This window comes from Vitis vinifera, chromosome 14, assembly GCF_030704535.1.
Source record: "Vitis vinifera cultivar Pinot Noir 40024 chromosome 14, ASM3070453v1".
NCBI lineage: Eukaryota > Viridiplantae > Streptophyta > Magnoliopsida > Vitales > Vitaceae > Vitis > Vitis vinifera.
In genome coordinates this window covers 20,788,239-20,860,327 of record NC_081818.1, presented here as the reverse complement: position 1 = coordinate 20,860,327, position 72,089 = coordinate 20,788,239, and the positions used below count along the sequence as shown (strand labels likewise).

Here is a 72,089-nt window from a genome sequence, read left to right as displayed (position 1 = left end):
AAGCTGCTTGAGATTGGAATGATAGGGTGCAGGAACTTTCAAGAATAGTTGAGAAGTAGCAGGTTTTTGAGGAAAATCTCTTAGAACAGAAAGAAACAAAATGTAACTCAAGATTAATTGGTTGAAGAATCTTCACCAGAAAGTTCTCTAAGAAGAATGACAAGGTTGAGTGAGATATATGAATCATCAATTCTTAAGTCATGGAACTGCAGAGTTTTGGTGAAGCAAAAAGTCAAGAAGTATAGGTGGAGACAATGGAAGAAAGAAATGAGTATGATAAAGAAAAATCACACTTGGTAGCTTGTTAATAATCCAGAAGAGACATTATTAGAGTTAAGTGGATATACAAGACAAAGCTCAATGAAAATGGAAGTATTCAGAAGCATAAAGCAAGACTTATTGCTAAAGTGTTTGCTCAAAAGCCAGGTATTAACTTCTAGTAAACCTTTGCTCCTGTGGTATAAGACTGGAAACTGTTAAGAGTAACTATAATTGCTGTTGATGCCTAGAATAAATGGAAAATATATAAACTTAATGTTAAGTTTGCATTTCTTAAAGCGGTTTTGGAAGAAGAGAGTTTTTTTGGAGCAACATCAAGGATTTTTAGTGCAATGGGGAAAAGATAAAGTCTATAAACTCAAAGCAGACCCTTTATGGGCCGAAACACACACCTTATTCTTGGTATAGGGAAATTGACACAAATTTTTCACAAAGAGGTTTTCAAAATAAAAGTGAGCCCACATTGTATGCTATGAAGAAAGGATAATTAATATTCTTATGGTGGCAGTATATGCTGATGATCTGACATTTAAGGGCAATGATGAGAAGACGATATGGTCATTCAAGAAAGATATGATGCAGTCTTGTGAAATAAATGATTTGGGCATGCAGCATTATTTTCTAGGAATTGAAGTATCACAATTGGAGGGCTTGATTTTCATTTCTCAAAAGAAATATTGTATATGGGCGTTTTAAAAAAATTCAAAATGCTTCGTTGTAAATATGTGGCTACTCCATTGGCAGTAAATGAAAAAAATGAAAAAGGAAGATGGCTCAAGGAAGGTCAATGCTTCCATGTATAGAAGTCTGGTTGGCAGTATCTTCTATATCTCACTGCAACTAGACTTAGCATCATGTTCGCTTCTTCTCTTCAGTCTAGCTACATGCAAGAACCAAGTTAGAATCATTTTGGAGCTGCAAAAAGAGCTTTGAGATACTTGTAGGGAACGCAGGATTATGGAATTTAATTTGTAATGTAGTGGTTGCTGACCCAAAGCTTATTGGGTATACAAATATGATTGGGCAGGTTGTCTTGATGATATGATGAGTACTTCTGGATATGTTTTTTCTCTTTGTTCTGGAATAAGTTATAGTGTCTTTAAAGAAGCAAAAGACTATATATTGCACAATCTTCTGCAGAATTAGTGTAGTATGGGGCAGCATCTAAAGCAACTTCGCAAGCAATTTGGTTACAAGGGAGAATTCTTGAAGACATTAGGGAAAAGCAAGGAACCTTATTGTAATGTGATAACAAATCAGCCATCACTAGGGGGAAAATCCTGTTGGTAATGATCAGACATTGCAATCAAATACCATTTCAAGCATTGCAAGCAACTGAGGCAGTTCAGATACAACTTCAGCATTGCAAACAAAGAATCAATTCACAAACATTCTTAGTACTAAAGCACTTCAAAAGAGATTCTTTTGTCTTAGAAAAAATGATAGGGGCATGTTAAGGGGGGACTGTTAGAATGTAATGTGCTTTTGTGGGAATATTCAAGCAAATATTTTCAGGAGTACTATCTTGTAAGTCTTTATTAAGTACTGTATTGGAAATATGTTTAAAGTATTAAATTAAGTAGTTGAGAATAGTTGAAATATGAAGAGAGAAGAGAAGTTCCATACACGTTTTGTAACTGCTAGTTTTTGTAATCAGATCAGAAAATTGTAGTCTTCTTTGAAGAAGAGTTCGGCATTTTTGCAACTTACAGATGCTTTCTCTTTTCTAATTCAACAGGCTGAAACTTGATTATGCTCTAAAACCATCTTTGGTTCTACAGAGAGTATCTTACTACCTTTATAGAATTAGTAATGAATTAAGCTGATTTTTTACAAGGAAAAACTGAAATACCAAAAGTAAACCAACTGATCTCATCAACAAACTTGATCAGCTGGACAAACCATCACTGAAATAAGTATTCTCTAATATCTTGTATCTGTGAAATGTTTTTGACACATTGATCTCATCCTCGAGTAGCTTTGAACACATGTCAGTTTTTATGTGTTTGTGTACATTGACATATGGATATATTAATTTGGAAATGAAGTAGCTTAATAGTTATTGAAAACATTGATCTACTAAGTAATTACCTACCATTTGCTGATGAAAAAGTAATAGAATTCATAGAGAAAGACCCATTTTCCGGGTTTGCAGGGGCATTGCTGTTGTTGTGTGGGCTGACACGGTCACTTATATTCTGGTAGTCATGCGTTCCTCCATTTGACATTGTTGCTGAATCATTTAAGAGCATTAAAATTGTAGAAGACATGGTTGGCCGAGCTCGTATAGATCGTTGACAGCACAATAACCCAATGCGAATGCATTTCAATACATGATCTAGAGGGAAAGAACCAATAGTGACATCTACCAAATCTGTTAGCCGCCCTTCTTCTTCTAGTCTCCATGCCTGTAACATACCAATATACTTAATAATTATGTGCATTAGGTTGGGGTTTTGAATGGGTCCGGATTAATTATATTAAAAGGAAATGTTCAACTAAGATGAAACTAGATAAATGTCAGCTAATTCAAGAAATTGTCACAAAAAAAAATTCAGAGAACGAAAATTTAACTCGATGTGGTGGTTATAAAGATCAAAACTTAACTCTAATGCATATTTTTCCATATCTCACTTGAGTGTATGGCGTTTTTCTAAAAGTAAAAGACCGGCAAGCTAGGTTGGGTTGTTACTTACAAGTTTCAGGAGCTCCCAGTCTTGCTCATCAAATTCCATGTCATAATTCTTTCTTCCACTTATGATTTCTAATATCAACACACCAAAGCTGAAGACATCAATCTTGGAAGACATGAAGCCTCTGCTTGCATATTCTGGAGCCATATAACCACTGTAGAACATTTTATTTTTCATATTGTTATTAAGAACGTGTTTGACAAGGATTTTAAGAAATGTTTTTAATATTTTTAGTACTTAAAAGATCAAAATTTTCAAATGTTAGAAAAACTAGAAATACTTCTTAAAATCATTATTAAACACACTCTAAGATAATCGCGATTCTTGACCTACCATAACTCAACGATACAGGAAAATGCTATATTCCAGCTTCACTTTTTATTACATGAAGTATTGAATATTGGTGGCATCTCTGAAATGGTGGAAGTATCTATAAGGTCTCATAAAGAAGAAAACTAGAAGATGTTTATCATGTCACCGATGAAGAAAAAAGTTTAATTTGTGAGGCTTTTATTAATTTTTTCCTTCTTCCAATCACCACTTATTTCTAAAAATAAAGAAATTAAGAAAAATAAATCAGTCGATCATCTTTTCATATTTGGTTGAATGGAAAAAAAAGATTGCGATACTGGCATGTGCACTGGCAAAGGGGTGACCGAGAGCTTTAATAGTTATCTCAGTTACAAGTGTGTCCTACATTTCCACCTGTTGTCTCATGGCTATACTCCCTAAGGAAAAGGAAATTGTTTTCCGGTTCTTAAAAGAGCAAGCAACCTTACAATTTCTTCTCTAGAGATTCAGAAATTGCTTTTCCAATGGCATTACAAAATCAAGAACGCGGAGTTCTCATTGATTCAAGCAATTTGTATAATCGATCTACGCATGATTTTGGATAGATCAATAACTGTATCTTATATTAATTAATCAATTTTTGATCCTATATGGCATTTTATCACTTTTAATTCTCTCTTAACTTCGTCATACATTTTGAGAGCTGAATAGAATTTAAAGATGTATGTTGAGTTTCATCTACTCAATGTCAATGTAGAAATACTTACAATGTTCCCACAATCCGCTGTGTTCTATGATGGGTTTGTTCGTCGTTAATTAGCTTCGCCAGACCAAAATCTGATATTTTTGCATTCATCAATCCATCAAGTAAGATGTTGCTTGCTTTGATATCTCTATGTATGATTCTAAGTTGTGAATCTTCATGAAGATAAAGAAGCCCCCGTGCCACACCAATTATGATGTTGTAACGCTTTGTCCAGTCTAGCAATGCACTTTTGCTCTTATCTACAAGCATGTACATGGAAAAATTATAATCAAGATTAAATATTTGAAAAAACAGTAGATATGTGCAACTTTTTTTCTTATATAATGGAGATTTAAATTGCATAAAAAATGTAAATCCCCTTTTGACTCTCCCCACTTTATGTGACAAGAGAGCAAGTTAATAGGGTAAAATAAAATAAAAAATCTTTAAACAGCTTACAACTTGATATAACAAAAATTGGGCAGAGCACTTCAGTTGCACCAATAAAATTTAGCTAGAGTACTTCATTTGACACTTCCAACAACTTCGTGTGTATGAACTTGACCATGGGTCACCCAATGCTTAAATATTGTAGCATATTAATGGAAGAAAACAAAAAATAAAGTAATAAGGTAAATGATGTTTTAACTTAATTCGACCAATTATACCTATCTCATGGATGAAGATAATATTTAACTGTATGATAGAGAAATTACAAAGAACAAAAAATAGACGGGACTATAAAATTTGAAAATATCTCATGTTTTCCTATTTTTTGTATCATTACCTTAAATAGTAAACCTTTTTACTCTATTGGGCGTCTCCCTTTATTTCTCACATCTACACCTTAACTGTGAATCCTCTTGTTTGATTTGGTGTTTTTCGTTCTTCCACACACTTCTATCCCATACGTATGCATAGTTTTCACTAACTCATATCTCTCTTATAACTTTCCCCCCTCATGATTTAGAATATTTATAAAGATATTTCTAATATATTTTCAAGAAATCTAATTACAATCACATATGAATTTAGAAAACATTTCATAGAATATTCCTTTTACAAAATTGCATAAAAAATGGAGATTTAAATTGCATAAAAATTAGCTAGAGTACTTCATTTGACACTTCCAACAACTTCGTGTGTATGAACTTGACCATGGGTCACCCAATGCTTAAATATTGTAGCATATTAATGGAAGAAAACAAAAATTAAAGTAATAAGGTAAACGGGGTTTTAACTTGATTCGACCAATTATACCTACCTCATGGATGAAGATAATATTTAACTTTATGATAGAGAAATTACAAAGAACAAAAAACAGATACAACTATTAAATTTGAAAATATCTCATGTGTTCCCATTTTTTGTATCATTAGTCATTACCTTAAACAGTAAATCTTTTTACTCTATTGGTGTCTCCTTTTCTTTCTCACATCTACACCTTAACTGTGAATCCTCTTGTTTGATTTGGTGTTTTTCATTCTTCCACACACTTCTATCCCATACGTATGCATAGTTTTCACTAACTCATATCTCTCTTGTAACTTTCCCCCCTCATGATTTAGAATATTTATAAAGATATTTCTAATATATTTTTAAGAAATCTAATTACAATGACATATGAATTTAGAAAACATTTCATATAATATTCCTTTTACAAAAATAAAAAATAAAAAATTTCAATTATGCATTTCAACACTTGATATTTCGGTAGAACAACATCCTCTCATATTTTGACTATTCCACAAAATTTATAGTTGGATGATACCTAACATAAAATATTTAGTATCTCCTCAATTTTATTCTATTACAATCCAATTGGGTTGGATTTGAATTACCATCTACTTAATAAAATTTGAAAGTAGGAAATGAAGATATATACTATTACCGACTAAGCCAACCTTGAATATTTTTAAACTATTCACTTAGATGTTTTAGTAATGAACTATGACTTAAATTATGTGATGAATTAAAAATGGTAGGTTTTGAATAATTTAGTAGGTGCGAACATATCTCCTGAGTCTATTCCTAACAAAAACAACAAATTAAGGTGGTCATGAATCAAGTGAAGAGAAATAAAATTAACAAGATATAGAATGAACAACACTCAGGGGTATTACCAAAGATGAGGCGGTCAAGACTCTTGTTGTGTAGGTATTCGTAAACTAACATCATATTTTCTCCTTCAACACAACACCCGAACAGCCGTACAAGATTTCTGTGTTGTAGCTTCAATAATAGTCTGACTTCAGTTGAGAACTCTTCTCTGCCTTGTGTGGAACCAGGTGCCAGCTTCTTCACTGCTATTTCTTCACCATTTTCCATCACCCCCTATATTTCATCGTGAACTTAGTATATTAAAATTTGGCTTATGCGTTTCAAAATTAGAGTTATTGGTTTCATTGTTGGTAATATACACTAGCAAAGCAGTGATAAATAATTTTGAATGACTAATTCAAGTCGACATTAGGAGGAAAAGGGAGGATTTCCTAAAAAGTCAATATGATCATATCATTAATTACCTTATAGACACTCCCAAACCCACCAGCACCCAGCCGATTTGCCAAACAAAAATTATCAGTTGCAGCAACCAAAACTTCCAAATCATACAGGAAAGATCTCGTGCCAATTCCCTCGCTGTCTTCTTCTGCAACTTCAAAGCCTTCTCTCTCCACTTCGTCTCTTTTCCTCCACTTGACAACACACAGTACCACAACTGCCAAAACAACTATTCCAACTGTTCCAACTGTTAAAGCAACAGCAATTTTGATTACCCGACTTCCACTTCCAGCATGATTATATGCCGCTAGGGCCGGCGCCAGTGCTGGAGATGGAGTCGTATCTGTGTTGATATAAGGGCCATTGACCCAATCATCATGCACAGGATCCATATCGAACTGGATATTACATGTTGGTGTAGCAATCCAAACCGCCCATCGATCCAAACAGCAAGAGTCTACGGCACTTGTTGTTGTCAATAGGCATCGCTTGCAGCTATCTCCATCGACGTCACGAGTGCAATCAACATAGCCATAGAGGGTGCGGTTTTCTGGTGCTGTTGTTCTTCCCACTGCATATCTCCTCTCAGATACGCCGGCAGTGGACGACAGATTCTGCATCAACATCTTAGTTTTCGCATCATAATGATCAGGATCTGGAGCATCGCGAGTATCAACCAAGATGAAGGCGATGGTGTAGTCAGTTTTGTTCACAAAGTTCTGGCTGGAGTACCGCAGCATGCAGAGGGTGTACCACACCTGAGCTGCTGTTCCATTGGGACATACATTTCGAATGCCCGATGTGGCAGCATCGATGCATAGCTGGCAATCTGATGGGGTTATGGTAGCACGACAGAGGGCGAGGGCTGTCACTGTCTGGCTAATGCTGCCGGCGATCGTGGTGGCGAAACCGTTGGAGGCAGTAGTGTTCTGAAGAGTCTGGAGAGCTCTGTCTAGATTGGAGGAGAAGGTAGAATTAGGGGCGTAGGTGATGGTACCATCACATAGATTCGCACGAGGGTCCTCATAGGCCAGTGAAAGGAGGGGAAAGAGGAAGACGAGGCAACGCCGAAGTGGAGAAGGCATTATTGTTGTGTATGCAGCGTTGAATGTTTGAACTTCTGAAAATATTGGAGGATTATAGGTTGATGAGTTAAGATGATGGGTAATTGAAATCTTGGAGCGGTCAAAAAAATGAAAGACAACGGAGCGGTCAGACGTATAATCGGTGGCTCTGACATTTTGTTCAAACTTTTCTCATATGTCAGACGTGAGGATGTGAGGCTGTGGGATTTCCCTGTTGGCTAAGTTATTGAATGGTGTCAGCTGGTGAGGTGGTGCCAACTGCCAAGTACCATTTCAAGGTCCATATTTGTACGTTTCATTTATTTATATTTTTATATCTTAATTTTACTTATTTGTATTTTCATCGTACGGTGCAGATTTTGAGTAGGCATCTTAGCATTTTTGTTCAAATTAGGAAAGGGAAAATCCAAAAACAACCATAAGTGGATAACTTGATTTGAAAGTTAGGCGGTATTTGTTTTTTTTTTTGTTGTTTAACTTTTTTTTAATCATATTATATTAATATAATTAAATTAAATATATGTTTTTCCCCAAAGATATTTACGCATTAAAAACCGAGAAGAAGTGTTTCCAAGACACAATCATCAATTTTTTTATTTAAATAATTCATATTTTATATAAATGTTTTGGACAAAATGTAGTGTATATATCATAAAAAATATGTTATTTAAATAATATTTTTGATGTAAAAGAATTTACAAAATTTTAATTATTTTGAGTTAAATATATTAAATTATAAATTTATAAATTTATTAAAAGTGTACACAAAATCACTTCCCTGCAAAATGATGCCAATTTGAGCCTTTAGGAATAATAAACCCATCTGACATGCAATATATTTATTTATTTATTGTTATCTTATACAACCTTAAAATGCTTGCCATTGAACAGGCGACAAAAGAATGGAATTGATACAATTATTTAGGGGTTATGATTTTTATATGGTAAGTTGACTTTCCATTAATACTTGACTTTCCATTTTAATTGAACTAGGAAGGGCATTTAGGAGGAAGTGATCGAAGACCAGAGAGACGTTCTCTTTGTTTTTAAATTTTTGTCTAGATGAGAAGAATTCAACAGCCAAATAAGGATATTGCCTCAGCATGATCGCTTAAAGTAATGAAAATATATAACTACTCTGGTGAATCTGCAGGCTAGACATGAGACATTCGATGGGTATATGTTTGATCTTCAGTCATCACAATCCGCGAATAACTGAATGATTGTTGTGGGGGTCAAAGACAGTGAAAGAGGTAGCAACTGCCCCAAATACTTCTCCACATATGCTTTTAAAAAGTGTTATTTTATGGTGTGTTTTGGAATCTTCTATACAGGACATTAATTTGTATTGTTGCGGAGAAGTTCCATATTTTGCTTGTTAGTAGAGCTTCTTTTTAAGAGAAATATAGATCTTATTTGGTAATGGTATTTGAGAATGATTTTCTGTACTCCACAACAAAAAATTAGAAAAATGTGTTCGACAATTAAAAATTGTTTTAAGGTTATTTTAAAAATTGTTTTCTATTTTTTAAAGAATATCTTTTAGTGGTTTTCTATTATTTTTACTTATTTTTTTAAGGTTGTTTTAAAATATAATTTTACAAAGATAAAGAATGATTAAAAATAAAAACTAGATGTAAAAATTATTTTTAAAACATATTTAAAAATATTAAAAATATTTTAAGTTTTCAAATATACTTTTGTTTTATAAAATATTAGAAAATAGTTTTAAAAAATTGTTCTCAAGAATTATTTTTAAAACCGTTTATGAAAACAATTACCGAACATGCTCATTGTTCCTATTTCATACTTGTTTTTTAGATTTTTTTTTTCAGAACAAAAATTTTTTTTTTTTAAAAATATGTTTTACAATAAAAAAAAATAGAATTTTTTTTTCTATTCTTAAAAATAAAAAAGTATGATGTTTTCAAAGACTTATTTAAGTTGTTTTTACTTTATTTTTTGGGATTGTTTAAAAAAATAATTATACAAATATAAAAGAATGATTATGAATAAAGTATTATATATAAAAGTTATTCTTTGATTCTATTTTCTATTATTTTATAACATGTTATCAACATAATGCTTTGGATAGAAAAAGAGAAGAATTCAAGAGTTCTTATAGGTTTTCAGTTAAATTTTCATCAAATACTCTTACTTCTAAAAATATGAAAAAGTGACATTTCATTGTATCCTAATTTTTATTATTACAAATTTTATTTTCTTTATGTCATTGCAAAAGCTATGAAGACCATTTCTACTGACAATTGCCTCATAACAAGAAACTATGTATAGAATTTCTAATTCTTTGGTATAATCATAAATTATATAAATCAAAATTGTCAATTAACAACTTTGTAACTAGAAAATATAAAGAGACTTTTTAATTATGTTGTATAACCACAAGTTATATCACAACCTAATATTAATATTTATTTTTCTTTAATTGCTACAATTTTTCAATTGTTTTATATTATTACATTGCTTAAATTGTAATTATTCATAGCTAGAAGCTATATATATAAAAAATAGTAAATTAATAAATATTAAAACTCATATGGTAAGAAGCTGTGTAGAAAATATTTTATTATAAACTTAAATTATACATAGTAAAAAAGTATATAACTATTATTATTCACAACCAGAAGTTATGAAAATGAGAAAATGAATATCTTTGTGCTAGTAAGAAGATATCTCAAAGTTGTTAGCTAGTATTTATTTTCTTATAGCTAGAAGTTATATATAAAGAACAAAATTATTAGCTAATAATTTTAAACAACTTCATAAAATTCATGTAAGAAAAAGTTATAAAGAAAATATTTTATAGTTCGAAGCTATGAAATAACTATTTTTTTTTCATTTTATTATAACAAAATTATGTAAAAATATTTTATGGTTTGTAATTATGATAACAAATATATAGATAATATTTACATTATTAAAAAATTAATATTTTGTATATCATTTTAAGTTATAAGTGATTAATAATTTTTTTGAACTCTTATAACTAGAAGTTATACAAAGTCATGTGTATAAATATTTGCATTTAGAAATGGAATTTCGAGTTACATGAAGGCATGGTTTTTAAACTTGAAGTTCTTGTGTTGGTGATATTAAAAAAATTTATATTCTAGTTGTTTAAAAACATAAGAATCCTTCTATATTATACATCATATGAGATTAATTTTAATATTTGTTTTCCAACATCTGAAAACGATATATAACACTAAAATATGTTTGTTATTCATACACAAAGTTGAGATTTTTGATAATATAAATACTTAGATTTTGAAAACTTTAGATAGTATATTTGGATTTCTAAATATTTTAAGAAGCATGTATGCTATGTTGAAAATATTAGAAAGTGTATGAGAAAAATTTTCGGTTTCTGTTTTCGTTCCCATGAGATTATCACATAAAGGACTGATTCAAGCTATTTTTAGACTGTGATTACTTATAGTTTAAATTAATACTAGACCACATGATGATGGTTCTATAATCAATATAGAATTAAGTTAAGATTTGATTTTCCTTTTTATATATTGTTTAACAAGAATATGGAAATTAATATTATATTTATATGGAGAGATTTTAAAATTTGGTGTACTTATATATATATATATATTTCCATATTTGAATATTGAATATTCTTATTAAAATATGGAATATGTGTTACTTTTTGGTATATCTTTAATATATGATATTTCTTAAGATTTTATGCATAAATATATATGTAGAGACATTTCAAAAGTTTTGGAGATTTGAGATTGACAGAATAATATTATTTTGATTTTATGATATGAAGGGTATAGACATTTTTTTAAATCAAGTGTGCATATTTTAATATCATGATGGATGAAAAATGGAGATTTGGTTTTGATGTATTTGAAATATATGAAAACTTGTACAAATATGTATAAAATATATACTTGACTTATGATTGATTTTCTAGAGACGTTTTTGAAAATCTTGATTATATAATTTTTCCTACTTTGAATATATGTGAAATTTAAGACTTAGTCATATAATTAACACATTTGATTTTAGAAGTCAATTTTCTTTAAGGCATGTTTTTTTATGTTTAAAAATGTTGAGTAACATAAAAGTAATATTAAATATTATCACATATGGTATTTTTATCAATGTAATTATTTAATTATTTAAGAATAATTTTAAAATTATATTTTATTATATTTTTGCATATATTAATTTTAGATAGATTCATGGTGTTTCAATTAAAAGTTTGGAAGGTATAGACAAATTGCAAGATGTTTTAGATTGCATAATAGGTTTCCTTGAAATTTTGATCTATGAATCAATTTTTGCATTTTAGATCAAAATACATTTGAATAGAAATTATTGATCCATTGCTTTAGTTAGTTTGATCATAAAATACTTTTAGTTATTTCATGTATAAATTATTTCATACTTACGAAATTAAATGTGTAAGAGGTTTAAGAGATATATAACTTTAAATTTTCTCTTAGATATATATATATATATATATATATATATATATATATATATTTGTTATGTTATATTTGTTCACATTGCTCCTACACAACTTATTAAATTGAGTTCTCAACGATAACTAGTGTTTTCAATTGATTTTAACTCTCCCTTTATAATAAGATTTCTTAAACCATATAAGAGAAAGGTTTATATTACATGCTTCGTGGCTTGCCATTTTGATAGCACTTTTGTCTCATTAATTGTATATCATTGATAATAAACAATGTTAATACTATGTCAATTAATGAAAAGTACCTTATTAAAGGCTCCAAAAGAACTCACACTATGTCACAAGCAACATTTAATTTTGTGTCAATGACGTTTTGTATTATGCTAGATCCAAAAGAATCTTGCAAGACTAACTTGGTCCCTTAGGGTAAATAATAATGGATCAATTCATTACAAAGTCACATGGACATATATTATAAAACCAAAAGTTTTAACTTGATAACTACTAATAATATACTTGAAATATAGTATGACATATTGTACAAATTATTATAAAATACTTTTTCCATTGTTAGGAGGAGGAAAGCCAATTCCAAAAGAATAACATGCAATTATTTGGAATGCATTAATTCTTTCTTATCTTGATCTTCATACTAATCAATGTAACCTAAAAGTTCAAAAGATTATTCATTCATTTGCAAAGATGTGCATATCAATTAAAGATGTGTAAATTATTTGCAAAGATGTGTGCAAATAAATTACCAGATGCATTCACTAACGTAAATAGAGTAACAAATTCATATATACCGACTACATATACTCTAGAATGGATTGATACCCTTGAAAGATAATTAACTAATAAACTCTAAGGGATGCCTAAAGCAGGTAGACATGTCGGTTTAAAAGATTCGATTCCCCAAAAGAGGAAAACATAAGGAACACACATGAAAACTTGGTACTCTTAAAGATGCTACAAAAATGATTGATTTGTCTTAAGTAGCCCTAAAGAGGTACAAATGAAACAAATAGCCCTTAAAAAGACATATATTGAACAAGTAGTCCCTAATGAGGTACAAATTGAATGAATGATGATCCCCAAAAAGGCATAGATACCTAAAGAGATCTTTGTTAGTTATGCACATGACATGAATAAGATATTATCAAATAATGTTGTCATTAACAATGCTATCTTATATTTAGATGACCATTGACATCATGAGGAATGATAAAGATTTTAAATCATGAATTATGCAAGAATGTCAATATTGAAATAAATGGGCAAAATGGAATATGTAATACAAAAGCTAGACTCAATAATGAAATGAAGAGTATTAGGACTTGTAGTTTAATTGTTAAGATGTCAAGCTTGTTGAATATAAATGAACTTGAAGTCCAAACGCCTAAAAATGTAAAGCCTATTGGTACAAAGGAGTATTTGTACAAATAAATAAATAATAAAAATGATATTATAAGATATTATAAGATATAGAACGCGATTACTAGCATAAGGTTTCTTGTTGGGATTGAAAAACCTATGTCCAATTGGGTATCACCTATAGAAGGTGAATGGGTGTTTTTTTTTTTTTCAAGATTTTAATATAAAGATTGTTATTATTAACCTAAATTAAACTTGTGAGAAAGAATTAAACCTTTTTAAATTAATTGAACCTTGATAGATTAAAAAGATCAATGGAAGAAACAATCACACACAAGAGACAATGGATTTTATGTGGAAAATCTTAACACTAATTGTGGGGATAAAAAACCACGGGGTTTAAAACCTTAGATCAAACATCCACTAATTGAGATCGAGATACACAAATTTACCTCCTAGCTTACCCTTAGACTTACTTTCTAGTACATATCATGACCCGTGTTTGTGATGCAACACCTTAAATGCTCAAGTGGATTTGCCTTAGCCTATGGGACGATGCAAGTCCTTCCAACGACCCAAAATTTGAAAAATTGAATCACTAAGAGATTTGTGAATGATAGGACAAATTAGGGATTTTTTTTTTCATGAAAGCATCAAACCCTAAAATGAGTCACAGACCTAGAGGATTGGAATTAGATTTTTTTTTTCATGAAAAATAAATCATATTCTTTTCAAAAAAGAGAACTGCTAGAATATGGCAGAAATAAAATCAACACTCGAGTAGGCGTATCCACCGCTCGAGTGCTTATATAAGTGCTTGAGAGATGGCTTTACTTCTCGAGTGCTTTGGACAGTGCTTGAGTGATCTTGTTTAACAAAACTTAAAATTAAAACGTTCTTACTAAATAATAATTATCTGATCTAATCCTTACCCATTTTAAATACTAATTTGCCCTTAACAAATCTTTTCAGACTTGTGATAATTTGGTTGAATGATCAACAACCTTGAGTCATCAATAGAGAGTAAGTCACTATCTAAAACGACTCTTACACTAGAATGAAAAAGGAACAAAATTGCTAGCAATAAATTGAAAACATAATGCTCTAACAATTTCTTCTTTAGCAATTTTGTGACAAATCATAGTTACATAAACCCCCCAAAAGTCTTAAACAAAGTTTACATAACTCTCAATAATGATTGTCTAAACCTAATCATCTTATAACATACAAAGAATGATAAAAAACATCTAAAGTCAGCAAGATCTGTGACTTGCACACACCAAAACATGGATATCTAGGGTAAAACAATCTATGAAAAATGAGATAACACGAGAATCAAATCAAGATAATGGGAAAAAAATAAGCAAAAGATGCGACTCATGCAAGCTAACGCATATCAGAACGATGAATCAATATCATGGCATGGCATATCATGTCTTTTTTTTTTTTTTGTCGCAAAATAGACAAATATAATCAAATAGAGTAAGAAAACACAACGATAATGAGAAATAGGAGATCCATATATATAGATATGTAAAAGGTTTTGGATAGAAAAAGTAAGACAAGTAAAGTAAACATCCATACCAAATCAAAACACAATATCCAAAATACCAAGCCAATAATCGGCTTTAGTGTACAAAAGACAGATTAAAATAAAAAAATAGTTTAAGAATCCTGATCCGAAAGTGGTGGCAGAAGGATGGAACTCGAGAGGTGCCTTGTGAATGAATCCAAGAGATAATGTATGAGAGTTGTCCCTCAATGCTTCATAAACAAGCATCCATCTCATGCTCGTATACCTCTAAATGAGTGGTCAACTCTGTAGCTCGAGTACCTACAAAATCAATATAAAGATGAAGTTGGTCTAATCAGTTTAGCATCCATTGAATAGGAAGAGCGGCGGAAGAAGCATTAGGCTGAGTAAAAGAGTGAGAAAATCCTCCATATCGCCCATGACTATGATGGCCACAAGGAGCAAGCTTAAGGGAATCGAGCTCCTATAGTATAGAGTCCTACTCCAAGGCTTGAATCTCCTCCTTCTCGGTAGCAACCTCTCATGTAGCCTTCTGAGCTATAGTTGCTCAGGGAACAAGGCCCTATGGAGTGGCACCAGGTGGTATGATGGGGTGATACACATGATTATAGGGCTTGGACCAATACCTCTCATTGATGAGGACTTGAGGTCTAAGAATAACATGGGTGGGATCCAACTCAAATCCAACATTAACAAAGATCCTAGTAATGATAAGAGCAAATGGAAGAATGCCTAGATGAGAATTGGGGTCCCTAAAATGTGTCATATAGTTGAGAATGACCTGCGTGATGTCAAACTACTGCCCAAATAGAATAACATCAATAAAGTGAGCAACAGAACGTCTAATCATGATCTGATAAGATGTAGGATAAAAGGAATAAAATAGATAGGTTGAGAGAATCCAAGTTGACTTAGTAAAGTCAACGATAGACACATAGATGGAAAAATGACGAGTCTCGCCAAAAAGGAAAATTGGAATAGAGTCGAGCTCGACCCTATTAGGATTTAAGAAAACAAAGGAAAACAAGGGATTTTGGATTGAAGAAAAATAGAGGACTTATTACTCACACACACTGTTGAAACTGGTTACAAGAGCTTTTTGAAATAGAAGCTTATAACATATTGTGAAACTACCTGGGAAACTACCTTCTTAACTTCTAATAGACTAACTACTCATACTAACAACTAAGCTAGCTATTTATAAGTTAACCATTAGCCTTAACAGTCCCCCTCAAACTCAGAGTAGTTAAGTCTTCTACTTTGAGTTTGTTTCTTAACAAAAGAAATTTAGAGCTGGAAATGGGCTTTGTCAAAACATCTTCCGTTTGATCTATTGAAGGAACATGTTGAACCAAAACCTTATTCTGTAGAAATTTCTCTCTAACAAAGTATAAATCTAATTCAACATGTTTTGTCCTAGCATGCAATATAGGATTTGCTGCAAGCTGTACTGTACTCAAATTATCGCACCAAATTATAGGTATTTTAGTTATAGCTACCCTTAACTCCTCAAGTAAAGAAGTTAACCAAGTTAATTCCGCCACAATGTTTGCAAGACTTTTATATTTAGCTTTTGTAGATGAATGAGAAATAGTATGTTGCTTCTTAGAGTACCATGACACCAAGTTTTCACCAAGAAATATGCAATACCTTGATGTAGACCACCTATCATCTGGATCTGTGGCCTAATCAGCATCACAAAATCCCACCAAGTTTAGTTGAGATGATTTTCTAAGATGTAGGCCATAATCCAAAGTTCCACTCAAGTATCTTAGTATTCTCTTGACTACTTTCCAGTAAGATTGAAGTGGATTTTACATGAATTGACACACCCTATTAACACAATAGGAAATCTCTGGTCTAGTAATGGTTACATATTGCAAGGCTCCAACTATGCTTCTATACAATTGTCCATTCTCTACAGGATCACTTCCATATAATTTGAGTCTACTAGTCATTGGTGTACTGCTACTCTTGGCAAACTGCATCTTGGCTTTGCAAAGTAAATCCTTGATGTACTTAGTTTGAGAGGGATGAAGTCTTTCAGTTGTATGCCTTACTTGAATGCTTAGAAAATAGTCTACTTCACCAAGATCCTTTAAGGTAAAGCTTTTATTCAATTGATTGATGATAGTTTGGACTTCTTCATTGTTGTATCCAGTAACTAATATGTCATCAACATAGACTAGAACAAATATAGTATGAGTGGTAGTAATCCGAATAAACAATGATTGATAAGATCTAGTAGTGATAAAGCCAAAGGCAATGAGAACATTACGTAGTTTCTCAAACCAAGCTCCAGCGGCTTGCTTTAATCCATATAAGGATTTGTGTAATTTGCATACCAAATGAGGTTGCTTAGTATCCACAAATCCTGGAGGTTGTTCCATGAATACCTTTTCTTGTAAGTCTCCATTTAAAAATGCATTGTTAATATCCAATTGCCTAACAACCCAATTATTTGCTAAGGCAATAGTTAACACCACTCTGATAGTTGTTGGCTTAACTACAGGGCTAAACGTTTCATTGAAGTCGAAACCAGCTACTTGATGAAAGCCTTTAGCTACTAACCTCACTTTATACTTGTTAATTGTCCCATTAGAATTTTCTTTGACCTTGAACACCCACTTGCATCCAATTGTTTTTCTTCCATTTGGTAGAGACACTAAGGACCATGTTCTATTTCTTATAGGTGTTAAGAATTCATCTATCATAGCTGTTCTCCATTGTTCTTGTTGCAAAACATCAACAACTGAGCTAGGTTCTAGTGTTGTAGCATAAACCTTTAGCCTGGAAATCCCATTTTTTGACCTATTTACCATATTGTAGTGTTTCCACTAACTTGGACCTATGCTGGAATAGAAGAGCCCACCAAAATCTATTCAACAATAGGTTTAGTTGTCTTTTCCTGAGTAGCAATAGGTTCGGTTGTTTTTTCCAAAGAAGTTGACAAATTGAAACCATTGTCAACAAGAGAACTTTTCTAACCAATATTTGTTTCAACATGTGTTTAGGATCAATTAGGTAGGTGACCATTAGAAAATAAAAGAAAATTAGGAGGTAATGGTGAAGAACTAGAAATTGACGAGATGTTTGATGCTTGTGAGGCTAAAGAAGTTTGTGATGAATTTGAAGAAGAGAATGGGAAAGAGCGTTCATAAAAAATAACATCTCTAGAGATAAAAATCTTACCATTTTTGTCTAAGCACTTATAGCCTTTATGATTCAAGATGTAACCCAGAAAAGTGCATTGAGTTGATCTAAAATTGAGTTTATGCCTATTGTAAGGTATAGTATTTGGATAACATGCTCATCCAAACACCCTTAAGCATAGAGTAGTTCGGAGATGAGTGAAACAAGACTTCCAAAGGAGTTTTCCAATGTAAAACCGAAGTAGGCAGCCTTTTTTTTATAGGAAACCAGCAGCTCTAAAGGCCTTATCCCAATATTTTAGAGGCATAGAAGCTTTAGCTAATAAAGTAAGACCATTTTCTACTATGTGATGATGTTTTCTCTCTGCAACCCCACTATGTTCATGAGTATGAGGGCAAGAATTTATATGAATTATATCATGAGACATTAAGAGATCAGTAAAAGCTCTATATTCTCCTCCCCAATCAGTTTGAATAGCCTTTATTTTATAACCAAGCTGCAATTCAGCTTATTTCTTAAAATTTGAGAAAGTTTGAAGAGCATATGACTTATGCTTTAACAAAAAGATCCAAGTGAAACGAGATAATGCATCTATAAAGTTGATGTAATATCTATAGCCACTGGATGACAACATTGGAGAGAGTCCCCATAAGTCAGAGTGAACCAATTGTAAAGGTTTTTGTAGGTTGTATCAGACAATCTAAAAGGAAACTTATGAATTTTACCAAGGCAACAAGCTAAACAAAAAGAATGAGAATTTGAATTAAGAAGAGCTATTTTGCAATTTGTGAGTACAACTTTTACAACTTTCTCAGAAGAGTGACCATCTATTATGCCACAAATCATACAATGAACAGGAATGAGAGAAATAGGTACATGTAAGGCAAGGACAGATGGTGCTAGAATTGGGACCTTTGAGGAAGACAATAGAGGCTGCAATTGCTGGTTGAGATGAATTTGAGTGTGGTCAAAGACATATACTCCATTTTTAAGCTAGCTCCTCAATAGCACAGTTTTGGAAGTTTGATCTTTCACAAAATAGGAATGTGAGTGAAATTCAAAGAAAACATCATTAGCATAGGTGAACTTCGAAACACTAAGTAAATTTTTTGTTATAGTTGGGACATGTAAGAGTTGCTTAAGAGAAAGAATTCTAGAAGTATAAGGAGAGGAAAAGACAGATTGACCAACATGCTTAATGGATAAACCCATACTATTTCCAATATGAACTTGATTTGATTTATAATATTCAACCTTAGTCATCAGGTTTGTAGCATCAAAAGTAACATGGTTGGAAGCTCCTGAGTCAGGATACCAATTGGTATCATTGACAACTTTTGGTGTAGCAAACATGGTTGTCATTTGGCCTCCTGCACCTTGTAATTGGCTTTGAAAGAAGACTGTTGATTCTGGAATTAAGATGGTCCTACGAAACTTTGATAAAAACGATAATAACAGTTCATTATCACATGCCCAATCTTTTCACAAAGTTGACATTGAGGTTTGTTTTAAGACCAAAAACCCTTCCCACCAAATTGACCATTAAAGTGGCCTCCACGACCTTTTCCTTGATTGGCAAAACCAAAACCATTGTTCTAAAAATTGCATTTTTTACCAGAAAAAGACTGACCACCAAAGGTGTTTGGACCACCAAAGTTGGAATTGGAATTTTGTACAAAACCATTAGTATACCTTTTCTTTGCTTTGTTGAGAGTTTTGACTAGTAACAACAATATTTGCTAAGCTAGGTTGTGCGGAATCTAACTCCTTATTGTTCTTCTCTATCATAGCTTCTTGAGCTAACAACAAGGATTCTATATCATCAATTGTATAAGGGTCTATATGTGATTCAATTGAAAGAATAAAAGTGTCATAATCAGTTGATAAACCCTCAAAGATGACATCAATGTGTTTTTTTTCAGACATTAAATGACCAATTAATCATAGCAAATCAATATAACCTCTGATCTTTAACAAATTTTCATTCATAGTCAGAGAGTCTTTCCTGGTGTTTCTCAATTGTGTTTTAAACTGAAACACTTTTGCTCGAATTTGAATAGCAAAATATCTTTCCAAAGTTCGCCATACGTGAGTAGGGTTCTCACAGTTTACCATATGTGAAAGAATCCCTTCAGACATTAAAGAAAGAAGCCAATACAACAACAACTGATCTTGTTGTTCCCAATCAAGAAATTCTGGATTAACATTGTCCATTTCTCCATCTCTTAGTGTAAAGAACTTCAATGGTGGGGGTTTTGTCCCAAACACAAAATTCTGTAATTTGTGCCCTCGAATTGCTGCAAGAAGTTGTTGTTATCCAATCGAACCGAAACAGAGTGACTAAAGGAAACATGGATGACCCTTGAAGCAAACGATGAGGCTCCACCCATGGTGGAAATTGAAGAGCTCTCCATTGTTGGCATTTCAAAGCTCTAATACCATATTAGGATTTAAGAAAACAAAGGAAAATAGAGGATTTTGGATTGAAGAAAAATAGAGGACTTATTATTCACACACACTGTTGAAACTGGTTACAAGAGCTTCTTTAAATAGAAGCTTATAACAGACTGTGAAACTACCTTCTTAGCTTCTAACAGACTAACTACTCAAACTAACAACTAAGCCAACTATTTACAAGTTAACCATTGGCTTTAACAAGCCCTAGTAAGAGCTTGGACATTTGGAGAAAAAGTAGGTAGTTGACTAGAGAGACGAGGTAGACTAAGAGCACGATGAATGGAACGAGAGGAGACCATGAAGGTCTAACCTAGATACACGAAACATGACTCCACTCACTATGGCATGGATGTTTATGTAGAACATTCAGATGTAATGTGGGTAAGCTAACCCAATGAGAGAAGCAAGAGGCTCGCAACCCCGAGTGTGAAAAATAGTAGGCAAAATAATGTCTTAAAATGCAAAGAGATCGAGGCAACACTTAGCCTCTATACATGTAGAGAAGTAGAAATAATAATGCTCTTTAGTCTCCTATGAGTAAAAACACTCAAATAGAAGGGCATCAAAGTCAAAAAAATTGTCGACTACAAGGCCCATAATGGGCTCTAGAAAGGGAAGTGGATGAGGTGTCTTCTTAGGGTGCTTATGACTAGCTATACTAAAAATAGATAAGAATATGGAAAAACACAAAAATTGAAAAAATACCTTGAGAAAACTAAACCATATGAAAAACTCAAAAAACTATCCTGAACACTATTATGAACAAGAACAAAGAACCTAAAAAGATACTGGAAGACTAGAAAATAGAGGACCAGTGTGCGGGAACAAACTAAAAAGGAAAAACTAGGAAAATGCACGTTGGGATCTTAAAATAAGTGCTCAAGTCACTTGAAGATTAGCACTCGAGTGCTCTTACCACTGGAAGAGGCGCTAGATGCAACTTATGGCCGCTCAGGCACTCCAAGCACTAGTAATGAATGCTTGAGCACTAAGAATAGTGCTTGAATAGGTGCTCAAGTGCCCGATACTGCAACCAATTGGTTGAGAACAATAAAAACAAAAATTAAAGGTGACCTTTTTGAAAAAAAAAACCCATCACATAGACAATGAAAACTCATTAAGAACAATGATGACACCTAAAACTTCAACTTAAGGTACATTTAAACTGAAAAATCTTGAAGCATTAGAAGAAACAAAAGTAGAACTAGTAAAAGAGCCTAGAGAAAAATTTTCAATCAAACAAGATTGATATACTAAATCTAAAGAACATTGTTAATCACAATCTCAATTGATGAATAACAATCAAAGTATGTGAGGGCCAAAATGAATCAATAGAATTGATTTTTAAGGGATTCAACTAACTATAGACTCCTCATTTTTTCCTTCTAGCACATGTCATCCCATACTAGTCTTCTTCCTTCACTTTATACTCTTCTTGTGGTGTACACTTAGGATCTCCCTCCCATTTAGCCATTGATCGCACACTTGGTGGTCCACTATTAGTCACTTTGTCATTATCTTTAGACCATTTCTGGAGAATTTTTGGAGAGATTTATATGGATTTTTAGTGTGATTTTAGTACTCCTAAGTTTAGTTTAGGAGTTTTTTTTTTAATGCACATTTTCTTTGATTTTAGTATTTGTTATTTTTTAGATTAAAGGCTTTGTTTTTAGTGGGGTTAAAAATAATTTTTTGAGTAGGAGGTTCATTTGGATTTTTTTAGAGAGTTGCATAGGTTGTGGAGATTGAAGATTACATGAGCTGATTAGTGCATGGTTTTAAAATGCATGAGATCGCATGAGTTGATTATGTGAGCATTAAGTGGAGTCATCGGAAGGTTCTAGAGAATGTGGTCACATAGGTTGCATTTTTGGATGGTTTGGAGACATGAAAATGTTCTAGATGGAAGGTTGTTAGTGCATGGTTTAGAGTATAGAAAGAATGAGAATTTTTAGAAGAAATGGGCTGTTTGGTGCATGATTTGAACATGAATTGGAGACAACTAGAATGTTTTAGAAAGGTGGTCACATAGGCTACAGTTTGAGGCACGGTTGTGACACTTGTTGGGACATCAGAATGTTCTAGATGAAAAGCTGTTAGTGGACGATTTTGGGTATGTGACATAGAAAGTGTGAGAAGGGATAGATAGGTGGAGAATTATCTAGAATTTTCTTAGGTTTTGAGGACATGACTTTGAAAGGAAGCAGAGTGTGTTAACTTTTTTCCTATAATGTGTGGCCATATATAATTATATTTGTATGAATATTATTTAAGGGTATCAATTGATAAGTAGGTGAATCAATTGATTGGGCATCCAAGAGTCTTATGTATGGAAGACTCAAATTTATGAATGGGGAGTTAGAAAATTTAACTCATATGAATGTGTTGTTACAACTTTTGTAACCCCATCATTATGAAATTTATTTGGTACATTATGTTTATGAGTAATGGAGGAAAATGGAAAAGTATAACCTATGCAATTATAGAGATGCATTCAAGTTCATAACCCACCATTACCCATTAATTTGTACATAATGGGTGTAAATAATGAGTATAACTCCTATATAGTCTTTGATGGGAAGACTAAGAGATGTATTTTTCTTTTTTTATAAGTTGAGGTCCCAAGCCACACTCTTATTCTGATGTCTTTTTGTTGTTTTAATTTTAACAACATACACCACACAAGTGACCCATCCACTATATGAGAGTAGTGAGTTGAAGACCTTGACAATCCAATTCACAAGGTAACTCAGTCTCACTTCAAAAGTGTTATTTGTATCATGGATCAAGGTAAGAATATGATCATTATTTTAGCACTTATATTTATTTTGTTTTATGCATCCAAAATTTTTTTTAACATAATTATTTCCGCATAAAGTTTATAAAAGTTTGGTTAACAGGGTACACAACTCGGGGGGAGCATGAGAATGTAATCAGATTATGGTGAGTTGTTAGTGGACATTTGGGAATTAAGAGATGCAATTGAATTTTGGAGGGAGTGAGAAAACCGACTAGATTTTCTCTGGAGTGGTGAGTGGAGAACACATGTAGCTTCTTGAGATTAATAGAGAGTTACATCAAAATTTTAATAAAGAAGAAGAGTGCATGAATTTAGTTTAATGGAGAGTTGTATCAGAATTTTAATGGAGAATATGAGTGCATGAATTCAGTTTTAATGGAGAGTTGTAGCAAAATTTTAATGGAGAAGATGAGTGCATGAATTCGGTTTGAATAAATAGTTTCAATAGAATTTTAACTGAGAATATGAGTGCATGAATTCAGTTTGAGAGAAGAGTTGCAGTTGAATTTTTTAATGGTGAAAATAGGAGTGCACAGTTTTGAGAGATATCATTGAGAATTGTAGCAAAATTTTTTTGAGTGGTGAGACGTTCAATTGAGTTCGGTCTGGAAAAATGAAGATGCATCAGAATCCTTGAGGGAAGAAAGGATGCAGTTGAATGGAGGTTTCTTTGAGAGGATAGAATTCTTTAGTTTTTTAATGGAAAATGGAATGAACATGGTTTGGGAGATGATTGAGAGCAGCTGAATTTTTTAATGGTGAAAAGTTGAATTCGGTTTGAGAAAAGAGTGATTGAGAACGACTGAATTTTTTAATGGTGAAAAATTGAATTTGGTTTTAGAGGAGAAATGGTAGTGGCAACGGATTCTTTTTATTCTTTTTTAATGGAAAAAGATGTAGTTGAACAAGGCGCTTGATTACTACTCAAAAAGTGCTATTTGATAGCTTGTAATTAATCCTTTTAAACACTTTTGAGTAGTAGTTATTGCCTTTTAACTCAATTAACATGTTAAGGACCCTTGCAATCATTTCTAATCAAATTGTGTAAGTTTTGGTGTTTTTGTTAGTAATTTGATCACCAAAACAATCCAAGATTGAGGAGAGTTATTTGGAATCCATGGCAAAGCAATGAAGAGCTCAAATTCATGAAGAACCAAGCTTTGGAGCTCCATAGCCCTTTGCCAAAGTCGTTCAAAGTATGCAAGGAGAGAAGCAAGGAGAGAGGAAAAACAGAGTGAAGAAAACAGAGGACAGCAGCTGCAGTCTTCTTTCGCACTTTTGGAGCACTTCCCGAAGTCCATTTTCTACATTCTATATACCATTTCAAAGCTCAGGAAGTCAAGAATCCAATGCTTCAAACGGTGTACGATTCGGAGTTGAAACGAAGGAGTTACAGCCATTGCAAGAAGATCACTCCAAAGTGTTGCGAAATCAGCCTTTTGTTGCGAGAATTTCGCAGCCTTTTTGTACAGTGCTATGGAATTCCTCCTGAAGCTACCCGATACATGCCGCAAGCTGGAACGCTGAGAACCTCAAGGTGGAAGCCGATTTCGGAGCCCTGCGAGTTTAACTTGTTGTTGCGAAAATATTTCGCAGCCCTCTTGAGTGTCTGCGAAATCTCGCAGACCTCGTTTTCACCTGCGAAATGTCCTTAGTGCTTCCTAATATTTGTGCACCGACTCTTTTGGATATTTTTCTTCAGATATTTTTGTATAAATTTCCATTTTCTCCTTGTATTCAGCCACTCATGCAATTCCTTAGCTAGGAAGTATCCAAGGAAGGGTAAATTACCTTGCTATATAAACTCTCTTGTAAACACTCTCAGAGGACGCTCGGAGAAGTATGTAATCTAATATATAGAATCAAGGAACAGAGCACTTGCTCTGTTTTTCATATATATTCTTGTCTTCTCCTTCATTTTCATTTTCTAGCCAACCAAACTCTGAGGATTTTTCCACAGAGGATGAGAGGCTAGGCTCTTTGTCTCTTGGAGTGAGGAAAGCCGGGTAAGTTTCCACATGCATAAATTGGAAGTTTTGTTGTTTTAGTTTTTAATGAAGAGAAAGTGTGACCTGTTAATGGTTTTTATCTTTTTAGTTAACTTAAAACGCCTTTAAATCACCTGGGCCAACACTTGGTAAGGCAAGTGATCTCCGTCCATGGAGATTCACTAGTTTACCCCTTGCGAGCCTTTGGGAGGTGACTTGAAGGTAGGATTTTCTAGAATAGCCAACACTTGGTAAGCTTTTGGACTCCAAGGAGACATCCATTAGTTATCTCTTGCGAGCTTTTGACGGGTAATCCAAGGTTAAAGATCACTTTGAATGGCAAGTGCTAGGTGAGAGGTATGAGCCATTGCAAAGTGCATCAGTGAGAGGGATTTAATGTTTGAATCCATTAATGGGAAGCATCTGTACAACACCGGTTAGAGAATTAACTATATGTTAATTCTCTAATATGAGGAAAATAAACAAGTGACCGGAACTCCCTTTTTGTATGAGGAATCTGAGCCTAGTGATCTGAACTCCAAGAAACATTTTTCTTTGTAAGTAAAATCAGTTACTATTTTTGGTTAGCTTAAAACCAATCCTTTTTCATTCAAACATCTTTATGTTTTCTTTTAAAGCTAACCTTGAAATGAAAAGGCACCAATTCAGCTTTGAATTAATATCATTTGTGAAGTGAAAACCCATCTCAGTGAACGATCCTAGAGCCACTATGCTATAGTAGCTTTGTCTTTGCTACCCTAGTATATGGTGTTATAGGTATAAATTTTGTTGATCACTTCCTCAATCAAGGAGCACCAGCTGAACACAAATCAGCTGAGACACCAATTGGGCATGAATCAAATGGCGCCGTTGCCGGGGATCGAACCTCGAATCAAATGGTGCCATTGCCACTGCCACTGCTAGGAATGAATCAGCGCTGTTGAGGGAGAAGTGAGATAATTAAGAAAGTGTGTCGAGGAGTGCACAATAGCTTGAGAGAAGTGGGAAAACATGTAGCAACTTTGATTTGGGGATGAGTTGCAACAGAATGTTGGAGAAGAAGGCACACATAGCTGCATAGAGAACATGGTTCAAAGTTGCGATATCGGTTACTGACTTGGAGGGTCCCAAGGCGTATCAATCTTAGTGTATCGGTTTGGTATCGGGCGATACGTAAAATAAGCTAATTAGAAAATTCAAAAAATTATAAAAATATTATGTAAATCATCAAAAACATATATTTAATTAAATAAGGTCAAAAAATTAATAAAATAAAATTGTCTTACATTTAACATTATTTAAATAGTTATAAAAGTACCTGCTCAAAGTTATTTATGATAATGCTAATAAAAAAATTATTTTATTTCAAATATAATAACATTTTTACTAACAAACATACAATACAATAATCAATTCCATGTTGAATAAAAAGGGGGTTCAAAATCATCATCATCAGTCCTACGATGAGCAAACAGATTGGGGTGACAATTCCCATAGTGAGGATATGGTTGAAAGAGTTGTTCATAACTCGAATATGTTGGCTGAGATGATTGGCTTGATGATCCATAATCAGGAAAATATGGTTTTGAAGGCTGTTTGGGATCAACACCATATTGATAATATCCAAAACCTCAATAAGCAATGCTACTGCTACTAGAAGATTGATCATATCTATATAAATCACTAGCTTGTGTTCTAGTATTTGAATATCCATCTGGATGCATCATTGGAAACCGATCAAAATCATTTCTACTAAAAGTACTAGAAGAGCTATCACGGTCTATAAAGTTGTGATATGATTTATCATCTACCCCTCTAAAATATGGCCTTGATCCTATACGCAAATTCTGTAAGTGCTTATCGATACGGTAATAATTTGATCTATGATAATCATGCCCACTAGAATAATCATCATCACTGGGAAATGTAGTTAGTATTTCCAAATGCTTTCGTTATTCCCATGTCCTTGGTCGATATCCATGATCTGCATCTTGTGTGGCATAGTAATTTTCACCTCCTTGTGCCCACAACATGCCAAGATCTACTTGACTAACATAACCGCCCCCAGTGCTACCATCTCCTCCAGTACCCTCACCAGTGCCACCAACTCCTCTACTACCCCCATTAGTGCCACTACCCCGCCTACTGCCCCCATTGTCATTATCATCACTACTAGAACTTGAAGAAATTTTTCTAGGAGCCTTACCTTTACGGTGGGAATCAACATCTCTTTCTTGTGTAGCATTACTTGTACGCCTGCTAACTTTACGATTTGTAGTACCATCATCTTCATGAACTGTTTCTCTACCTTATTCATTAGTGAGAAGATCTTTATCCAACCAATCCAAATTATCAGATGATAAAATAGGCTTCTCTCCTTCTTGTATCCACTCATCTAATATATAATCATCATTAAAGATATGATTCAAATCAATTGGATTGTATAAATCTTCATTGTTTCGCTCTTGCATCAAATTCTTAACTCGAAGTTGCATATTGTAGTGCACATAAACTAACTTATGCAACTTTTTCATTGCGAAATGGTTGCGCAACTTTGTGTGAATCAATGACCATGTGCTCCAATTTCTTTCACAACCTGATGAAGAACAAGTTTAGCTTAAAATTTTAACAACAATCTTTTGTAGATGTGGACCTTTGTCGCCATAGTTGTTCCATCATTCAGCTATAATAAAGAAAGTGCATACTTATTAATCAATATGATATATTTAACAAAAAATGATGATAATTTCTTATTTTTAATAGATGTAAATGTACTGAGTACCTGGAATAGATTGATTTATTGCTTTCTTTGTAAGTGCACTTCCAAATTCTCTTCTACCGTCAACAAATAATTTCACTTACACCATTAACATTTTTTTTTTGTTAATGCACATTACATATACAAAATGTATTATATAAAGGTCACAAACTATTATTATACCTCATTAATAGCTTTTGCTTGTCTATCCAAATTTGGCTCTAATCTCTTGATAACCTCCTTTAATCCAACTTTAATTTTTGGATGGTTGGAGAAATGCTTTGAATATTGAAACATTGGATTTAAAAAATATGTTGGCATAAGTTAAATAATAATCAGTTTACAATAATTTTTACTTGAAAAAAATAATACAAAATATATAAATAATTTTTTTATTACTTACAACATGCAAATGTATGTGCAATTGACCTTCCCACCTTTTATCAATGACTTCCCAATACTTTTCCCATTGCTTGACCGATGCCTTGATGGCCAATTTAGCTTTATCCATTACTTCATAAATGATTGATAGTGTGGGCTTTTTATCTTGATCAACCAATTTCAATACTTTGACGAGAGGTTCCATGATGGTTTGAACTCCCCCTGCCTTCTTCCAAAATCGATCAGTTAAGATAAGGTTGGATACCTTATCTCTTAGACTTTTTATGCTCCTATCTTTATTGAATTCACGCCACTCATTTGTTGTGCACATTCCCTTCAAATCAGCCTCATAATGTATAAGACTCTAAAGTGAAATGAATTTAGTGGCAAAATGGGTTATTCCTGACCTTAATAGATCTCTATCCTTGGTGAACACTTTCATCAAATTCACTACTTTCAAGCTATTATAAATAAATCTCGTGATCATCTTAGCTTGATCTAATGTCTCCTTAATTTGCTTCATGCTTGCAATATCTTTAAGCATTAAATCAATACAATGGGCTGCATAAGGAGACCAAAATCTTTCATTTCTCCATCGACAACATACCGTCTGCTTTAAAACTTACCTCATTATCAATGACTACTTGAACAACATTTTCTTCCCCAACCTCCTCTACAACTTTATCCATAAGGGAAAATATGTAGTCTGTTGTCTTAGGTATGTTGGTAGCGTCAACTGAAGAATGGTATATCACACTTCTATCACAATAAATCATGAAATTGATGATAGGTTTTCTAGTCCTAGAACTCTAACCATCACACATGATTGTGCACCCATATATAGGTCATTTAGCCTTCAATGTTGTTATATATACCTCAAGCTCTTGCACCTCCTCTTCCAAATATGTATTTCCAATTTGGTATCCAATGGGACCCTTGATGCCTGGACCTGCTTCTGCTATGGTATCAACCATTGATTTATAGTAAGGCCCACTATCAGCTGCATTAAAGGGTATTGTATTAAAGAGAAAGAATTTAGAAATAGTGTTACCCACTTTCTTCACGTCTTCAGTAGAAAACAAGCTTTTTATTGATTTCTGCTTTGATGGGAACATGTAGGGATCAATTCCTTTTGGAGGTATGCTAGTTCCTTTTCTTATACTAAAGTTATGTGTCAGTTCGTGTTTAATCCTAGCATTAGAAGATTGTGAGGAACTACCACCCTTCGATGCTCTTGTCTACTTTCTTAAAAAATTCGACGACTTTCTTTCATTGCTTGTTTCATTTTTCTTCTTTCAAAATCAACCATAGCAACTTCCTCAATTTCATCATCAAAATCACCCTCCTCAATTTCATAGAAATTTTCTTTATTTAAGGAACTCAAAAGTCGTTCCTTTTTTTTTTTTTTTAACTGTGCCTTTTCTTTTGAAGTATCAGACTTATATTGTTTAACACTACGTGACACTTCTACCAGTACATGTGGACATCCTTCTACTTGTCTGGATATATGTGCGATGTGTTGCTTTAATCTTGTTATACCGCCATGTATGACTTTCTCACAATATTTACACTTCGTGGTTCTTTTACTACCACTAACATGTTTTACATGCTCCCAACCAATATCATGTTTTGAAGCCATTTTGAATTTTAAACTAACCATGTATAAAAGGAAAACAACTTACTTTTCAAATTAAATATATAAACACATTTATATAAGAATTATAATATTTAATTTTCTACTCACTTATATGTTTCATATTGTTACCATATAAAAATAAATTCTACTAAAAAAGCAATAAACACGATCTCACCTAAGTTCATCATCTTTTTTTTCCACTTATTTATATGTTTTTTTAATTAAAATAAATAATAGTTAAATAAATGAATAGTTTTATAAAAAAAATTCTTTTAAAAAAGTTTGTTTTCATAGTTATTGATTTCCTATTGTAATTTAATTGTAGAATATTATAAAATAAAAAATCTACATGATATAGTGACATAAAATTGATTCAAATATAAATGTAATTTATCATGTAAATACATACCCTTCATTAAGTATTATTAAATCATTTATGATTATTTGAAAAAAAAATTATTAATTTTCTAATGTAATTTAATTTTGCAATATTTTAAGATAAAAACATAAATTAAAAATATAATATCTATACCATATAAAGTTTACCATATAAATGTACTTTATATTTCTATATTTCTATAGCATACAAATATAATTTAGTGAACCAATTTATTGTTTTGATAATTATTGATTCCCTATTATAATTTAATTGTAGAATATTATAAAATAAAAAATCTACATGATATAATGAAATAAAATTGATTCAAATATAAATATAATTTTTCTATACCATGTAAATACATACCCTTCATTCCGTATTATTAAATCATTTATGATTATTTGAAAAAAAAAAAATTATTAATTTTCTAATGTAATTTAATTTTGCAATATTTTAAGATAAAAACATAAATTAAAAATATAATATCTAAACATATAAAGTTTACCATATAAATGTACTTTATATTTCTATATTTCTATAGCATACAAATATAATTTAGTGAACCAATTTATTGTTTTGATAATTATTGATTTCCTATTATAATTTAATTGTAGAATATTATAAAATAAAAAATCTACATGATATAATGAAATAAAATTGATTCAAATATAAATATAATTTTTCTATATCATGTAAATACATACCCTTCATTCCGTATTATTAAATCATTTATGATTATTTGAAGAAAAAGTGTTAAATCATTATTAATTTTCTAATGTAATTTAATTTTTCAATATTATAAGATAAAAACATAAATTAAAAATACAATATCTATACCATATAAAGTTTACCATATAAATGTATTTTATATTTTTATACCATACAAAAATAATTTAGTGAACCAATTTATTGTTTTGATAATTATTGATTTCCTATTGTAATTTAATTGTAGAATATTATAAAATAAAAAATCTATATGATATAATGAAGTAAAATTGATTTAAATATAAATGTAATTTTTCTATACCATGTAAATACATACCCTTCATTCCGTATTATTAAATCATTTAAGATTATTTGAAAAAAAAAATTCTTTTAAATAATTATTAATTTTCTAGTGTAATTTAATTTTGTAATATTATAAGATAAAAACATAAATAAAAAATACAATATTTGTACCATATAAATGTATTTTATATTTCTATACCATACAAAAATAATTTAGTGAACCAATTTAATATTATAAGATAAAAAATCATATAATTTAATAAATTAAAAATATAATCTCTATATAAAATAAAAACATTTCATATAAATATATTTAATATCATCATAATATTATCATTATGAATTTTCCAATTTCATATAAATATTATTTTCCAATTCTTCAATTTCATAAATGGTTTTTAAATATCATTATTGCAAGTCTCAAATAATTATTACATTTTGTATAGGATTTATCATTTTCTGCTTTTAAAAACAAAAAAAAAAAGTTTATCCAAACCATACCTTACTTCATTTGGATACATTTTCTGTTTTTTTTTTTTATAAATAAAAACTTATATGTAAAAAGTAAGAACTCTCTTACACAATATGTATATACTAATTTTATGTTGTTAAAAATTATTTTCAAAAATTTTAAAGTGGGGTATTGAAAACTATTGCATTGTTAATAAAAGTTACCACCATTTTCTATTTTACAAAAAAAAAAAAAAAAAACCGAAAAGGAATGATAGATTATAGCAACAATAAAGTGTGCTAAACCATATACACAGAGGTATATATATACTCACATGGTTCATTAAGCATAACACAAAAAGAGGGAAAGGGAGAGAAATGTGCATTTTGTAGTAAAACAATGATTTCACAGTAGCCAAACTGAGGCAAAAGAAAGACTAATCTTCTTCCCTTTATTACCTTTATTAGTTATTACCTGTTGGCTTCTTCCCAAACCCTTGCCTTGTATCTTCTTCCCCAACACCACGAATATCGATATGTAGCCTTACTATCTTCTTCCCCAATGCACCACGAATACCATGATCTGCAGTCTCTCAGACTATCAGACCTTCCCATTACTACCATATAACCACGATCTGCTACCTTCCTACCGGCAGCACAACAAAGACAAAAAATCTACACTCCGATAATGGTGGATTTAGGGTTAAGTAAATTATTCTTCAACCAAGGCTCTTTTTAAAGGCTTTTGAAAGGGTCACGGGTTTGTTTCAAATTTTCACGGGTTTTCTTTTGCAGAGGAATCTCTGATTTCTCTGAAAATTTGATTCTTATTGTGATGGGTTCTTTTGTAGGGAATCTGTTGATTGGTTTTTTTTTTTTTTTTTTCGAGTTGACTGAGTTAACTCGAAATATCGGTCGAGTCATCCGAGTCCAACTGATTCAAGGTCAAGTCTAGGTATAAATTATATCTAGTATTGGACTCGTCGCGACCGTCGTCGAGGAGGATACGACTTGGCCGAGTCGTACTGGACTCAGTTGATTTTTTGAACCCTGATAGAGAAGGATACCATCAGCTTGTAAAGACTGCACACTATCAGCTTGTGAAGACCGTACACTACCAGCTTGTGAAGAACCGCACACTACCAGCTTGTGAAGAACCGCACACTACCAGCTTGTGATTGCCACACACACCAAATTGGAATTGAAGACACCATCAACATTTCGGTCTCTTGAAGGAGATCAACAAATTTTGAAGAAGATTTTCAGGTAATTTTCTGATTTTGTTTTTTTTAGTTTTTGATTTCCTCTTCTTTTGTATTGTTTGGATATGAGATTTTACCTTACTTGGGTGTGGATATTTGGAGGTCACAAAAATTATTGAATCTGATTGAGATAAGCTTCTTTTTTTAATTATGAATTCATATTGTAAATTGGATCATGATGTGTTTTCTTTTTAGTTGTGATTTCATGTGGAAATTTGTTTATGATGTATTTTATCTTTAGTTGTGAATTCATTGACATTTTTAGCAATTTATTTTCTATTAATCTTTGTTAGGATTTCAAATTAATTTTTCTTAAAATTTTATCTTATTCTTCACCTAATTCAAGCTTTGGAGACCACATGAAATAAGGCTTTGCATAATATTAGTTTCCTGATTTTGTTTCTTTCTTTTGATCTCATTTGGTTGTTTGACTTTGTGATGATCAACTTGTTCACTTGCAGCCATGATGCCACTATGACCACACACACATCAACCATACTTTCAGTTTCATTATACACTAATTTCAACATGTTTTTTTTTTCTCACATTTAGCACACACACTTTGTCTCTTACATGCTTCATTGCTTTTGGTTTTATTATTTTATGTAACTTTATGATTTTTTTAAAAAAATTTCAATTGTTTTTCTATAAAAATCGATTATCAATTATTCAAATTCATCTTAGACATTTATAGGTTATGAAAATTACATTTCCAAAATCATGCTATCACTTTTCTTTCAGTATGCATGCTTACTTTGGTTTTCATTGATTTTCAGTTTTCTTACACATGAAGAAAAGTCATAATTCCAAAATGATGGAGTAATTCCCGACTTGCATGAGCTTCATCGTGATCATTGAGGGTTAGGGAAGTGTGGATTAATTCATGAAAATTATATCGGGCCTTAGCGAAGCCCTACATTCCAAGTTTTCAAAACAACCCCTTGCAACCATGAGTTTTTTTACCTTTAACATATTAAATTGAGTTTGGACACTTTAGGAATTTTCTATTTTTTTTTCATTCTTGGATGACTTTATAAACTTATTGAAATGTTGTAGAAATTTTATTTTGAACAAAAATCAAATTTTAAGCTAATAAATAAAATCAATTTTTCAAAGGGTCTAGATTCAGTTTAGTTTTCGATACATAAAGTGTTTCTATAAAATGAAATTAGTTTGTTGGGGTTTTAATTTATTTTGATGATATTTTCCTAATATTTTAGACTTCTAAAATAAGATTTGAGGCTTTTATTTCACTCAAAAACAATTTTTCATGTATGAGAAATAATTCTCTCTTTCTATATGTGTTGTGCTAATCCTAATATGTAGCTATTGAATGTTTAATTAAATTTTGACTTGATGCATGTATTTTTTAGTTTGACTAAATATTAATTTTTATTTAGACATCTCAAATAAGCTGTAAAAGTTTTAGTTTGATTTTATCACATTCCTAAGGTGGGTTAAAAAATACATCTCTGCATGTAAAATTTTTTATTTTGATGAAATATCACCTCTAGCTATTTTTTACGGATTTATTTTATGTATATCTCTATTCTGTCCTATTTTCTGAGTGATTTGAAGTTTAATTAAATCTGGGACAATCTGAATATAATTAAGTTTCTTAGGCTATTAGGTTATGTTCTAGACACATTGAGAATTATTTGATTTTTTTTTTTTTGGTGAAATATCTCTTTTAACAATATTTTTCGGATTTATTTTGTGCATGCCTCTGTTTTGATCCATTGTTGTGTAAATTGTATATTTTTGTTAATTCAACTCTCCACGTATTTTTGAACTTCTTTGATTTTAGATATGCATTGTGGACATGTTATATGTATTAGATAAGCCTTTCCATAAGGCATGAACCTTCTTTAGATATTTTATTTAGATTTATTTTGTGATCATATGTATGTTGGCCTATTTCTGTATTTTTGAACATGAATATTGCATCTTGTTTTCCATTGATCCTATATCGTCATTGCTCTACCTCATTATCTTGCTTATGAGCTAACCTTGTTCTTTATGTAATCATCACTATTACAATTTACAATTGAGGTACGCTTCCTCTCCTCTTTATTTATTTGTTTTCATCAATATGTATGTCTTGCTTTGATTAATTTCTAGGTGTGTTTTCATTTGTTATCACCACTGTCCTATTCTTGTGTATGTCATTTGGTATCCATTAGTTTATTGATCAATTTCCTTATTTATCTCCACTTGATTAGTAGAGACTTACTTTTAGGGCTTAGAGGGGTGCTACTTTATAGTACCTTCCCAATGAGTAATGTGATCTCTAAACTTAGATTCGGTTTTTCATATATATGCTTTTCCTTTAAAAGGAGCCACTCTTAGGGTTTTATTTTTTATTTTGTTTTCCCTTTAAAAAATAAAATAAAAAAATTGACGACTCTAACTTTTTTCTAAAGTCAGATTTTCACAATGAAAAGTGAGTCTCATCATTAAGTGGGGATGAACAGGAAAAATGCGGGTCCACACTTATTATCTAATTCCATATTTCAAATTTGAATTCTTAGAAGTTATTAAACCTTGCCTTCATCTAATTAATTCACATTCAATTAATTTGACCTAAGTTCACTAGATTTCTGTTTAATATTTGTTAATCTACATATAACACAAATTAACTCCTCCTTTATTATATATCATCATTTTCATTCAATTTTTAAATTTTTTAGAAGTGGAGGCATTATACACCATTTATGGAAATTATAATTTCACTATGGTTGTTTGATTCCACTTAAGGGGTTTTTCCAAATATTGCAAGTGATGGCATAAAGATCTTGGAAATAATCTTTGATTTTTATTTTAGCTAAGATGTCATTATTCACTTCAGGAAACAAGAAATTGAACATAGTTAAACAAGATGTATATTAAAAATGACTAGGCATGGTGTATGTTACTTCCAAAGAAAACAAAAACTAATTAGTTAAACTTAAGAAGATTCTCTATTAATCACTTATTAGGGATTATTCTAGATTTCCTACTATACAATAATTGTTATTTACCTTGATTCTTTACTCTTAAAAGCGATTTAAAAAAAATTCTAAGGAAATAAAATCAACATTTATAGATCTAATATATTAACTCCATGCCTTAATCTTGAGAAATTTAAGATCTTATTCATAAAACAACCAAATAAGGTATACAAATTTACCCTAAGGAGAGTTAGGATAGACCTAGGAAGGAGAAAATGAGCAAATCAAGCACAAATCCTTAGGCTTATACCCTTTGATTTTAGTCAATTAGGCATATGCCCAAAGATTTCCTAAGGAACTCAAACCTAAGGGAATCTAAGGGCTTTGTAAAAATGTCAACCAATTGGTGTTTTGTTGGGACAAACTTTAAGGAAATAACCTTATCTTCAACTAGACCCCTAATAAAGTAATGAAAATTTTCTATATGTTTAGTTTGGGAATGAAAAATAGGATTTTAAAAAAAAATATTAATTGGACTAGAGTTGTCACAATGAATATTCATAATACCTTGTTCACTGTCATAGTCACTAAGCATTTGTTTCATTCAAGGGATTTGGGTACAACAACTCCCTATAACTATATTTTCCACTTCCATAGTGGATAGGGATATTGAATTTCGCTTCTTACTTAGCCAAACAACTAAACAATCACTAACAAAGACGAAAGCACTTAAAATGTTTTTCCTATTCTCTACATTTTTTGTCCAATTGGCATCAGAATACCTAACAATAACAAGAGAAGAATCAAATGGATATCTTAATCCATAGTCTAAAGTCCCACTAACATAATTAATTATTCATTTTACAAAACTCAAATGTTATTCTTTGAGATTAGCTTGGTACCTAGCACATGCTTCCACACTAAAAGAAATGATTGAATGACTTGTAGTGAACTACAAGAGACTTCTTATCATCTTCTTATCATACTCCTATAAGCTTTTTGCTTAACATCCTTTCTAGATGCGCCCTTGCAAAGCTTAGTAGTATTAGTCATAGGTGTCCTAAAGTGCTTAACAAACTCTAGGCCAAACTTCTTTACTAGCTCCTTCACATATTTGGATTGAGATGAAAAGATGCCATTTTTGAGTTGCCTTATCTGCAATCCTAGGAAGAAATTAAGTTCACCTACCATGCTCATTTCATATTCTTTTTTCATCTCCTCTACAAAACTAAGGGCAATATTGCTCAAGGTAGCTTCAAAAACTATATCATCTACATAAATTTGAGCCATTACAAGTCTAGTCTTAGCCCTATAAATGAATTAAGTTCTATCAACTTCTTCTCTCTCAAATCCTTTTTCCAAAAGATACATACCAAGCTCTAGGAGTTTTTTTTAAGTCCATAAAGAGTCTTCTTTAACCTATAAACATGATTGGGGAGTTTAGGATTTCCAAAGCCCTTAGGTAGCTCTACATACATTTTTTCACAAAGAATCTCATTCAAGAAAGCATTCTTAACATCCATTTGAAATAGTTTCATTCTCAATGAGTATGCTTGAAATAGTTTCCTTCTCAATGAGCATGCTATATTTAGGAGGATTCTAATAGATTCTAACCTAGCTATGGAGGCAAAGGTTTCCTTAAATCAATTCCCTCAATTTGGGAGTATCCTTGAGCCACTAGCCTAGCTCTATTCCTCACAATGATCCCATTTTCAACTTGTTTATCATTGGAAATCATTTTGTACCTATCACATGTTTATCCTTAGGTCTAGGGACTAAATACCACACATTGTTCCTAACAAACTGATTTAACTCTTCTTGTAGTGCGATAGACCAAGATTCATCTCCTAAAGCTTCCTCCACTTTTTTTTTGGCTCTAATTAGGAGGTATAATAATAATAATAATAAATTATCTCATTTTGTCTTGATTATCTCCTTGTTACCATGGAGTCATTCATATTTCCTATTACATTTGAGATAGGGTGATTTTTGGGTACTTTGGATTATTCTTAGTGTTCATTTGACTTGGCTTAGCAACTTTAAGTAGTTTTTTTTTTTTTGTTTATTTATCCTTATGGGGTTAACCACCTCTTTGGGGATGTTTTTAGGGGTTTCCATAGCCGCATACATTGTTTCAGGGATATCCCTAATGAATTCATGGGGTAAATCAAAGGAGTTAACATCTTCTTGGGTATACCTTGAATCATCAATGACCACATTCCAGGATTCCTGGATAAACTTGGTATTCTAGTTATATACTATATAAGCTTTACTCTTGGTGTAATAACCTAGGAAAATACCTAAATCAGACTTGGGATCAAATTTACCTAGGTTTTCCCCTTCTTTGAGAATATAACATTCACTACCAAAGGTTCCAAAATATTTCATGTTAGATTTATTTCTTGACCATAACTCATAGGAAGTTTGATTTGTCCCAAGCCTAAGAAAGACTCTATTGATAGTGTAATGAGCCGTGCTAATGGATTTGGTCCAAGAATGAATAGAAGTTGCATGCATATGAAGCATTACTTGGGCCATTTCTTGAAGACCACGGGTCTTCCTTTCAACCACTCCATTTTGTTGGGGAGTTCTAAGGACTGAAAATTAATGTTTAATCCCTTTTGATTCACAAAAGTGATCAATTTCAATGTTGTCGAACTCTCTCCCCCTGTCATTCCTAATCCTCACAATGGGATGCCTTTTTTCTACTTGAATTCTAGTACAAAGAGTCTTCAATTACTCAATAGTTTCAGATTTTTATTTTAAAAAGGATACAAACAAATACTTAGAGAAATTATCAATTACTACTAAAATATACTTCTTCCTACCTTTGCTTTCAGTGTGTATGGGACCCATAAGGTCCATGTGGAGAAGATCTAAGGGCCTAGATGTGTTATTTCTAGGAATCTTTTTATGTGACCCCTTGACTTGTTTACCTCTCATGCCCTCGCCACAAATAGGCTTAGGTTGTCCACTTAACTTAGGGATCCCTCTAACTAGGTCTTTATTAGCTAAATGCACTAGGTTCCTATAGTTAATGTGGCTTAGCCTTCTATGTTACAATTCAGTGACATCAAGCTTGGCTCTACCACATACTAGAGAGGTTTTAGAACTAGGATTGATTGTTTAACAATTATCCACAATTCTATTCCTAGTGAAAGTGACTTCTCCATTCTTAATCACTTTACACATATTTTAGGAGAATTTAACATTAAATTCACTATCACAAATATGACTAATATTGATAAGAGTAGCCTTTAGGCCATCAACAAAGAGGACTATTTAAATCAAGCCATCCAAGGATAGAAACGCTACCCTTTCCTCTCACATAGGCAGCACTCCTATCACCAAAGGTGACATTACCTCCATTGAAGTCTTCAAAAGAGGTGAAAAATTACTTGTCACCCATCATATGCCAAGAGAAACTACTATCAAAATACCACTCACTAGGAGCACTAGCTTTAAGGGTTTTAAAGACTACATTGACTTAAGCCTATTCTTCTTCTTTAACCATACTTGTTTCACTTTCGGTGGGGAACTAGAGGAGTTTTTTTGAGTCAAAGGATTAGGATTAGTTTTCTTTCCTTCTTAGTGTGCAAAATTTTATTCTTTAGCAAATCAAACTCATCCGTTAGCCTATTTAATTGGACTCTTACCTCTCAAAGAATCTACTTTGACATCTACTTGAGTGTGTCCAAACTTCTTACAATAAGTGTATTTGGAGTAGTGCTAGGAAAGGCTAATTGGTTAGGAGTTTCCTCCTTACCCTTAACAAAAATTGTGTCTCCACTAGTGGGAGTCTTAGTTTTGTTAATGTAGCTCAGGTCTCTTTTTATCTCCATGGGCTTGCATTTATCAAGAATATCATTTAACACTTTAGTCCAAGGATGAAAGGCCTTATTGGAAGAAATAAATGATTTCTAATATTCAATTTCTCAAGTTAGAATATCGTTTCTCTCAAAGAGATATGGATACTCATATCAAGAAACCAAATTTTCTCATTTTGCTTAATCTTTTCTTACAAAGCATATTAATCTTAGATTTTTGAAAATCAACAACATTATTAGTTTTCAAGAATTTCTCAATCAAGCATTGATATTCAACAATAATATTCTCAATAAAATCAACATTTTCTTCATCAATAAACTCATACTCACTATCAATCTCATGCACAAAATCAATAGATGCAACCCATGTGTAGAGACATTTCAGTTGCTATTAGAAGAGGAGAAATGAGAAACTAAAAATGGATAATGTAGTCTTTTGCTGCCATAGTAGAATAACATAAAAAAGACGAATGTGAAGGCAATGAGTTGAAACAAAATCATTAAAATTACAAAATCAAAAACCTAAATCCATATTGAAAATGATATTAAATAAAAAAAAAATCAAAAGAGTAAAGTACAGTCATGAACAAAAGAACAAAGAATAATTTGGATTACAAACCCTAACCCTAAAAAAAACCCTGAAAAGAAAATGAAGGAGAGAGTTACCAATTTTTCGTCTTGGGTAACACGCTCTCAACATGGATGGTGGAAAATCTTGTTAAAGATGGCAAAAAAGGGAGATTTTGACACTATTACCATGGGTATGTTCTTCGAGCTTCAAGCTTTAAGCTTCTCTATTTTCAAGATGAGGGCATCAGCTATGGTAAGTACAAGTTGAGGTAGCTAGATAATGTCTCAATGTTTGGTTTGTGTTTGGGGCTGTGAGATGGTTGACAATGAAAATGACAGAGTTGCTGGTCCTCACCAACAATGTTGTTGCGTATGACTTCTTAGGAGGCTTAGTATCACCAAGGATACCCTTTGAGATATTGTTGGTCTCTCATCAACAACTTTCCTATAGATCCTTGGTAGATTGATATCAACATCTTATAGATAGTGTGGTGGGTATTTGGCAACTGAAATTTTGTGAGAATGTGTTAGGTGGAAATTTCCAAAATGGGATATATAGGCTTTATAAAAAGGCCAAGGAAATCAAACTTATTTAAGGACTCTTAAATAAAGCACTAAGGATTCAATCTATATCACTACTCAATGATGTTTTTAAAAAATGCCATAAAATAAATGCTCTGTTTTCCCTCTATAGAGCGCCATTATTAACTGGATTTGTACCAAGCGCCAAGGAATGTTATAAATTATGCTAAATGTTGACACTTTTAAAAAAAGGTCAATGAAAGAAGCATCATTGTATATAGTTTTTGTAGTAGTGTTAGGGGGAAGTGTTGCATTTTAATAAATTTGGGGAGCAAAGTGTTGAGTTTTGAATATAAGGGGTCAAAAAGTAAAACACACCAAAGATTGAGGGGGTAAAATGTATTTAACCCTTATAATAATGCACTTTGTTCTTATTAGTTTTACTTTATGTTATGTTGAAAAAAAATTTAGCTTATTTTCTTTTCTTTTTTGTCATTAAATAGCTACCTTACTAGTGTTTTTGTTTCCATAATCATATTATTTACTATTTTTTATGTTTTAAATTTTAATTTTTTTACAAATTTTTTTCTTTTTTTTTCATAGAAAAATGAAATCAAACTCGACACCGTCATCTACTCAAGATTCAATCACAAATGCAAGGTAAGGTTGGCTCTGCATGGGACCATGTTTCCACAAAAGCTCTTATATTGTATTGTAAAAAAGCTGTGAAAGGTGGGAGAATTCATAGAAGGAAACAACACCTAATTGGAGTCAAAGGTGATCTTGGACCATAAAAATTGGTTGCGCCAAATGTTATATTTCAAATGAAAAATTCTTTACTAAAGTTTGTAAAATCTAAAAAGCTGACTCAAGAATCTTATGAATATGAACATCCATATGACCCTAATGTACTACAATTTAATAGGGGTATGCAAAATCCTACAATGACAAGTAGTGGAAAAAGAAAAAATCCAAATGGATAAGTGTTTTGCACCAAGAAGTACTTTAAGAACTCAATCTTCCATTAATAATGTATTAGCTTGTAAAGAAGCTATTTGGATATTATATTTGGCCATTAGAGGATATTTTCAAGATGCATGCATGCATTCCTACTAATATTGTGGACTCCTATTTTAGAGCAATGTTGGATACTATATCTATAATTGATCCTAGATATATGGGCCCAACTTAGCATCACTCGTGGATTAAACTGTTAAAGAATGCAAGGAATTTGATAAGTGTCACTCCTTCCACTATCAATAGGTTCATCATTAATAAATTCTTGCATAATTTTATAAAAAATTTCAAAATCAAAATCTTGTGCAATAATGAGAAGGTTTATCATATCAAGAAAATCACTATTTTCAATTAAAGGTAAGTCTAATTCAACAATTTTCTCATTATCATTGGCCATATCATATAAGGTATTTGTATCAAGGTCAAATTCATAAAAACATAAATTGTTATGTTAGTGGGGGTTCACTTGAGGTAGCATTGAGCTTTTGCATCTCAACATTGATTGCTTTTAAACTATTCATAATCTTATTGGCTCCTCATATATTCCTTAAACACATCCTCCAAATTTTGCTGATCTCATGGAACCATTGAAAAATCAAAGAATGATTGCCATTGAGGGAGATCTCCAATTTCTCTCAGTTAAAGTTTAACATTACAATTCTTGATTTCATTGAAGTGCTAGCAAAAACTGGCCAAAAGAAGGGTAAGATGGTTTAATTAGCATACCAAGTCAGAAGTCCTCATACATTGTCCCTAGACCATCAGTGAACGGAAAGACCTTATCTTGGTCTAAAACTGGACTTTTAATGGCAGTGAGGTTGTCACATGTTGATTGAATGTATACATTAGAGGTCTCATTCTTACATGGTAACTTAATACAAACTAAGCAATAATAGGAATCGTTCATGCAGTCCACCAACAACTTCTTTTGTTATCATCTTGACTTCTTTATCATTGACAGCTCCAAAATAGATGGGATTACCCCTTATCAGTTGAGCATAGTTGAAAGTTGAAGAGAAGAGAAATTCCATATAAATTTTGTAATTGCTAGATTTTGTAATCAGATCAGAAAATTGAAGTACATCTTCTTTGAAGAGGAGCCCTGCATTTCCATAACTCATGGGCGTTTTCTTGTTTTTAATTCTGACAGGCTGAACCTTGATTATGCCCTAATAAAATCTTTGGTTTTACAGAGAAAGTATCTAACTACTTTGGTTGAATAAGTAATGAATTATTTGTTTTATGGAAGCTGATCTTTTACAAGGGAAAACTGATCGAAATACCAAAGTCCACAAAGCTCACTAGTAAACCAATTGATCTCATTAACAAACTTAATCAGCTGGACAAATCACCACTAAAATAACTATTCCCTTATATCTTGTATATGTGAAATATTTTTGACATGTCGATCTCATCCTCAAGTGGCTTCAACACATGCTAGTTTTTATGTGTTTGTGTACTTTGACATCTGAATAGATTAATTCAGAAATGAAGTAGCTTAATAGTTATTGAAAACAATGATCTACTCAGTAATTACCTACCTTTTGCTGATGAAAAAGTAATAGAATTCTTAGAGAAAGACTCATTTTCAGGGTTTGCAAGAGCATTGATGTTGTTGTGTGGATCAACAGGGTCACGTATATTCTGGTAGCCATGTGTTCCTTCAATTGGCATTGTTACTGAATCATTTGAGAGCATTAAAACTGTAGAAGACATGGTTGGCCGATCTCGTATAGATTGTTGGCAGCACAATAACCCAATGCGAATGCATTTTAATACTTGATCTTGAGGGAAAGAACCAATAGTGACATCTACCAAATCTGTTAGCTGCCCTTCTTCTTCTAGTCTCCATGCCTGTAACATACCAATATACTTATTAATTATATGCATTAGGTTGGGGTTTTGAATGGGTTCGGACTGCATATATTAAAAGGAAATGTTCAACTAAGATGAAACTAGATGAATTTCAGCTAATTCAATAAATTGTCACCAAAAAAATTCAGAGAACGAAAATTTGATTTGATGTGGTGGTTATACAGATCAAAACACTAACTCCAATGCATATTTTTCCATATCTCACTTCAGTGTATGGCGTTTTTCTAAAAGTAAAAGACCGACAAGCTAGGTTGGGTTGTTACTTACTAGTTTCAGGAGCTCCCAGTCTTGCTCATCAAATTCCATGTCATAATTCCTTCTTCCACTTATGATTTCTAATATCAACACACCAAAGCTAAAGACATCAATCTTGGAAGACATGAAGCCTCTGGTTGCATATTCTGGAGCCATATAACCACTGTAGAACATTTTAGTTTTCGATTCTTGGCCTACCATAACTCAACGATACAGGAAAATACTATATTCTAGCTTCACTTTTTATTACATGAAGTATTAAATATTTATGGCATCTCTGAAATGGTAAAAGTATCGATACAGTCCCCTAAAGAAGAAAACTAGAAGATGTTTATCATGTCACACTGATGAAGAGGACTTGAGCCCTTAATTTTTTGATATTATGTTAAATAATCAACATTTCTAAAAGCTTAAGCAGCTAAGATTTGATCCTATATGGTATTCTATTACTTTTGATTCTCACTTGACTTTGTCATACATTTTGAGAGCTAAACAGAACTTAAAGACGTATGAAGAGTTTGGTCCACTCAAGGCCAATCTAGAAATACTTACAATATTCCCACAATCCGTCGTGTTCTATGATGGGTTTGTTCATCCTTAAATAGCTTTGCCAGACCAAAATCCGATATTTTTGGATTCATCAACTCATCGAGTAAGATGTTGCTTGCTTTGATATCTCTATGTATGATTCTAAGTTGTGAATCTTCATGAAGGTAAAGAAGCCCCCGTGCCACACCTATTATGATGTTATAACGCTTTGGCCAGTCTAGCAATGCACTCTTGCTCTTATCTACAAGCATACATGTAAAAATTTGTAAATATATGCATGATGAGTACGAGATTTATTTGGAAGTTTCATTTAAATACGTGCATGCTTGAGGTACTATTCAAGTGTACAATGTTTGAAAAACAGTGGATATGTAAAATCTTTTTGCTTATTTAATGGTGGTGATTTCAACTGCATAAAAAATATAAACCCCCTTGGACTCTCTTGACTTTATGTGAAGAAATTAGAGCAGGTCAATAAGGTTAAAAATCTCTCTTTGAAATGTTTATAATTTGTCCCAACATTTGGGAATATCTCCTGCGTCTAATACTGACAAAAACAATAAATTAAGGTGGGCATATCATTAAATAAAGAGAAATAAAATTGGCAAGATAAAATAAATAGCACCCAGGGTTATTACCAAAGATGAAGTGGTCAAGACTCTTGTTCTGTAGGTATTCGTAAACTAACAGCCTATTTTCTCCTTCAACACAGCACCCAAACAGCCGTACAAGATTTCTGTGTTGCAACTTCAATAATAGTCTGACTTCATTGGAGAATTCTTCTCTGCCTTGTGTCGAACCAGGTGCCAGCTTCTTCACTGCTATTTCTTCACCATCTGCCATCATTCCCTATCTCCCATTGTGAACTTAATTAAAATTTGGCTTACCCATTTCAATACTTGCAATAACAAAATTATGATAACTGTTTATGCATGAATCATTAATTAAAAGGACACTCAGAAAACATTAAAAATCTCAAAATTTTCCCCATGCATGGCCTTGGTATTATACAACAGCAAAGCAGTGATAGATAATTTTGAATGACTAGCTAATTCAAGTCAATATGAGCAGGAAAACGGAGGATTACTTTTCAAAGTCAATATCAGCAATACCTTATAAACAGTCCCAAACCCACCAGCACCCAGCCGATTTGCCAAACAAAAATTACCAGTTGCAGCAACCAAAACTTCCAAATCATACATGAAAGATCTCTTGCCAATTCCCTCACTCATTTCCTCATTGTCTTCTATAATTTCAGAGCCTCCGGTCTCCACTTCATCTCTTTTCCTCCACTTCACAGCACACAGTACCAGAACTGCCAAAACAACTGTTCCAACTGTTAGAGCAACAGAAATTTTAATTACCAGACTACGACTTCCAGCATCATTCTCTGCCACTGGTAGCGGCGCCAGTGTTGATGACGGAGTGATATCTGTGTTGATATACGGGCCATTGACCCAGTCCTCATGCACTGGGTCCATATTGAACTGGATATTGCATGTTGGTGTAGCAAGCCAACCCGCCCATTGCCCTAAACAGCAGGTGTCTATGGCACTTGTTGTTGCCAATAGGCATCCCTTACAACTATCTCCATCGATGTCACGGGTGCAATCAACATAGCCATAGAGGGTGAAGTTTTCTGGTGCTGTTGTTCTTCCCACTGCATATCTCTTCTCAGATGCACCGGCAGTGGACGATAGATTCTGCATTAACCTCTGCACCTTCGCATCATAAATATCAGGATCAGGAGCATTGCGGGTATCATACAGCCTGAAGGTGAGGGTGTAGTCGGTCTTGTTCACAAAGTTACGGTGGGAGTACCGCAGCATGCAGAGGGTGTATCACACCTGAGCCGCTGTTCCATTGGGACAGACATTGCGAATGCCCGATGTGGCAACATCGATGCATAGCTGGCAATCTGATGGGTTTATGGTGGCACGACACAGGGCGAGGGCTGTCACTGTCTGATTAATGCTGCCGGAGGTCGTGGTGGCGAAACCGCTGGAGGCAGTAGTGTTCTGAAGAATCTGGAGAGCTGTGTCTAGATTGGAAGGGAAGGTCGAATTAGGGGCGTAGTAAGTGGTTCCATCGCAGGAAGTCCCACGAGGGCCTTCATAGGCCAGTGAAAAGAGGGGAAAGAGGAAGATGAGGCAACACAGAAGTGGAGAAAACATTGTTATTGTATATGCAGTGTTGGATGTTGGAACTACTGGAAATGAAGGAGAATTATAGGTTGAGGAGTTAAAATTTAAGATAATGGGCATTTGAAATCTTGGACCAGTCAAAAAGAATGAAAGATAGTGGAGCGGTCAGAAATAATCAGCGGCTCTGACATTTTGTTCAACCTGTTCTCATATATCAGACGTGAGGATGCCGGAATCCCTGTTCAAATTAGGGAAGAGGAAAACCAAATACGGCAATATGTAAATTGACCCTTCGGTAATAAATCCATCCGACATGCAACATGTATAGTATAAAACTTTAAAATGCATGTCATAAACTAAAACTAATTCCGGGTTATGATTTTTATGCGGTAATTAAGAAATTAAATGATACACCCTTCTTGACTTTCCATTTTAATTTGACTAATGAGGTCGTTTGGGGTCCCTGCAATAAGAAAGAAGAGAGTAGAGGTGCGAACAATGATTGCAGCGTGAGATAAAAGTTTGGGCGCAAGTGGGAGACTGGAGAGACGTTCTTTCCGGTGTTAGATTTTTTGTAGATGAGAAGAATTCAACAGCCAAATAAGAGAAGAGTGTACCATGGTAGAATGGACTACGGACCGATTCATAAGGATAATGTCTCTGCATTAGGGTTCCAACTTGGAAAAGTTGATTGGGTAATAGCAAATTCAAGTTTCACCCAAATTAAGAAATAATCAATCAACCTCCAAAAAAAAAAAAGACTTATTCTAGTATTAATAAGTTAAAAATAAATTCATATTCTTGATAATAAATAAACCAATAATAAATTTGTATTTATTATATAATATTAATAATTGTTTAATATAATAGAGAACAAAATTTGTTGTAAGAGTTTTTCATATATAAAATGTTTTACAATATGATTGTATTTTGATATATTGTATAAAAAAAATAAATAAATAAATATTTTATATCAAATAAATTAATCATAATTAAAATAAGTATATATTGCTGAATTTATTTTTTAGTATTTAATAGACAACCTTATTACTTTTTCATTTGGTAATTATGATTAAATAGGATTTTTCTGACAATATTTCCTCTTCAAATTCTAGGAAACAAAAAAAAAAAATTAATTCTATTTAAATATGATTTTTTGTGCACAATATTTCCTAAACTTTTAAGAAACTAAAATAAGAATCCTACGAGATGTTTGTTTCTAGAGAAAAAAAAAATCTCAAATAATAAAATAATAAAATAATGATAATAATAATAAAATATCTAAAAGGAAAGGAAACATCTATATGGAGGAGTCTAGTTGTCAATTGATTTGAATGATATGGCAAGTAAAAGGACATTTTTGGGAATAATTGGATGACTCATTAAAAAATGCATATATTTTAAATTATTTTTAAATAAATAAATATGATAATAATTTAAATTTTTGGGGTTTTTTTTCCATATATTTTCATATTAGTGAATCAAATCCCACTTTTCCCATATAACTTGATACCTTTATAAAAAAATTTGAAAAGAAAATGAATATTAATATATAAGATAATATACATTATAATTTTTTTTTTTTAAAAAAAACATTAAATTGGATTCAGTTTAGGCTCAAATTGTTCAAACCTTAGTTCAAGAACAATCTAAATTGAGTTTAAATTGGAAAAACTTGACTAAAATTCACGTCAAATATTGAAAATAATTGTTCAAATTTGCTCAAACATGAAATTGAGTTCAAGTTGAGTTAGACCAACCCGCTCAAGTTTCACTCCTACTCAACATCATCACTTAAAATAATGAAAATATTTGAATGACATAAACTACGCCGATGAATCTGTAGGCTAGACTTCGGGTTTGTTTGATCTTCAATGATAACAATTCACCAATAACTGAGTGATTGTTGTGGAGGTTTCTCTCCCCTTCGTTGAATTGACAGTTTAATCCATTAAAGTCAAAGACAATGAAAGAAGCATCAATTGCCCCTAATATTTAAAATCCACATATGCATGTAAAAGGTGTGTGAGGAACAAAAAACACCACAATTTCTCCATACAACAAAGGATGAAGACTCTCATGTAATAGGTAGTGTGTGATAATTTCTCCTTACAATTTTTTTTTCTTATTAGTGTTACTTTATGTTGTTTTACAAAACTTTTTTGTTTATTTTCCTTTTCTTTCTTCCTTAAATAGCTACCATACTAGTGCTTGTTGTTTACCTAATCACATTATTTGCTTATTTTTTTAATGATGATTTAAATTTTATTTTTTATTTTTTATATTTTTACAAATTGCTTCTTTTTATCATAGAAAAATTGGGTCAAACACAACATCATCATCTACTCAAGATTCAATAACAAATTCAATGTAAAAATGAACCTACATGGGACCATGTTTTTTATGAAAGATACGTAAATGTTAAAAAGGTTCCCATATATTTGAATTGTAAAAAATTTGTGAAAGGTAGGGAAATTTATAGAGTGAAACAACACCTTGATGGAGTCAAAAGTGATATTGGACTGTATAAGTTGGTTCCTTCTCATGTTAGATTTTAGATTGAGAATTCTTTATTAGAGTTTGTAAAATTTGAAAAGGAAGCTTAAGAAACTTATGAATATGAACATCGATATGACCCTAATATACCATTATTTAAAAGGAATATGCAAAATATTATAATGACAAGTAATAGAAAAGGAAAAAAACTAAATAGATAAGTATTTTGCACTAAGAAGTACTCAAAGAGCTCAATCTTCCATTAAGTGTATACTAGCTAGTAAAGAAGTGATTTGGAAATTAGATAAGACCATTAGAAGATTCATTCAAGATGCATGTATTCTACTAATTTTGTGAGTACTCAGTTCACTTTAGAGTGATGTTGGATGTTACAACTATAATTGGTTTTAGATATAAGGGTCTAACTTAACATCAATTGTAGATTAAACAATTAAAGGATGCCAAGAATTTGATAAATGTCACCCTTTCACTATCAATGAGTTCATCATTAATAAGTTCTTGCACAATTTCATCAAAATTTTCGAAGTCAAAATCTTGTGCAGTAGCAAGAAGGCTTGTCACATCAAGCTATCACTATTTTTAGTAAAAGGTAAGTTTAATTCAATCATTTCCTCATTATCATCGACCATATAATATAAGGTATTTGTATCAAGTGAAAATTCATTCAAAACTTAAGTTGTTAGGTTAATGGGTTCACTTGAGTTAGCATTAAGATTTTTCATCTCAACATTCATTGTTTTTAAACTGTTCATCAAATTTGATTGGCTCTTCATATATTCTTTGAACACATCCTCCAAATTTTATTGATCTTGTGGAACCATTGAAAAACCAAAGAATGATTGCAATTGAGGAAGATCTCTAATTACCCTCGTAACTAAAGTTAACATTAGAATTCTCTATTCCATGATCAATTCATAACCAGGCTCATGAGTTTCTCTTGCTAGAAGATTATCGAGTATCATCATGACCATAGTTGGTTCCTTTTCAATAAAGCTTTCCACACTCGACATGTCTAGAACTTGACAAGATTTTTCAATTAAAGAATAGTAAAAACGGGAAATAACTTGCCAAGTTTCAAATACATGTGGTGGAAAGAAGTGTAATAACTCTAAATATCTTTCCCAACATTGACTTATTCCTTCATTCTCAAATTGTTTAAAATATGTAAGTGTTTTCAAAAGAAAGAGAGGTCTATGTAAAGAATTATACCTTTAGATAGGAGAAATATTCTAACAACCAAATTCAAAACCATAATAAGAATGATCAGTTATGAAGTTGCCAAAAGGTTGAGCATTGAAGGTGGAGGAAAGATGAATGAAGGAATGAAATAGTTTTCTCTCAATAATTTATACCTATGAGTAAGCTCAAAATTTAGGTGATCTCTTATTAATGTACAATCTAATGCATGCCTAGTAATGAGTTAGATCCTAATTGATTTGTAAACTAGTGCAGTTCAAGGTGTTCCAGCATGACCATAGTACCCGTTGTTTAGGTACTCCATTGTAGCATTTAAATTCTAGATTTTAGTAACATAACTTTAACAAAAATCTCAACATAAAAAAAGTGAAATAAAAAAAAACAAATATAAAACAAAAAATAATAACCTAATCTAACTTAAAAACAAGCAATTGATTTTTCAACTAAAAACAACTCAACAACACTGATCCTCGATAATGATGTCATTTTATTGGCTATAAGTTTTTGTTATAATTAAAATAATAAAGCCTAAATTAAATAATTGTTAGGTGATCTGTTATCTATTTGGACTTTAGGGTGAATGCATTTAAGATTCTAGGCATAAGGAAGCTATAAAAAAACATAACTTTGGCCATGTAAGGTGTGTTAGAAATGATACCTAGGGTTTATTCCCAAACCTAATTCATTTTGCAATAGATATCTCGAAAACCATGGGTCTTTCACCCAATGGCTATGTCTTTACTCTTTGGCACATGTGTAGGGTGACTACATACTTAAGATGGAGATAAATGAAGGCTAGGGCTCTCTCTAGAATAATAGAGTGAATAAAATGACTAATCTTAAACCCTAAGGGGTTTAGATGGCCATTCTTGTGGGGTTAAGTAACTTTGGCCCAACTTGGGCTTGAATCACTTAATTTAGCCCATTGGGTTCTAATTAATTTATTACCCCTATTGGGCTGCAATTAATTAATCAACCCAATCCAAAAAAAAAAAAAACATGATAATTAATCATTAAATCTTGTGCAACTTTGCACTTTTACCAAATATATTCATATTTCCTTCAAACCTTTGTGCCAACAAAGAGTATGAGCTTGAGCAAGTACCAATGGGACTCATAATAAAATACTGAATATCTCATAATTTAATTTTAAAGTTGACTCAATAGTCCAATAAAGAGAATTAACTACACTCCACTATTCTATGTCATTACATTGAGATAAGAATTAGTTAAATATAATTTAATCAATCCCTGACCTGCTATCTATTGGCATCTTAGATCTAAGCAATGGAAGTAATACTAATTTTGAAAAAAAAAATGATCTTTTAGGATTAAAGTACTAACTTTTAGGTTTGGATGTTCCAAACCTTAAATTCAAGTGTTGAAGATGACCTTAAAGTTGTTGGAAGTGCTGTAAACCCACGATCTTCCACCCGATGACACTCTTATTCTTGGCACACTTTCGATTAGGAGGAAATGAGGGTAGAGGCTATGGCTCTCTTTCTCTCTAGATGGTAGAAGACAAAAGTTATGGAAACCCTAACCCTTAGAGGATATTTATAAGGATCCTAATTAGGCTTAAGTGACTTCAGTCCATATGGGCTTGGGTCACTTAATCTAGCCCAAATAGGTTCTAATTAATTAATTAACCTAATAAGGCATACTAATCAATCAATTAGTTCAATCTAGAGACCTTGTTCACTTACCCTTATGCAACCTTGCATAATTACCAAAACATCCTTATGCACAAAAGTGAACCTAGAGTCAATCCGACCCTCATAATCTGTGTCAACAAGGTATATGGGCCCAAAACGAGGACCACTAGGACCCATAGGAGTATTGCATCCCTTATAATCCAATTCTGAAGTTGATTCAATATCTCACTACAAGAAATCAATTGAACTCTAGTATCTTATATAAATAACAACAAGAAATTACGTGCCTGAATTCGTGACCTACTATCCACTACATGCAAACTCCCCATGAACTGACGTATGTAATCTAACAAGATAGTGCTATCACCTATCAAGATTATTTCTCAAATCTCTGAGTTATAGATCCCACTTATTATGTGATTATATGACATACTCTAGCTCCAAAGAGCATTTGTCAAATTCTACCAAAGGAATTACTATGGCCATAGATTTCATGATCACATGTCCTTTGGATCACCCAAGGGGACACACTATCTCAATCCCATGAAATATCATGATGTCTCTATTGATAATACTTGTTACCACCAGTCTCCATCAACAATGACTCAACCCATAGGGATATATAACCACTTTAGGGTCTCACCCATAGGTTAAAACCTCCTATTGATTTTGGCACAAGCTCATATCATTTTTAGAAAATTTTGACTAATTCAACCTAAGGTAAACACCATAGAGAGAGGATGAATAAGGTGATGGTCTCTTTTTGCAAATTTAAATTATGTGAATATATATTTACATATAATTGTCTCTTATATTCACATAATTTATAATTGTCTCGACTAGTTAAGGTTCAACCTCGACTAGTTGAACAAGCGTTCTGGAGGAGAGAGAAGGTTTTTGCACTCCTCGATCGGTTGAGCTAAATAGGTTGACCGGTTCTTCATCCGATTCAATCTGTTGAGTTGTTTTTGGCTCAACAATCATCTTTTTTAACTTAAAATTTTTTAGAGAAGTTTGGAAAGTATTTGACACAAGGTTTTAGTTGAAAACACGAAATCATCCAATTTTAAAAGATTTAAAACAAAATAACTCTTGGATGATTTTGGTGCATAAATAAAAAATGTAATGCATGAAAAACCTAGTGCATCAACAACCTTACAAAGAGTTCTTATGAAACTTAGGTCTAGAAAAATACTTCTTTTTGAGGTCTTCTTCTTATGGATTTCCCTTTGGCTTGATTTTGTCTTTGTGATTGCCACTTTGGAAACCTTCTTACCTAATCACACTTGAAATATAATCATTAGTTCCAAATCTTGTTTTGTTACCATCAAAATCGAGATTAACCAAACCTTGGTTTCACACTTCTCAAGGTTGAGAGTCTATGCAGTATAGTAGTTTGGTAAATCATGACAATTGATAGCTTTGCATCCTAATTCACCATAGGTCATATCCAGTGTGTATGACATACACTAGTGCACACATCATGAGAAAGTCATCCCGAAGTCTAAGACAAGTCATCCTTCTAATTTGAAGGTGATGCATTGCCCATATCCATGAACTAACTATGGACAATTTGTCTACTTACAAGGAACCTATGACATGTATCTTCTATGCAACTCCTAATGCACTCAATTCATGTATAATGTAAGGGACATGGACTAAATGCTCAAATCAATGTCAATACACCAAAAGGATAGCAAGAGGATGGTTAAGTCTAACTTTGTTATTTCATGTCTTACTTTTAGGAGCTCAATCCCAACACTATCCATTATATGCAAAGTCCCCCTGAATTGGTGTTCATAATTAATGAGGTAGATGGTATCAATTAACCTCTTAACATTACCTCTACAATCCTTAAGATCTCTCTATTTCTCAAGCCCAAATTAAGTTAGAAACATGTTTAACTATTCTAGGCTTTCCTAAATCCTATGTGATTACTACCAAAAAGTGTTATTTTGTAGACCTAATTATAATGGTTTTAAGCACCTTTGAGTAGTAATCATATTCATTTAACCCAATTAATTCATTAAGGTCCTTAGTAATTGGTTTTAACCATTTTGTGGCAAGTTTACATGTTTTTATTAGCTTATGAATCAATTCAAGCATGCCAAATGATGGAGGAGCTACTTGGACAAGTTATGGCAAAGCTTTTGGAAGCTCAAATTCATGAAGAAACCAAGCTTTGGAGCTCCATAGCCCTTTGCCAAAGCCGTTCAAAGTATGCAAGGAGAGAGGAAAAACAGAGTGAAGAAAACAGAGGACAGTAGCTGCAGTCTTCTTTTGCACTTTTGGAGCACTTCCCGAAGTCCATTTTCTACATTCTATATACCATTTCAAAGCTCAAGAAGTCAAAAATCCAATTCTTCAAGCGGTGTGCGATTCAGAGTTGAAACGAAGAAGTTACAGCCACTGCAAATCAATCACTCTAAAGTGTTGCGAAATCACCCTTTTGTTGCGAGAATTTCGCAGCCTTTTTGTACAGTGTTGTGGATTTCCTTCTAAAGTTGCCCGATATATGCCGCAAGCTGGAAGCTGAGAACCTCAAGGTGGAAGCCAACTTCGCAGCCCTACGAGGATAGCTTGTTGCTGCGAAGTGATTTCGCAGCCCTTCTTGAGTGTCTGCGAAATCTCATAGACACCATTTTCTCCTGCGAAATGGTCCTTAGTGCTTCTCGATATTTGCCACCGACTCTTTTGGATATTTTTCTTTAGATATTTTTGTCTAAATTTCCATTTTCTCCTTGTATTCAGCCATTCATGTAATTCCTTAGCTAGGAAGTATCCAAGGAAGGGTAAATTACCTTCCTATATAAACTCTCTTGCATCCACTGTAATAGGGGGGAATCATGTAATATATGTAATCCATATCGATCAATATATAGAATATACAGAGCCTTGCTCTGTTTTTCCTTCTCTTTCATTTTTCATTTCTTTTTATTTCTAGCTAATCAAACTCTAAGGATTTTTCCTTAGAGGATGAGAAGCTAAGCTCTTCGTCTCTTGGAGTGAGGAAATCCGGGTAAGTTTCCACATGCATAATTTGGAAGTTTTGTTGTTTTAGTTTTTAATGAAGAGAAAGTGTGACCCGTTAATGGTTTTTATCTTTTTAGTTAACTTAAAACGCCTTTAATTCACCTGGGCCAACACTTGGTAAGGCAAGTGATTTCCGTCCATGGAGATGCACTAGTTTACCCCTTGTGAGCCTTTGGGAGGTGATTTGAAGGTAGGATTTTCTAGAATAGCCAACACTTGGTAAGCTTTTGGACTCCAAGGAGACATCCATTAGTTATCTCTTGCGAGCTTTTGACGGGTAATCCAAGGTTAAAGATCACCTTGAATGGCAAGTGTTAGGTGAGAGGTATGAGTCATTGCAAAGTGCATCAGTGAGAGGGATTTAGTGTTTGAACCCATTAATGGGAAACATCTGTACAACACCGGTTAGAGAATTAACTATATGTTAATTCTCTAATGCAAGGAAAAGAAACAAGTGACCGGAACTCCCTTTTTGTATGAGGAACCTAAGCCTAGTGATCTAAACTCCAAGAAACACTTTTCTTTGTAAGTAAAATCAGTTACTATTTTTGGTTAGCTTAAAACCAATCCTTTTTCATTCAAACATCTTTATGTTTTCTTTTAAAGCTAACCTTGAAATGAAAAGGCACCAATTCAACTTTGAATTAACATCATTTGTGAAGTGAAAACCCATCCCAGTGAACGATCCTAAAGCCATTATGCTATAGTAGCTTTGTCTTTGCTACCCTAGTATATGGTGTAATAGGTTATAAATTTTGTTGATTAATCCCTCAATCAAGGAGCACCAGCTGGACACGAATCAGCTGAGACACCAATTGGGCGCGAATCAAATGGCGCCGTTGCCGGGGATCGAACCTCGAATCAAATGGTGCCGTTGCCACTGCCGCTGCTAGGGACGAATCAAATGGCGCCGTTGCCGGGGATCGAACCCGGGTCACCCGCGTGACAGGCGGGAATACTCACCACTATACTACAAAGAAAATAGGGAGGAAATCAAAGGAAAGAAAAAGGGGAAAAGCATAGAGAAAGATGACTATGATTTTGATATAGATGAAGAACCACATAGGATAGTCATCAAGGAAGAATTGATGAAGAAACACATGCCTCCACCTTTTCTCCAAGCTTTGTATGGGAAAGTCATACAAACCAAGTCTCAAATGAAGGATGCAAACTTCATATGGGATCCGGGCAAGCTAAATCAGGAGCAAATTTTTTGATGGACTTAGTCTTTTTAAAGACTAGCTAGTCCATATCTTTTTGTTTTGTTAATTTCTTGTTTTAATTTTGATTTCAATGCTTTAATTTTGATTTCAATGCTTTAATTCTAGTTTGTTTTGATGTAATATAGGTTTTTGGATGATCAAAATCAAGAGGAATTGAAAAGAAATTGAAGGAAGTCTTTCGGAGCGAAAACGGAGCAAAAACAGGGGAAAAACAGGGATCTGCGAGATTTCGCAGCCTCTGCGAAATCGGCACTTTGCTGCGAAACTAGTTCGCAACCCAATTGCCCTCTCTGCGAAAAGTTTCGCAGCTGCGAAGCAACTTTTGGCACACGAGTGCCACTTCGCAGCACAGGAGCCCCCATTTCGTAGCTGCGAAAGCGGCTGCGAACCACCAAAGCATGAAATCCTCTATTTCGCAGGGAAAGCTCCATTGGAAAGGTGTTTCGCAGCTGCGAAGCCAACTTTTGGCACACGAGTGCCATTTCGCAGCACAGTACCCTCATTTCGCAGCTGCGAAAATGGCTACGAAAACCAAAAAAAAAAAAAAATTCGCAGCCAAAGCTCCATTTCGCAGGGTATTTCGAAGCTGCGAAACCAATTTTGGCACACGAGTGCCACTTCGCAGCACAGGAGCATCCATTTCGCAACTGCGAAACGCATTGCGAAGTGGTAAAGCCTGATTTCGCACCAAAAGTCCCATTCCGTAGGGTATTTGGCACACGAGCTTTGGCACATGAGTGCCATTTCGCAGCACAGTAACCCTCATTTCGCAGCTGCGAAACGGCTGCGAAGTTCCAAAACGTGAAAAATCCCAATTTCACAACCGCACCCCCATTTCGGCAATTGTTGGACACATCTCGATCACTTTTCGAAGTTCAAATTATGCATGCAATATCTCATTTGAAAGCTTGGGAAGTCACGAGTCCACAGCTTCAAACGGTGCTCGATTTGGATTTGAAACGGAAAAGTTATGGCTGTTTGAAGATGACTGTGCAAACCATGAACGGAAATGTCGCACCTCCATTTTGCTACTGTTGGACACATTTTTGAAGCACTTCTTGGAGCTCAAATTATGCATACAATATCTCGTTTCAAATCTTGGGAAGTCAGGAGTCCAACACTTCAAACGGTATGAGATTTGGAGGTGAAATGAAGAAGTTATGGTCGTTTGAAGACAAGCGCGCAAAGCTGAGCGCGAATTTCGCAGCCGAGACACCATTTGGAAGGGTGTTTCGCAGCTGCGAAACCACTTTTTGGCACACGAGTGCCATTTACAGCACAGTTCCCCTCATTTTGAAGCTGCGAAATGAGCCGCGAAATCAATTTTGGGCTGCGAAATCACTTTTAAGCTACGAAATGGGCTGCGAGAATTCCCCTCTTCTACGAAATCCACCCCCCGCTGCGAAAATGCTCCAAGCTTCAAAAATGGTCTGCGAAATTGCCCATTGCCTGCAAAATGACCTCCAAGTTTTGAAAAGGCTGCGAAATCACCTCCAAGCTTATAAATGGCCTTCAAATTGCGAAATTGACTTGCAAAATGGAGGAAGGTTTGCAAAAACACCTTACAAAGCCAAGAGAAGTTGCTAAAATGCCAATAGAGCCCTGCAACCATGCATATGAAGAGGAGAGCCCCGCGCACCTTAGGATCACACACACAAAGTCTCTCACTCCATTTCTGACCTCCTAAAACCATCAGAGCCCATAGCTTCAGCTGAGAGCTCCAGCTGAGGAGACTATGCCATCTAAGGAGACTACCAGAACAGAGGCCAAAGTCCTGATCCAACCCATTCAAGAGGCCACCACAGACGCATCAGCTCCATAGGACCTTACTATTACTTGATCATCTCTTTATTTTTTGGTCTTTACATATTATATTAGTATACATAGCTTTGTTATGATGTCTTATATTCTGGGATTGGATGCATTACTGATGATACATCATATATAGACATCATTTTTGTTTAAACTTGGCATTTTTTTATTTCCTCTACTCACTAACTCTTTTATGTTTTCTTTGAAACATGTGGTTTCTCCTATATGACTCAGACTCCATGTCACTCAAGAGGTACCGCTTCCTCCCTATTTTTCAATCGCTTTTGTCACATTGAGGACAATGTTCAGCTTGGTTGGGGGGAGAGTTGAGGAAGTAAGTATTGTTAATAATGATAAGTTATTTTGGTAATTTAGTTGCTTTTTGCTTAAATTTTAAAATTTTTGTTTTAAACTCCATGGATATTAAGGATTAACTCTCAAAATTAAATGAGAGAATTCGAGTTTCAACTTGATTACATGAATCTTAGAGTTTGTATTATGCTCTTCTAAAAGTTGATGAATTGTTAAAACTCCCATTGCATGCAAACTTATCTCTTCCACCTTAAGCTATTCGCACACACATACATTAGATTCCGGTTATAAGATGTGAAACTATCTCACCCTCTAAGCTTGAGAAATCATAATTTGACACCTTTAACCTCTCTTTAATAGTGTTGGGACACCTCATAAAGACCAATGAGTCTTTGAAAAAATAGAAAAAAAAAGAAAAAGAAAAAAAAGAAAAAAAAAAAAAAGAATAAACTTCTTTACTTGCCTTAAAACCTGAGCATGGTCCGAAGGGGTGGCGAAAGCCTTTAAAGCCTGGTGCCCTAAGCCTTTATTGGTTGGGATTCACCGATCCTCTGCTTGTTACATGGGTGAATTGGTTAAGTTTAGTAAGTGAAAAAAAATTGTGAATAAGAGGTGCGTTCCTAGCCTATCAAGAGATGGTTAATTTTGCAAAGCTTAAAGAAAGACTTAGGTTGGGGGGAGATGATAATTATCCATACTATACTCGGAAGCTAATCACATTAACACTTAGCTTTTAGTGGAAGAATTTGATTTGGATCTTTTGAGAGTGGAAATTCTTTTGATGCTTAAACTTGCATAATATCCATTATTTGTACTCTATGATCAAGTGAATGCTTTGACAACTCTTATTATAGGTTGAGTTTCACATCTTTATTGATCCATGGATGTCCATCATGCCACTCATATAATTTTTTGGAGTGATTTGCATGATCCCTTTTATGTATATTATTATAGTTTACTTAGTTTTTATCTCCTCCATTGCTAAGGGACTAGCAATGAGTCGGTTGGGGGGTGTGATTACTACCAAAAAGTGCTATTTTTTAGACCTAATTATAATGGTTTTAAGCACCTTTGAGTAGTAATCATATTCATTTAACCCAATTAATTCATTAAGGTCCTTAGTAATTGGTTTTAGCCATTTTGTGGCAAGTTTACATGTTTTTATCAGCTTATGAATCAATTCAAGCATGCCAAATGATGGAGGAGCTACTTGGACAAGTTATGGCAAAGCTTTTGGAAGCTCAAATTCATGAAGAAACCAAGCTTTGGAGCTCCATAGCCCTTTGCCAAAGCCGTTCAAAGTATGCAAGGAGAGAGGAAAAACAGAGTGAAGAAAACAGAGGACAGCAGCTGCAGTCTTCTTTTGCACTTTTGGAGCACTTCCCGAAGTCCATTTTCTACATTCTATATACCATTTCAAAGCTCAGGAAGTCAAGAATCCAATGCTTCAAGCGGTGTGCAATTCAGAGTTGAAACGAAGAAGTTACAGCCACTGCAAATCAATCACTCTAAAGTGTTGCGAAATCACCCTTTTGTTGCGAGAATTTCGCAGCCTTTTTGTACAGTGTTGTGGATTTCCTTCTAAAGTTGCCCGATATATGCCGCAAGCTGGGAGCTGAGAACCTCAAGGTGGAAGCCAACTTCGCAGCCCTACGAGGATAGCTTGTTGCTGCGAAGTGATTTCGCAGCCCTTCTTGAGTGTCTGCAAAATCTCGCAGACACCATTTTCTCCTGCGAAATGGTCCTTAGTGCTTCCCGATATTTGCCACCGACTCTTTTGGATATTTTTCTTCAGATATTTTTGTCTAAATTTCCATTTTCTCCTTGTATTCAGCCACTCATGTAATTCCTTAGCTAGGAAGTATCCAAGGAAGGGTAAATTACCTTCCTATATAAACTCTCTTGCATCCACTGTAATAGGGGGGAATCATGTAATATATGTAATCCATATCGATCAATATATAGAATATACAGAGCCTTGCTTTATTTTTCCTTCTCTTTCATTTTTCATTTCTTTTTATTTCTAGCTAATCAAACTCTAAGGATTTTTCCTTAGAGGATGAGAAGCTAAGCTCTTTGTCTCTTGGAGTGAGGAAATCCGGGTAAGTTTCCACATGCATAATTTGGAAGTTTTGTTGTTTTAGTTTTTAATGAAGAGAAAGTGTGACCCGTTAATGGTTTTTATCTTTTTAGTTAACTTAAAACGCCTTTAATTCACCTGGGCCAACACTTGGTAAGGCAAGTGATTTCCGTCCATGGAGATGCACTAGTTTACCCCTTGTGAGCCTTTGGGAGGTGACTTGAAGGTAGGATTTTCTATAATAGCCAACACTTGGTAAGCTTTTGGACTCCAAGGAGACATCCATTAGTTATCTCTTGCAAGCTTTTGACGGGTAATCCAAGGTTAAAGATCACCTTGAATGGCAAGTGCTAGGTGAGAGGTATGAGCCATTGCAAAGTGCATCAGTGAGAGGGATTTAGTGTTTGAACCCATTAATGGGAAACATCTGTACAACACCGGTTAGAGAATTAACTATATGTTAATTCTCTAATGCGAGGAAAAGAAACAAGTGACTGGAACTCCCTTTTTGTATGAGGAACCTAAGCCTAGTGATCTAAACTCCAAGAAACACTTTTCTTTGTAAGTAAAATCAGTTACTATTTTTGGTTAGCTTAAAACCAATCCTTTTTCATTCAAACATCTTTATGTTTTCTTTTAAAGCTAACCTTGAAATGAAAAGGCACCAATTCAACTTTGAATTAACATCATTTGTGAAGTGAAAACCCATCCCAGTGAACGATCCTAGAGCCACTATGCTATAGTAGCTTTGTCTTTGCTACCCTAGTATATGGTGTAATAGGTTATAAATTTTGTTGATTAATCCCTCAATCAAGGAGCACCAGCTGGACACGAATCAGCTGAGACACCAATTGGGCACAAATCAAATGGCGCCGTTGTCGGGGATCGAACCTCGAATCAAATGGTGCCGCTGCCACTGCCGCTGCTAAGGACAAATCACTATGCATAACAGAAAAATTACATTTTAAAACTTTAAAGGGATTTAGAAAGTGCTAATGAAAAATACAACTTAGATTCGGATGTTCTCGAAGCGAATCCACACGATGAAGATGAAGAACGAAGTTGTAGAAATCTCGTAAAATCAGAGTTTTCCACCCAATGACTTGAAACTTATCTTGACACACTTTCGATGAGGATGGGAGAGATAGTGGAGGTTATGGCTCTCTCTCTCTCTTTCTCTCTGGAGGTAGAAAATGACTATAGAAAAATTTTTGGAAACCCTAACATTTCAGAGGGTACTGATAGGTTCTTTATTAGGCTTAAGTGACTTGAGCTCACTAGGACTTGGGTCACTTAATTTAGCCCAAAACAAATCCTAATTGATTAATTAACCCAACAAAGCCTACTAATTAATCGATTATCCTAATCCAAAAACCTAGTTCACTTACCCTTGTGTAATTACAAAAATGCCTTTATGGATAAAAGTGAACCTAGACTCAATTCGACCATCATAACCTATGCCAATAAGGTATATGAGCTCAAAGCAGGGACGATTGGGACCTATAGGAGTATTAGCTCCCTTAGAATCTAATTCTAATGTTGATTCAACATCCCACTACAAATAATCAATTGAACTTCAATATCCTATGTAAATAGCAACAAGACACTATGTGTTGGGGTCTGTGACTTGCTATCCATTACATTCAATCTCCTTGTGAACTAATGTCTATAGTCTAACAAAGTAAAAACTATCAGTTTTTCAAGACTGCCTCTACTATCCTTAAGTTATATATCCTCCTATTATGTGTTCAATTGACATTTCTTAGTTGTCCAAGAGCTAATATCAATTTCTAATCAATAAACTACTATGACCATAGTTTTGATAAATACACCTTCTTAGGATCTTCCAAGGGGACACACTATCTCAATCTCATGAGATATCATGGTGCCTCTATTGAAAATGCTTATTGCTACTGAATTCCATCAACAATGACTCAATTCATAGGGAATATATGATCAATTTATGATTTCATCCATAGGTCAAAGCTATTGATAACTTAGCACAAACTCAATATTATCTCAAGATTGAGAAACAACACAATGAAACTTGGTGAGACCATGACTACTTGATAGTCTTAAGTCATGACTCACTATAGGTCATGTCCAATGTATAACCATACACACTAATGCACTCACCATGGGAAACTCATCTCAATAACTAAGATCATCCATCCTTCTAATTAGGAGATTATGCACTACAACCTCTAATGGGTTGCCTAAACCCACAAACCAACTATGAACTAATCATCTATTTGCAAGGAACCCATGACTTGGATTTTTGGTGCAACTCGTGATGCACCCAAGTCATGTACAATGCAAAAGATATAGGTCAAAATGGTTATAATGCATGGAAATAGGATAAATAAAAGTGATCTGAAACTTTATTAAATAAATAATAAAAATCCACATTTTTATCACATTATATCATGTTTTTAACGGCTCTATCCTAACACTTACTTACCATAGTTTCCATTAGACAATAGTCCCTTTATTAATTAAACGCTGAAAATGTTTTCCTTCATGGGGACTTTGATGAAGAAATGTACATGTTTCCTTCTCCTAGTTACAGTCGATAGAAGATAAATTAGTATGTCAATTGAACAAGCTTCTATATGGTTTGAAGTAAGCATTGCTCAATTGGTTTTCTAAGTTTTCTATAACCATTCAACATGTAGGCTTTCAATAGTTTTAACCAAATTACTCGTTATTCACACGAATCTTAGAAATGTTTTTTACTGTAATTTTGGTATATGTTGATGACATGGTGATTACGAGAAATGATATTTCTTCTATTGAAGTCCTTAAGATATTTCTTCATAATTTTTTTTTAATGAAAGATTTGGGCAAATTGAAATATTTTCTAGGAATGGAAGTTGCACAATCAAAACAAGGAATCTCTATTTCTCAATGTAAATGCACTTTGGATATACTAGACAATATGGGTTTGCTTTGTGTTTCTCCAACGACTTTCCTTATCAAGCAAAATATCAAACTTACACCAAGGACAAACCTTTAAATAATCATTCTCAATAAAAGAGATTAGTTAGTTGTCTCATTTATCTTAACATTGAAAGACTAGATATATCTTATTCAGTTCATATTCTTAGTCAATTTATGCAACAACCACAAAAACCACATCTTGATGTTGCTTTTTATGTCTTGCAATATTTAAAAGGAGCACTTGACTAAGGCTTGATGCTTCTTACATAAAATGCCTTAGAAAATATGTTTCTTAAAATGAGCACTTGTCTAGATATTGTGATGCAGATTAGGCAAGTTGTCCTATCACAAGAAAATATGTGATGGTATATTATGTATTTCTTGGTAATTCAATTGTATCTTGGAAAACTAAAAACCAAGTCACTATATCTCTCTCATCTGTTATAGCAAAATATAAAGTTATGGATTCTATTACTTGTGAATTTACTTAGTTAAGATACCTTCTTGAAGATTTGCAAATAACTAGTTTAAGTGTAGCAAAATTAATTATATTATGATAATCAAATAGCTTTGTGCATAACAACAAATCTAGTTTTTCATGAGTGGACTAAACACGTTGAATTAGACTTTCATTTAGTTTAAGAGAAGATTCAAGTAGGGCAGATGTCAACATGTTTCACACGTCATCTTCAAGTTTTTTGACATATTAACTAAACCTTTGAGTAAAACAACTCTCTATTCACACTTCTGCAAGTTAAGGATTCTAAACATTCATGCTCCAACTTGAGGGGGGGGGGGATTAAAATTAGTGTTGAGAAGAAAAAGGAATTTGGTTATTTACCATTTTTCTTACAACTGGTTGCTACAACATTGCCTAAACTTATGCCAAGAGGATTGCAACTAGTATTTAAATTCAAATTTGATTAGTTGATTCATGGGATTTTATCCCTTTATTGGAAGTTGTATTGTATATATATTTGGGACTGGTTTATACACAAATATCAAGAACCTTTCACTTTTCTTCTCTGTGGACAAAGGCATTCTCTGCCAAACCACGTATAACATTTGGCATCTTTTTATTTCTTTATTTTTAACATTATCAAAATTAATTTCTTAAGTTCTTTATGGATTTAAGAAACAAGAATTTGAATTCCAAAAGTAAATATAAAAATTAATTAACGAAACAAGAGAAGACATTGGGCTTTCTTATGTTGTTTCACTCTTTGAATCAAATAAAGAACTCACAAAATATCATAAATAAAAAAACATAAGGCTTTCTTGGTTGAAAAGAAAGAAAAGTTTGAATCATTAGAAAGTATATATCAAAAGAAAAATTAGTAAACATGAGAGTAACTCTCATTTTGCTCGTAAAGAATGCAAAGGAATAAAATAAAACAAATTTTGAATCTTAATTTAATGCTATTTTAATTACATTCCCAAAAAAAATGCAAAATTGATAACCAAAATACTCAATATTCCATTTAGTTGTAGAGGAACAAAATTTTGATCCATTAAACATTTTCTATAGTTTTTTTACGAAAACAAAAGCCAAGATTCAAAATTTGAGACATGAAAACTCAGTATTTTGTGAATCATAGTAGTTAGATTTGAGGTCACCTTATTTTTGCTTATGGTGTTGTCAATTGGTTACTACTAGAAAAAAGTGCATATTTGAGATACTAATTGAGATCATGTTACATATTTTGGATATTACTTATTTCTTAAATAGTGAATTGATATGTTTATGCTCTTGTGATTATCACTAATAACTTGTGTAAGGTTTGAGATGTTCTCAAGGTACATTTGATTCGAATATTTGCAACAAGGAAGACAAACTTATAAGTAGGCAAAAGTGATGTTGGCAATAGAGAAAAAATAGAATGGTTAATGGTAAGTTAAGGGAGAAAAGAATGGTGAATTGAAGCTAATGGTAGTTAAAGGAGTTTTAGGAAGAAAATGTATGTTTGATTGAACATATACAGTAGAAGATTGTAGCCTCAAGTCTGGCTTGCATACATATGTAGAATGGCCACATGGCCATGCAAAAAAGGTAGCTCAAATTATGGAAAAAGGAATGCTCTTTGTAGTGATTCGAATAGCCATACAAAATCCATTTTAATTTCACACACTTCTGCAAAGTGCTAAGTTGTAAAATAAAAGTGAGGCAAAAGCCCATATTTCAAGTTCGATTTTTGCATAACCATGTGAAACTAGCTAGGATATGCCATGTGAAAATATAATTTTTCTATGTAAGGAAGGATATTTGGAGATTTCTTTGAAAGGTGCCGCATGCATACCTATACAAAGGTATTTTATAGTTATGTACAATATAAAAGTTTCAAAGCATGCTTATTTTTCAATTATTACTTAGAAAACTTTACTAAAAGCCATTAAAAACACCTCAAATTGATACTAAAAAATAACCTATTTTTTGAATAAGTTATGAAAAACCTATTTTTTATTTCAAAAAAAAAAATCCAAACATGTTTTCTAGGTTGGAAATATGTTTTAAAAAATAGTTACCAAATAGGATCTTCATTTATTCTTTTGTTATTGAACAAAATGTACTACATCTTTCTCTTTTCCCTTAGTCATGACCATGATTACTTTGTTTTCTCTCATTATCATAATTCTATTCTTTCTTCTTCAAAACAAGGATTGATTTGAAAGATTTGCTCCAATTTTTCTTTTTTCTTTGTTCATAATCTCTCTTTATGGGCATTTGAAGTCATCTCACGAGTTGATCAATAGTCATTGGATTAAGATCTTTAGACTCTTCAAGAGCAATAATAATTTCAAATATTAAACATAAAGAAAATGAGATCTATTTAATTATATTTAAACAGTCCTTGTTTCATTTTAGTTGATTTATATTGACTTACATACTTGAGAAACAATTGGAAATTGTTTGGAACTCCTTTATATATAAAACTTTAAATTCTCTTATAAGAGTTTGAAATGAACTTTTCCTTTCTTGTTAACTCTTGTCAAAGTACTAATATCTCTCATTCTACATACCTTGGTGGTTGTTGCAAATAAAATCTTCATAATAGCTTTCTTATTTTCCCTTTTGTTTATAACTTTTAAAAATCCATTTAAGCTTAAGATCAAGCCTTCATCATGTTGTCCCAATTCTCACAATGTTTGTGTGTGCGTGTGTTTTTAATTTAAGGGAGTTAAAACAAAAAATATTTCATTCATCGCCTCTGTCTTATAAAAAGCTATACATTTTTCCAATCATGTTGAAAAGTGTATCAAATTCCTACTTAGAACATATTTCTTTTAGTAGATAATATTTTATATATTAGTAAATCCTTATGAAAATATTTTTTATAAAATAAAGAAATATTGAAATGTTGATATAATATTTTAGGTTATGGGGAATATCATGTGATTAAAATAGTCTTATAAAGACTACATGAAATAGATATTAATGCAAAGAATGAAAAAAAAAATCCAATAAAAACATGGCGTGAGGTTTAAGGACTCAAGATTTGAGGTTTAGATATTCAAGAGAGCATAAACGCGAGATGTTTGAGGACTCAAAAATTGTATGTTTTTTATATTTGTTATGTAAGTTTTCCATGTTATAGTAAAATGATTATCTTTTATCCATATTCATACATAATTAGTCTAAGTAAAACCCTTGTATGCATGTCATTATGTATGAATTTATTTTTATATTTTGGCCATTGTACTAACTTATGATATTGGGGTTCTTGTAATAAAAAAATGATATCAAAGCTTAAACTCATTAAAAATATATATATATCAAACTAAATTTATTAAATATAAAGAGTTTGATATGTACCAAAAAAAAAACTAGATCTCAATTGGACTCATTTTGTACTGTAAAACTTAAAATTGAAATAGATCATGTATTTCATACAAAAATAAAGAATTGACAAAAATATTTAAAAAAAATCCTCAAATGATTACTCATATCTTCATTTTTCTTTTGTATCACACCAACAATGATGTCACTGTGTTATATGCAAATCTTTTGTTTAATTAAGCTTCAAACTCATTATAATTAGATTGTGTTATACCACAAGTACTATTTTGTTTAAAAAAAAAGACGCTAAACCCTCATCTATTTAATTATAATTTTTTGCCTTATCTACCTAATAATTGACATATATAAGATTATGAGAAAAAGAAATGACACAGAGATAAAGAAATGACACATAGATGTTGTGTGATGACAGTTTATAAATTGAGTATAGTCACTTGATTAAGAGGATCATTTGAATTGTTGGATACTAGTGGAAAAAATACATAATATAAAAGAAAATGAGATAAAGATGCTAGAAAGAATGATCAACTATGAGAACTGAGAAAATGATGGAAGATGCGGTTGAAATCAAGTCACAAATAACTATGAAAATATTGACATGTGTATGCATCTATGGTGTATCCAAATAACTTTTTTCTTCAATCAATATTGTAATCTTATTGAAATCATAAATAATGAATATACGAACTGCCAATTTGAGTTAGTCTCTTTTTGTGAGTTGAAACTTAATTTATTAGCGTCATAGTGTGTTTAGGTTAATTAAGGTAGTTACACATAGTCCCATTTTATGAGTCGATCGATAAGAACAAAATCATTTTTCCCCAAGTTCATATTTATTTAAATTTTTAGGTAAGAAATACATTACATCATATTTATAATGCATTACACTCATAACACTAAAATAGTCTTAACTGCTTTTCAAGTGTATCAGATTCTTTAAAGAACTTACATTAATTTTTCACTCAATTGACAATAATCAGTGTTTGGCTTTTATACAAATCTAACTAATCTAACTACCTGTAACTAAGCTACTTTACATTTGTTATAATTGTTTTGAGTTGGTTAGCAGATTGTGGTTGAGGGAACTGAACTATGGTTAAGAGAACTAAATCTTGAGCACTCTCTTATTGATATTCTAGTTTTCTATCATCCACCCTCAAGCTCATAGGTTAAGAAACAATAGAGAGCTTGGTTTTGAAACTAAGAAATTGAGAACCTGATAAGTGTTTGGTAAAAATGTCAACAACCTAATAAGATGAAGGAATGTAGTGAATGTTGAGGTCTTTGTTGAGAAGTTTATCTCAAATGAAGTGAAGATCAAGTTTAACATGTTGGACTAGCATGAAAGACTAGATTAGCAGCTAAGTGAGTTGCACTTTGATTGTCACACCAAACAAAATGAGAAGCAGATGAAGTGAGGCACAATTCTTTTAGCACAAACTAAACCGATATGATTTTGGTAGTAAGTGAAGCTAGGCCTTAATATTCAGACTTGGCACTACTACGAGAGACAACCCTTTGTTTGGTAGATGACCAATAAATCAAGTTAGAACCAAGAAAAACACAATATCCACTAGTACTATGTTGATCATTTAGGTAAGAAGCCCAATCTGCATTTATATAATCTTGAATATCAAGGGATTATGCTTGGTGTATTTGCAAACCAAATGAGGATGTACCTTGCAGATAATGAAGAATTATCTTGATGGCAAGCTAATGGACATTGGTGTGAGTGGCCATGAATTGACAAGCTTTGTTAACAACAAAGGCAACGTTTAGATGAGTGAGTGTGACATATTGAAAAGCCTCAACAATGTTGGGATATAGTTTGGGGTCCAATAAGAGAGTACCATCATGTTGTGAGAGTGTCTTACCAAGCAGACTAGGTGTGTGTGATGTTTTGAATCTAGTAGATTTGTACATGATAAGATGTCTTGAATATATTTGTGTTGGTTAAGACGTAGTGTTGTACCATGGTGATCAATTGTTAGCATAAAGCCTTTAAAAGCATGACATAATGTAATAAATTTGGAATTCATTATTTAATAATATTCCTGTAGACCCTCTATTTTGTCTTCCTCGCACATGTCGTTTATAGCAATTCCCCTGGTGGCCCATTAATACTCGTGTAGCCTATTTTTTTTCTAAGCCATCTCGGAGACTTTGGTTGAGGGATTATTTGATCCCTTATTGTGACCCTTGGCAGCCCTAACTTAGACTTAGGCTTTTCTTGTTTTTTTAGGATAGCATTTAGGCACCCTAGGCTCATTTAGGTATCCCTAGGCCCGTTTAGGTACACTTGGCCCACTAGGCATCACTTTAGGCCCACTTAGACCCTTTAGGTCCATTAGGCACCACCCTAGGCCCACTTAGGCACACTTAGGCCCATTAGGCACCGTCTTTGGTGCACTTAGACCCTTTAGGTCCATTAGATACACTCGAGGCCCATTCGACATTTTTGCATGACTTGAATTGCTCACATGATTGCATGGTTGCATAGATTGCGTGACACTTTACTATTATTATCATTATTATTATTATTATTATTATTATTATTATTATTATTATTATTAGTATTATCATTATGATTATTATTATTATTATTACCATTATTTACTTAATTATTTTGTTAATTTAATTTGTTTATTTATTTTATAATTTTCTAAAACACCTTGGGATTCATTCATTAAGTCTACTTTTCTTTATATTTTTGTAGGGAAATTCACCAAAGGAATCATCACTGGAGAGGAAAAGGAAGGTTGAAAACATGTATTGGCAAGGATATTCATGTGTGTCTTTCAGGAAATAGAGGAATTTTCATGTGTGATTATGGAAATGAAATATTTAGCGGGTTGAAGGATAGATTCAAGGTGGTTGGAAGAGGAGAGAACGTATGGAAGGAAATGAACTAAGAAAGAAAGCAAGTATGCACCCATGCATGTGATGATTGTGCTTCTGATGGAAGGAAATGAATGAAGAAAGAAAATTACCAAAGCTATTTTGGCATGGAAAAAGGAAAGGCTCAATGGGTATTTGGACGGAATGAAGACTATGTTCAGGATGGAGAGTCCTGATGATGCTGGACTGACGTGGATGATTGAGGCTCTCCGGGCTGGTGAGTTGTCTTCCCATGTTGGCAGAGTATTAGAGAGGAAGGAAAAGAAAAGAAAAAGAAAAAGACACACGATTGACTGGAGGAGAGAGAACGAGTGAGGCTGTGATTTTCAGAGAGAAGAGGAGTGATCAGTCCGGTTGAGGAAAGGTGAGGCTGCGATTTTCAGAGGGAGGAGAAGAGCGGGCTACTGTTTTCAAGGAGAATCAGACTGTGTTTAGGGGTGATTCAGGGCTGCTGTTTTCAAAGGAGATCAGTCCATGTTTTAGAGGGATTCGGGGCTGTTGTTTTCAAAGGAGATCAGTCCATGTTTTAAAGAGATTAGAGGCTGTTGTGGGAGAGAGATCAGTCCATGTTTTAGAAGGATTAGAGGCTGCTGTTTGGGCAAAGATCAATCCGTGTTTTGAAAAGATTTTGGGGGCTGCTGATTTCTTTTCACCACTAGGCTGCCAGTTTTTCATCACTGGGCTGTTCATCCATCATAGCATCAATTCTACGCCTCAGCTGGTGCGTTCCCACTCATCCTTCACCGCACCAGCCACACACTACCAAGTTGCTTTGGTATCATCACAACCAGCTAGGTAAGATGTTTTTTTACATATGGGCTTTCAAAGTTTAGTTTATTTCAAGTTGGGTTATTATATTGGGTTGTTTTATTGGTCCAGTACGTTCTCATTAATATGGCAGCAAGAATACTATTTTTTAGGTTTAATTGTTTAGTTATTATATTCGGTGATGTTTTGGTGTACCATTTTTAGTTTGGATTTTTGTATTGAGTGAGTGGGTTGATTTGTTTATTTGCTTGAACACGTGTTTTCTTTAATATGGTAATGCAATCTCACATTTGTTTATTTATTTATTTATTTTTTATTTTTTTTATTCATCACGTTAAAGGTTAGTTTTAATGTATTATATTAAATTCAAAAAATATGATTTTAGATAGCTTTACATAAAATAAAATAAAAACATATATATTTTAATCTTCATTTGATGTGGTTTTGATTTATTTAATTACTGATTTTTTTTTTATTTGTTACCAAATTAATGCTTTGTAATTTATTTAATTATAAATGAAATTGATTCTATAGGTTAGAGATTTGGTTTTAAAAATCATTTTTGTTAGTTTTTAATTTTACTTTAGGTTTAAGCACTTTTATAAAATTTTAGTTCATTAAAATAATTTATCATATATATATTTATCCAATTATAAATAAATTATTTTTGATTTGTTATTCTAGCTTGAAAAATTATGTTTTGTTCACTGTAGTTACAATTTATTTCCTTAGTTTGACAAATTAGTTTCTTAGTATTGGTTTGGGCAATTTTTGTTAATAATGGAAAAGTTGAGATTTTTTAGAGTTTAGATAATTTGTTATGATAGTTAAAAATTTAGAATATTGATTAGCATTATTTTGATTCTCAATTAGGAAATTCATAATTTCTTTTAGTTTAGCTTAATTTATCTGTTAGTTTAAATGTTATCAAG

The 72,089-nt window shown here is 32.8% G+C and overlaps 4 protein-coding genes across 4 annotated transcripts; all 4 read right to left on the bottom strand.

Annotated features, from left to right (window-relative positions):
- Positions 1–2,366: 2,366 nt before the first annotated feature.
- On the bottom strand, positions 2,367–6,342 carry LOC100254833 (cysteine-rich receptor-like protein kinase 44). Its single transcript, XM_002280446.2, has 4 exons — positions 6,132–6,342; positions 4,031–4,268; positions 2,976–3,126; positions 2,367–2,687 (listed from the first exon to the last, which is right to left on the bottom strand). The coding sequence occupies exons 1-4, from the start codon at positions 6,334–6,336 to the stop codon at positions 2,367–2,369; spliced, it is 915 nt and encodes a 304-aa protein (XP_002280482.2). The 5' UTR covers positions 6,337–6,342.
- A 158-nt stretch (positions 6,343–6,500) lies between these two features.
- Positions 6,501–7,595, bottom strand: LOC132255077 (cysteine-rich repeat secretory protein 38-like). Its single transcript, XM_059742724.1, has one exon. The coding sequence runs from the start codon at positions 7,593–7,595 to the stop codon at positions 6,501–6,503; it is 1,095 nt and encodes a 364-aa protein (XP_059598707.1).
- A 19,720-nt stretch (positions 7,596–27,315) lies between these two features.
- On the bottom strand, positions 27,316–46,611 carry LOC100249709 (cysteine-rich receptor-like protein kinase 26). Its single transcript, XM_059742723.1, has 8 exons — positions 45,895–46,611; positions 45,421–45,631; positions 44,786–45,023; positions 44,246–44,396; positions 43,645–43,957; positions 29,378–29,502; positions 29,110–29,215; positions 27,316–27,671 (listed from the first exon to the last, which is right to left on the bottom strand). The coding sequence occupies exons 1-8, from the start codon at positions 46,609–46,611 to the stop codon at positions 27,316–27,318; spliced, it is 2,217 nt and encodes a 738-aa protein (XP_059598706.1).
- Positions 46,612–46,623: 12 nt separating this feature from the next.
- Positions 46,624–46,956, bottom strand: LOC104881602 (cysteine-rich repeat secretory protein 55-like). The gene has a single exon (XM_010662186.1). It carries the CDS (start codon positions 46,954–46,956, stop codon positions 46,624–46,626), a length of 333 nt encoding a protein of 110 aa, XP_010660488.1.
- Between the last annotated feature and the right edge of the window lie 25,133 nt (positions 46,957–72,089).

Bases quoted from the DNA above. Each gene is read 5' to 3' on its own strand.
- LOC100254833 (XM_002280446.2), bottom strand. From the start codon at position 6,336: ATGGAAAATGGTGAAGAAATAGCAGTGAAGAAGCTGGCACCTGGTTCC. The intron at 3,127-4,030 runs GTAAGTATTTCT...AATGTTCTACAG, and splicing joins CAGCGGATTGTGGGAACATT to TGGTTATATGGCTCCAGAAT. The intron at 2,688-2,975 runs GTAAGTAACAAC...GGTATGTTACAG, and splicing joins ACTGGGAGCTCCTGAAACTT to GCATGGAGACTAGAAGAAGA.
- LOC132255077 (XM_059742724.1), bottom strand. From the start codon at position 7,595: ATGCCTTCTCCACTTCGGCGTTGCCTCGTCTTCCTCTTTCCCCTCCTT.
- LOC100249709 (XM_059742723.1), bottom strand. From the start codon at position 46,611: ATGCTGCGGTACTCCCACCGTAACTTTGTGAACAAGACCGACTACACC. The intron at 45,632-45,894 runs GTATTGCTGATA...AATGGGAGATAG, and splicing joins GGTTTGGGACTGTTTATAAG to GGAATGATGGCAGATGGTGA. The intron at 27,672-29,109 runs GTATGTTGTCGA...CTAATGAATAAG, and splicing joins GGTAAGTTTTAAAGCAGACG to GTAGAGAAACAGTTCATGAA.
- LOC104881602 (XM_010662186.1), bottom strand. From the start codon at position 46,956: ATGTTTTCTCCACTTCTGTGTTGCCTCATCTTCCTCTTTCCCCTCTTT.